Source organism: Staurois parvus, unplaced genomic scaffold (assembly GCF_062004578.1).
Source record: "Staurois parvus isolate SC_StPar_1 unplaced genomic scaffold, SC_StPar_1.0 ptg000469l, whole genome shotgun sequence".
Taxonomy (NCBI): Eukaryota; Metazoa; Chordata; class Amphibia; order Anura; family Ranidae; genus Staurois; species Staurois parvus.
Window position 1 is genome coordinate 3,369,448 of NW_028318265.1, and position 72,089 is coordinate 3,441,536.

General features: G+C 42.8%; 1 protein-coding gene across 1 annotated transcript; it reads left to right on the forward strand.

Moving 5' to 3' along the window:
- Positions 1-26,730: 26,730 nt before the first annotated feature.
- On the forward strand, positions 26,731-28,875 carry LOC149452706 (E3 ubiquitin/ISG15 ligase TRIM25-like). The gene has a single exon (XM_089689081.1). It carries the CDS (start codon positions 26,731-26,733, stop codon positions 28,318-28,320), a length of 1,590 nt encoding a protein of 529 aa, XP_089545207.1. The 3' UTR covers positions 28,321-28,875.
- Positions 28,876-72,089: the final 43,214 nt, after the last annotated feature.

Below are 72,089 nucleotides of genomic sequence, written 5' to 3' on the forward strand. Positions count from 1 at the left end.
TTGCATAGAGATAAAAGGTTGCATAGAGATAAAAGATTGCATAGAGATAAAAGGTTGCATAGAGATAAAAGATTGCATAGAGATAAAAGGTTGCATAGAGATAAAAGGTTGCATAGAGATAAAAGATTGCATAGAGATAAAAGATTGTATAGAGATAAAAGATTGTATAGAGATAAAAGATTGTATAGAGATAAAAGATTGTATAGAGATAAAAGATTGTATAGAGATAAAAGATTGTATAGAGATAAAAGATTGTATAGAGATAAAAGGTTGTATAGAGATTTTATGGCTAATTTAAGGCTTATCATGCACCATACAATCTCATTACAATCACATTTTTTTAAAGCTGGCCATAGATGAGTAGAATTTAGAAAAAAAAAGGTTTTAAGACATTTCATTCAATTTTCGAATCATTTATGAGGTCAAATTGATGTTCGTTTATAATAGCGGTGATGAGAAAATTCAAAGGAGCAGCATGGAAAATTTTTCTTGAACGAACAAATTTCAAACCATGTATGTGTTTTTTATTTGGTAAAGTCCATTAGTTCCAAAATTGAATGTTAATAGCAAACAAATGAATGACAAACAAATGTTCTGAGAATTGTCGTACGAATTATCCTAAGACGTTCCCTAAGACTTTTTGTTTAAAATTCTGTCTATGGCCAGCTTTAAACTTACCATTAATGATAAAGTGCAAGAACCTGTCTTATTTGATACAATGGATTGTTTTCTTTGTCCTCATATTACTTAGTTTTGGTAAAAAAAAATTGTATACTCTATGGCCAGCTTAACCACTTGCCCTCCTGAGGATTTACCCCCCACTTCCTAACCAGGCCATTTTTTGCGTTACAGTGCTGTGCTACTTTAACTGAGAATTGCACAGTCATGCAACGCTGCATCCAAATGAAATTTACGTCTTTTTCTCCCCACAAATTGAGCTTTCTTTTGGTGGTATTGATCCCATGTGCATTTTTTATTTTTTTGCGATATAAAAAAAAAAGACCAACAATTTTGAGAAAAAAGTAATATTTTTTACTTTTTGCTATTAAACATGTCCAGTAAAAAAATTAAAAAGATCAAATTTCATTATAAATTTAAGCCAAAATGTATTCTGCTACATGTCTTTGATCTCCAGAGGAAGTCATGTGATGTGACGTAATGTGTAGGGTGGGCCGATGGCATCAAGCCGCTATCTTTTTCTCTTAGTATATTGAAACCAACAGTTTTAAAGGCATTTTCACTGTAGTGTCCCAGCAGGACACTTTTTAATGTGAGTGCACTCTTTGTTTTAAATAAATCAATACAGTATCCAAATACCACACTATGTTAAGCGTTTCTTTGCATATGCAGAGGACATGGTGGATAAGAAGGAGGTGAAGTAGTCCGGAGATGAGTGAGGAGGAGAGTGGATTTTGAGAAGCCTCATACCTACCCGGGTTAAGAGGGAAAAGCCCTGTTTGGCCTATGTAATATGGGTCAAACAAGGAGGTGAGAGTACATATGTATGACATTGGTGGAGAAACACATATAAGATAGATTTGTGCATATAAGAAAAAAGGAGCACTTGTGTGCACAAGATTTGAGCTGGAAGCACTGAATGGTTCACACACAGTATACAGGACTGAAGTCTTTTATTGGATGTTATTTTTTGTGTAACATATGTTATTGCTATTGTACACAGTAGATGGTGATATATGCACAATGCTATCTAAAATATATTAACGTTTACAAATGGCGGTACATATACTGGAACTTTTTTTTTTTAACTAGTAATGGCGGCAATCGGCAACTTATAGCGGGACTGCGGCAGGCATTCTGACACTGGGGGGAACTGACTTGGTGTCACTGACATCCCCAGTGACACCAATCCAGTAATCAGTGCTAAAAAAAAAGCACTGACACTGTATTAATGGCACTGGGCAGGAAGTGGTTAACATGAGGGGCGATCAAAGGGTTAACTGTGTGCTGGAAGTGTTTTACTGGGGGGTGTTGTGTTGGTGCTTCACTGTAAACACACTGCTATGGATGGCTGTGCCGTGCACAGCCATCCAGAGCAGTGTATCCGAGCCGACAGGGAGGAGGACTGTTAGTAAACAAAGCAGCCCTCCTCCCCATCGGAGATCCTCGGTAATCACCGGGTGCTGGCAGGGAATTACCGGCTGGAACCCGGTGATTGACAGCCACGGCCGCAAATGGCGGCGTGGGGAGGGCGCGTGCGCGGCTTGCACGTGTCCCCTACCTGAAAATGCAAAATCATGTATATATACGTGATTTTGCACACCCCTGCTGCCCTGTAGCAGTATATCTGCTATAGGGTGATGGGCAAGTGGTTAAGGAAGAACTCTGGGATAGGCAAAAAAAATCACCCATTAGTACACCCCCTACACAAAACACTAAACAGTTCATAAAAATTTTGAAAATCCTTACCATTTAGGAGAAAAGTCTAATTGAATTTTCATGACCTCATTTCTGTAATTCAAAAGATAACAGTATCTGCTCTGCTAAGGTGTAACAGCAAGGATTACGTCATATCCTCTCCTCTCTTTGTGTAGTAAAAAGAAACTGCAGTTCCCATCAACCACAGGGAATTTTGAATGTGGGCGGGTACAATAGGTCTGTATATGTTGAATGTGTCTGAGAGTCTCGTTCCGCCCACCACTGCAAGTGGGGCTGAATTACATCATTGCTTCCTGGAGAAAGAACTACAGAATGGCTGTACCAAGACCAGTGGCTGGGGGAATAGGAGGCATAGGAGCCACAGGTCTTGCAAACAAGAAACTTTAATTAATGGTTTGATTTGAAAATGAATAGGTGATTTCAGAGCAACTACAGAGTGAACCAGAAGATGGATGACATATTAAATGAAGGTAGAAAATCAGCAACAAGGACATATAAAGACGTTTTTGCCTGGAGTTCTGTTTTAAGGGCTCTGCCATCATCAGCCTTGACTGGTGCGTCCTCCTCCATCCGGCTCATGTACATAAATGACCAGACGGGAGCAGTGCAGGAGCGGGTTGCCATTCATAAACAGCGCCCACATTTTCAGCCTGTGCGCGCTCCCTGAGAGCGCACGGCACCACGATCCGGAGCCCGCTGTGTCCGGAGGACACAGAGGAATACCGATCGCTGTACGGGACCTCTGTGTGAGGTCCCGATCATGTGATCACTGATTGGCCAATCAGTTATCACATGAATAGTAGTACTAGTCCCTTCTTACATCATTGCTTACTACTAGTGAAATGTGTGAATGATCACAGAGGTCACATGGTACAAGGCTATTCACAACAGCCTTATACCATGTGACAAGCTGTGACCAATCACATCTCTCACGGTATTTCTCAATGGCTGCAAGAATGCAGTCAGAGAGGAGAAATGATTGTTGTTACAGCCTTTATGGGTGTAAAAGCAATAAGTGTAACAAAAAAAACAAATCTTCATTACCCCCCACAAGTAGTACAGTGTCAAGGTGACATTGTACTGCGAGGGTGACAGTATGTTGAGAAAATAAATAACATATATAATAATATAAAAAAATAAAAATGTAAAAAATTTTTTAGAAAATTATAATTTTTTTATATAAACTAACTTGGGTTATTTTTTTTTACTAAAAAGATAGCTGAATACATTTTTGTCAAGATTTATGAAGAAAGATTATTTATTTGCAAAATTATATAAGAAAAATACTTTTTTTCAAAATTTTTGGATGTTTTCATTTATATAGCAAAAAAATAAAAATCCCAGTGGTGAATAAATACCACCAAAATAAAGTTTTATCTGTCTCAAAAAAATGCTAAAAAATGAATATGGGTACAGTGTTGCATGACCGCGCAATTGTCGTTCAAACTGTGACAGCGCAGAAAGCTGAAAAATGGCCTGGACAGGAAGGGGCTAAAAGTGTCCGGACTTGATGTAGTTAAAGAACTACCATAGTACTGTTGAGAGCTCTGGTAGTTCATTGATTCTTCCTGTCAGTGTGAAACTGCCTGCCATATGATGTATGGGCAGACAGAATACACTGACAGTCTGCAGGAGTCCTGTAGGTCACCACTGATCTGCTGATCGCAGGTGCAATGCTTTCCAGGTTCCCCAAAAAAAATATAGTAAATGCACATTTTTTTACCTGCAAAAAAATGTGCATTTATTTATTTTTTTTAAAGGTGAACTTATCCTTTAACTGATCTTGTCTCAGCATTAATTTATCAGAGATACTGGCTGTACTGCCTAAGACAAGGCCACACTAGGCAGAATATACAAACTTGTATTTTAAATACAATCAGAAAACAATATGGAGCAGCAAGCTTGTAAAACCTGAAAGATTAGTTGCCAATTTATTTTCTGGAAATGTTAGAATGATAGCCCAAAATGTGACACGGAGAAAGGCTTCTCTAGCCTCCGTCTGAGGGTCCTTTTAGTAAATTAGCTGAAAGTGTCACATAATTGATTCCCCCCATAGTTATTAACAGACCAACCATCCCAAAACCCGTGTCCAGAACATAATGGCCGTGCCCTTTGCTTCACCTGACTGTACAGAAAATAAATATGATTTTCTGAATGTGAGCAATCTTCTCTCATTGCTTCATGTACACATAAAATACATCATACGGCAAAAAAGAGAGAAAACAGAAACATTGTTCCTTATTTTCCCTCATCCTGAGAAACTTGGCCTATAACGCATTCGCATTTGTTCGAAAATAAAAAGGCATTTTGCTTTATTATTTTAACCGTATGGGCTGAGATATAAATTAGAGCGGCAGAATGGCAAGATTTCCCATCGCAGACGTTTATTTGCTTTCATTTGTGAAGCTTTTAAAAAGAGAACGTTGGATCTCGGCTGGTGAAAGTAGCTGGCGCTGTGATGGACGCACGTCTGCGCGATATAGAAGCTGGATCAATCAAAAACACTTTGTTTTATGAACCCTGTGAGGAAATGTTGGGCTTCCTCCAAGTCTGATGGAGGACAGTCAATATTTCACTTAAGTATAATAGATAAAGCCGGGGGAAAGAACGGGAGTTCGGTAATGGACTGAGAGTAACAAGGCACTTAAAAACTAACTTTCTCTGTTTTATTGAAACAATTATTACTGAACGCTACCTGGCTAAGCAGTGCAATGCCGATTACCTGGCTTGGTACAACCACTGCAAATGGAGAGGACAAATTGCTGAATGTTTCTATACAGGAATACTCTATAAAATGTAATAAGTAACAAACTTTGACTTAGTCTCTATATACTGTCTTATGATCACCCTTTTTTTTTTCACCTGAAATGCATTGTGGTCAAATATACTATCTGTGGTATGTTTCTAACAAAAGTAATATTTTTTGGGAGTGCGTCATTTGTCTCATTTTGTTTTCCTATTGTATTGCAAAATAGGCAACATTTACAAAATACCTTTATATTATTTATAAATAATTGACCCTTAATTTGTACCAACAGCATACATTTGATTTGATTTGATATACAGCAGAATGACAATCACCAAACATTTACTGCAGGTGAATCATCAACAACATTTGATTTAGTAAACGTTTGGTGAATGTCACATTCACTTCTTTATATATGTAGTATGTCCCGTAGTGTCACAATTTCCCATTTGTTACCTTCATGTTTGTCTGTTTGTTGCCCATGTATTACAACAGTTTCCAGTTTGTTAGCACATAGGCAATTAGACTGTGCACTTTGCAGAATGCAGTTGCTCCAGAGCTTAGTAAATGAGCAGAAGCTCTGCTGACTTCCATCATTCAATCATGTGCAAGCAAAAATACGTTTTTTTTTAAATTTTCCTTGCATGTGATTGGGTGTTCTTGGCAAAGTGGAGCTTTATCTCATTTACTAAGCTCTGGAGCAACTGCACTTGCAGAGTGCACAGTCTATTTGCCTTTAGTAAATCAACCTCATAGTGTAACAACTGACTGTTTCCCAGAAACTGCCCATGATTACCTATTATCATAAGTATTGCTGAAAATAATTTTGACATTTGAAGGGGAGGTGTTTTATTTATTACAGGTACTAATAAAACAACATCAATTTACGCAGCTATATATATATATATATATATCTATATATATATCTATTGCACATTCACATCAGTCCCTGCTCTCGAGGAGCTTACAATCTAAGGTCCCTAACTCATGTTCATACATACACACAGGGCTTCCACTAGGCAAACTAGGTGGCTGCCTAGGGTGCGCTGCCACTTAGGGGCATCTGGGCACAGCACAGGCCAGCACTGTCTCTGTGTGGGATGCCGCTATGCCATAAATGAACAGAGGCAGGAAAGAAAGGACAGAGGAAGATGCTGGGTGTCTGGGGCCAGTGTAGCAGCTGAGCTGTTGCTCCTTCCAGTGTTCCTCTCAGACTCAGTCCCTTAAAGCAAGCCAGCAGGCTACTGATGATCACTGTGGAGTTCCAGACCTTCTCTTCCCATTCAGCAGTAGAGGCGGAGCTGTGCCTGTGGAGGAAGGTAATGTCTGATGTCTCGTATCTGTGTGAGTGTGATCCGGCCGGCCATTCATCACATGTGCAATGTGTCAGTGTGTGATGACATCATCCCGATCCCACAGCCTGCTCTTCTAGTGCCTACTGGGCTTGCTGATCTGTGTCAGTGTTGGTAGTGGTGTGTTGTGTCAGATCTGTCACTGTGTGGGATTGCTCAGTTCAGGTGTTCTCTGTGTGTGTAGGCTTAGCTGTCTACTGTCACAGTGTCTTATCTCCCCCCATTGCCTGGAGAATTCCAGCCTGGGATCTGTCAGTGCGGATCCATCATCCTCCACTCACTGCAACTGTCACCCTGCCACTGCCAGCCACAGATACAGTCCATCCGTGACACTGATTTTGTCGTTAATATTGGTGCTGGTGGCATCTTATGGCACTTATTTTTGCAATTTGAAAAGAAATGTAGCAGTTTCATGTTTTGTTGATTTAATATTTTCTATCATTTTTAAAATTATTTATTTAACTTTTTTTGGGGGGGGGTTGCAAGTAGCTGGTCTTGCCTAGGACACAAAATAGTCTGACACCGGCCCTCCATACACATACTAGGGTCACTGTAGACAGGAGCCAATTAACCTACTAGAATGTCTTTGGAGTGTGGAAGGAAACTGGAGTACCCAGAGGAGACCTATGCAGGCACAGGGAGAACATGCAAACTCCAGACAGGTAGTGTCATGGTTGAGATTTGAACCGATGACCCTAGTGCTGCCAGGCAGAAGTGCTAACCACTTTAGCCACTGTGCTAAAGTGCTAAATAATTCAGCCTTGGAGCCAAATACACTAGAAATGCCACTGTAGAAACCCATTGATGGGTGGCAATGGCTCAGTGTAAGAGGGTCTACATTTGATTGGAAGGTTGACAGGAGCATCTACGCCTTAACCCCCATTCACACTTGAGCATTTATCAGCTTGTTTCCCTATGTCTGACTATGTTCAACGTACAGAATCGCATTCTTTTCATTGGAACAGTTCACACTTGTATGTTCAGTCAGCCTACGAAAAAGCAAATGAGCTTCTTTTTTAAGGTATTCAGACATTTTTGCACCTATAGACTTCATTGCGCGTGCCTGTACATGCATTAAATGCCTGCTTAGGTGCTTTTTTTAATGTGACGTTTTAGTTTTTTTGAGTTTATTCATTTTTATATCTTTTGTAAACAATTTAAAGAATATCTAAACCCAACATTTCATATTTCTGATATATGTCTGTTGTACCATGTACTTGTATGAAAAGTTATCCGGTTCTCTTTGTATTGCTTCCTTTGCGTGATATACTTGGTGTTCCAAGCCAGTCCCTCAGCTTTCCTATCAAAAATTGACCACACTAGGCATGAGAGCACAGCGTGGTCAGTTTTCTAGCTGTGCTGGGTGCTCTCCTCCAATGATCGCATTTGTGCTGACATGCCCCCCTTCACAGTCATTCACTGGGAAGCTCAGTGTACTGCTGTTTCTCCACCCTCATCTCTCTATGCAGCTGAGAACAGGGTGTATGTGATCCGTTTTTTAAAAATAAAGGGAAAAAGGGTATTTATAATGTTTTTTAAATAAATGTATACACAATTGTTTCTCCTTTCATTTCTATTTTAACCATTTGCCCTCCAGAAGATTTACCCCCCTTCCTGACCAGGCCATTTTTTGCGATACGACACTGTGTTACTTTAACTGACAATTGCGCTGTCATACAACGTTGCACCCTAATTAAATTTATGTTATTTTTTTCCCACAAATGGAGCTTTCTTTCTGCGGTATTTGATCATCTCTTCATTTTTAATTTTTTGCGCTATAAACAAAAAAAGGCCGACAATTTTGAAAAAAAAATCAAACAATATTTTTTACTTTTTGCTATAAAACATATCCAGTAAAAAAATTAAAAAATCAAATTTCATCATAAATTTAGGCCAAAATGTATTCTGTTACATGTCTTTGCTAAAAAAAAACGTGTAAATTAATTGGTTTACGTGAAAGGTATAGTGTCTACAAATGGCGGTATATATACTGGAATTCTTTTTTCTTTTTTTTATACTAGTACTGGCAGCAATCAGCGACTGCGGAACTGCGGCGGGCATTCTGACACTGGGGATGGGGGAACGGACTAACTGCCACTGACATTCCAATGACACTAATACAGTGATCACTGCTAATAAAAAGCTCTGACATTGTACTAATGACACTGGGCAGGAGGGGGTTAACATCTGGAGCAATCAAAGGGCTAACTGTGTGCTGTTTTACTATGTAGCCTGGGCAGGGGCGGACTGACAACTCATGGGGCCCCTGGGCAATAGGGGATTATGGGGCCCCTGTGTCCTTGCCAAAACTCAAAAAAGCCTATGAAAAAGGTACCAGGGGCATCTCATGGGGCCCCCTACTGACCCTGGGCCCTCGGGTAGTGCCAAATGGTCAGTCAGCCCCTGGGCCTGGGTGTGTTTTACTATGTAAGCATGCTGCTTTTTATTGCTCATGCAGTGAACACAGCTGTGGTTATTCAGCCTTTTCCGGGTTAAAACAGGTGGTGAGGAAGCAACATTTTGGCTTCTGGCCACCTGACAAATGCCCTCTGAAAAGCGATCCACTGTGGTTTGCTTTTTTCAGAGGGGCAGCACATCTGAACAAACCCAAAGAAGAAAGACGAATGAGGTGTAAGAAGAAAGGATGATTTTGTGTAAAGGCAATGCAATGTATGCAACCAATCCATTGAATCAGCCTGTGTTCAAGCAGATCTTCTCCGGGCCGTACTTTTCTGTTCTATCTCATGTATTTAGGAGATATGTCAATGCTTCATGAACTGTCTATCCTAATGATGTAACAAGTTTATCCCCGCTGAGACTTCTGCCTTCCAGGTGTTGCTGACTGGCCGATATGAGGAGCATTGTGACAGATGGATGTGATGATGTCTATACATCGCTCCACCTGTCCCTATGAGAGTTATTGAAGAATTGCTTTGTATTTCCAGATGTTTTGTGATAGGGCTGTGAGACATTAGGCTCAATTCACGTAGCTTGACTGAAGGGTAAGGATCTTTATTTGCAGCCGTATGACTGTAATTTTCAAATCTCTCTGCACTAAGCTGAAAATAACTGTCACTTTTTGATAATTAGGATCCTTATCCTAGTGTTCTAGTGTTGTGAATGGAGCCTATTGAGTGAAAGGCACAGGTGTACGAGTCCCATCTGTGAAAGAAGAATTACATTGTGCGCATAGACAATATTTCCATTTTAGTTCAGAGATTCACAGCAGAGTCACACCACCTCGATTCAGGATCCTGGGAAAGAATGTTGGTGTAGAATTTATTTGGGTTGTTGCACGGTCCACCATCCACAGTCCCTGCCAGTTCTAGGCTCTCTTCAAAGCACAGTGCACAGTCCCTGCCAGTTCTAGTCTTTCTTCAAAGCACAGTACACAGTCCCTGCCAGTTCTAGGCTCTCTTCAAAGCACAGTGCACAGTCCCTGCCAGTTCTAGGCTCTCTTCAAAGCACAGTGCACAGTCCCTGCCAGTTCTAGTCTTTCTTCAAAGCACAGTACACAGTCCCTGCCAGTTCTAGGCTCTCTTCAAAGCACAGTGCACAGTCCCTGCCAGTTCTAGGCTCCGTTCAAAGCACAGTGCACAGTCCCTGCCAGATCTAGGCTCTGTTCAAAGCACTGTGCACAGTCCCTGCTGGTTCTAGGCTCTGTTCAAAGCACATTCCCTGCCGGTTCTAGGCTCTCTTCAAACAACAGTGCACAGATCCTGCCTGTTCTAGGCTCTCTTCAAAGCACAGTGCACAGTCCCTGCCAGTTCTAGGCTCTGTTCAAAGCACAGTGCACAATCTCTGCCAGTTCTAGGCTCTGTTCAGAGCACAGTACACAGTCCCTGCTTGTTCTAGGCTCTCTCCAAAGCACAGTCCCTGCTGGTTCTAGGCTCTCTTCAAAGCACAGTGCACAGTCCCTGCTGGATCTAGGCTCTCTTCAAAGCAGAGTGCATAATCCCTGCTGGTTCTAGGCTCTGTCCAAAGCACAGTGCACATTCACTGCTGGTTCTAGGCCAGGGGTGGGCAAACTTTTTGACTTGAGGGCCGCAATGGGTTCATATATTGGACCCGGGGGCCGGACCAAGAGTAGATGAATGATGTGTATGTGTCATCCATAGTAAGTATAGTAATATTCCCCCATAGTAAGCATAGTAATTAATCCCCCATAGTAATTAATCCCCCATATAGTAATTCATCCCCCATAGTAATTCATCCCCCATATAGTAATTCATCCCCCATATAGTAATTCATCCCCCATATAGTAATTCGTCCCCCATATAGTAATTCGTCCCCCATAGTAATTCATCCCCCCTATAGTAATTCATCCCCCATAGTAATTCATCCCCCATATAGTAATTCATCCCCCATAGTAATTCATCCCCCACATAGTAATTCATCCCCCACATAGTAATTCATCCCCCACATAGTAATTCATCCCCCATATTAATTCATCCCCCATATTAATTCATCCCCCATATAGTAATTCATCCCCCATAGTAATTCATCCCCCACATAGTAATTCATCCCCCACATAGTAATTCATCCCCCATATTAATTCATCCCCCATATTAATTCATCCCCCATATAGTAATTCATCCCCCATATAGTAAGTCCCCCATATAGTAATTCATTCCCCATACAGTAAGTCCCCCATATAGTAATTCATCCCCCATATAGTAAGTCCCCCATATAGTAATTCATTCCCCATATAGTATGTCCTCCATATAGTAATTCATTCCCCATATAGTAAGTCCTCCATATAGTAATTCATTCCCCATATAGTAAGTCCTCCATATAGTAATTAATTCCCCATATAGTAAGTCCCCCATATAGTAATTCATTCCCCATATAGTAAGTCCTCCATATAGTAATTCATTCCCCATATAGTAAGTCCCCCATATAGTAAGTCCCCCATATAGTAATTCATCCCCCATATAGTAAGTCCCCCCCCTGTGTCAATTCACTTACCTTTGGTCCGCGCGTTCCTCTCGTATTCCCGCGCCGTTCTGGTCTTCAGGGAGGACTGTGAGAGGAGTTCGTCACGCTGCCCCGCCTACATCCTGGCTGCCCCGCCTACATCCTGACAGCTGCAGAGTCCTGACGTCCGAGAGGAGGGAGGGGGGCGGCCATCCGAGAGGGGGGGCGGCCATCCGAGAAGAGAGGAGGGGAGAGGAGGAGAGGAGGGAGGGGAGAGGAGGAGAGGAGGGAGGGGAGCGGGCGCCCGGCACACAGGAGAGCCGCATCTAAATTTGTAAAGAGCCGCGGCTTGCCGACCACTGGCCTTGCGGGAGCCTAGCTCCGCGGGCCGGATTAAAAGGTCCGCCGGGCCGTATACGGCCCGCGGGCCGTAGTTTGCCCATTGCTGTTCTAGGCTCTGTTCAAAGCACAGTGCACAGTCACTGCTGGATCTAAGCTCTGTTTAAAGCACAGTGCACAGTCCCTGCTGGTTCTAGACTCTGTTCAAAGCACAGTCCCTGCTGGTTCTAGACTCTGTTCAAAGCACAGTGCACAGTCCCTTCCGGTTCTGGGCTCTGTTCAAAGCACAGTGCATGGTCTCTGTCGGTTCTGGACTCTGTTCAAAGTACAGTGCACGGTCCCTTCCAGTTCTGGGCTCTGTTCAAAGCACAGTGCACAGTCCTTGCCGGGTTCTGGGCTCTGTTCAAAGCACAGTGCACGGTCCCTGCCGGTTCTGGGCTCTGTTCAAGGCACAGTGCACGGCCCCTGCCAGGTTCTGGGCTCTGTTCAAAGCACAGTGCACGGTCCCTCTCAGTTCTGGGCTCTTTTCAAAGCACAGTGCACAGTCCCTGTCGGTTCTGAGCTCTGTTCAAAGTACAGTGCACAGTCCCTGCCGGTTCTGGGCTTTCTTCAAAGCACAGTGCACAGTCCCTGCCGGTTTTGGGCTCTCTTCAAAGCACAGTACACAGTCCTTGCCAGTTCTAGGCTCTCTTAAAAGCACAGTGCACAGTCTCTGCCAGTTCTAGGCTCTGTTCAAAGCACAGTGCACAGTCCCTGCCAGTTCTAGGCTCTGTACAAAGCACAGTGCAAAGTCCCTACCAGTTCTAGGCTCTGTTAAAAGCACAGTACACAATCCCTGCCTGTTCTAGGCTCTCTTCAATGCAGAACTCCCCAAAGCTGACAAATCTGTTCACTGAAATTCACAGTCATGACATATACCAAATGAAAACCACATACACTCTTCCTTTGAGAAATATTTTCCAACCTGCTCCTTCAAATTTTTTCATCACTGCGGTCAAAACGAATGTTGATTTTACCCACTAATGATTAGCAAAACAATTTAACATTCTTAGAACCTTATTTTGCAAGAATTTTCGTTTGAAATTCTACCCATCTATAGCTAGCTTAAATGTTGGATGTTCTTCAGCCCGAAAATGAAGCAAGCGTGCTCTCACTTGCTGCAGCTTCTAATTCAATGTTCAGTGAAACCAGAGTAAGGTAGCCCACAAATGAGTCCATTTTTTTTTCATTCAACCAGCAAGTTGAACATCCTTCCCCTGTGTTATTGTATTCTGAAAGTGAGGAGACTTCCCAACCATCAGAATACACTGATCAGTGCTGCAGGCTATTGCCTGGAGTGCTGATCATGCAGACATTTTCCAACAGGCTGGTTAAACAGAAGTCAATTGGTAGACTTACATTCAACCAAAAATAGCCTAAAACAAGTACTCAAAGTGGTTGTACACCTGTAATATTATAAATGGACAAAGCATATCCTCATATAGTGTGCATCTGCCTCAATCCATAGCACTTGTGGATCCTGTTTGCTCTCTTCTTCTTTGCTACCTGCATGAGTGTGAAGGTGTCCTTTCCCTCCGCTGAGGTCTCAGATTACACTCAGCTCTGTGCTGTGCAGTGTGTGGCATCAGATCACTGCCCCGCCTCCTGAAAGCTGAGAAATATCGCCAGCTGCGTACTTCATACAGCTGTAAAGAGGAGAAGGCTGCAGATAAACAGGTACAGCGGACACATAACGATTTAATTCATCACTATGTATCAACTAAGGCTAGTCACTTCGCTGGGCTTATATAAGTGTTTATTATACATTCAACCACAAAGAGCCCAAAAGTATAGCCTAAAACACTTCCTACAGAGTATCAATGAGAAAGAGAGAGAAAGTCCACGAAGGAGCAGATACTGCTGGGATTTCCTATTTCTTTTAGAATATTCATCAGGCCCATGGAGGCATACAGTATTAAATGTACAATTCTAACATGAGGAAGAAATGCAAAAGCTGAAACACATGATCAGTTTATATGTTTTTAAAGTGTTTTAAATACAATTGGGTGAAAACATTATAGATACATTTTAGAACACAGTGACAGTCTCTGAAATGTATTTATAGATTTGTTTGCAAGTATGTGCCATAGCTGGCCGATCCCCATGGAAGCTGTAGTAGGCACAGCTAGTACAGTGGTCACCACTAGCTCCTGGGTCCACATGCAAAATACTGCCTGACTAAATGTGGACGGAGAGGTAGGGTGGTGAAATCATAAACTCTAACTCAAACTAAAAAAATCCCAGCGCCAATCAAAGAAAGTATACAATTATGCAGCTGTGCACCAGTGAAAACCACCAATAATAAATAACACAAAAAACAGCTCAAAAATTAAATACATAAAAATAATCACAAATAAATAAATGTCCGTGCAAAAATATATATATAATATTTCAAACATAAGTCCTTATTTTCCCAAAAGGATTTTCAAAACAATGTTTCAAAATGTGCTTCCACCTAAATCACCACGTGAAGAATAATATTGACCGCACTCACCAGATGGAGGTGAGTAATAAGCCTCATAGGATATAAGGGATCCTATAGCCCCTCAGGAGGAACTCAAATCGCCTTCACCCTGCTTAGATACAGCAATCGACTCCACTCTACTTCTCCATGGAATCCTCAATAGTGTGCAAGGAAAGAAAGGCTACATAGTGTAATACTGCCACTCAATACCATATAAATCCATAGAATAAGGACACTCACATGTTTCAATAAAATAACAGGCCTTGTTTAATAGCCTCAAAGGCTTCAAAGGAACACGTTTCCAAATTGTAGATATAGGGATCTCACGCTTTAAGGATCACTGTAGAGCAGTGGTTCTTAACCTTTTTGGAGGTACTGAACCCCACCAGTTTCATATGCGCATTCACCGAACCCTTCTTAATTGGAAAAATAAAATATGATTTTTAAAATTCAAAACATAGGTATATATTTATACATAGGTGCACAAAATGAACAAAACCATTAAGAACAAAGAACAAAACCATTAAAACATGATTTTCACACAAAAAAAAATAATGAATATTTACCGCAAATCAGTGTGACTTCTGCTGTTGTCTTTCAGAGGCCAGTTCAGAAATGCGCGGCATTACCTTGGCAAGTGCCACTCTCATGTCATTTTCGCAACAAAGTCTGTTCCTTTTCTTCGTCTTTATGTCCAGCATCCTCGAAAAGGATTGCTCGCAAAGATATGTTGTAACAAACGGTATGAAAATTCATCCCCCATAGTAATTCATCCCCCATATAGTAATTCATCCCCCATATAGTAATTCATCCCCCATAGTAATTCATCCCCCATATAGTAATTCATCCCCCATATAGTAATTCATCCCCCATAGTAATTCATCCCTCATAGTAATTCATCCCCCATATAGTAATTCATCCCCCATATAGTAATTCATCCCCCATAGTAATTCATCCCCCCATATAGTAATTCATCCCCCATATAGTAATTCATCCCCCCTATAGTAATTCCTTCCCCATATAGTAATTCATCCCCCATATAGTAATTCATCCCCCATAGTAATTCATCCCCCATATAGTAATTCATCCCCCATAGTAATACATCCCCCATATAGTAATTCATCCCCCATATAGTAATTCATCCCCCATATAGTAATACATCCCCCATATAGTAATACATCCCCCATATAGTAATTCATCCCCCATATAATAATTCATCCCCCATATAGTAATTCATCCCCCATAGTAATACATCCCCCATATAGTAATTCATCCCCCATATAGTAATACATCCCCCATATAGTAATACATCCCCCATATAGTAATTCATCCCCCATATAATAATTCATCCCCCATATAGTAATTCATCCCCCCTATAGTAATTCATTCCCCATATTAATTCATCCCCCATATTAAGTCCCCAAGTCCCCCCTGTGTCAATTCACTTACCTTTGCTCCGCGCGTTCCTCTCGCTGTATTCCCGCGCCGTTCTGGTCTTCAGGGCGGACTGTGAGAGGAGCCAAGCTCCTCTCACGTTCATCACGCTGCCCCGCCTACACACATCCTGACAGCCAATCACTGGCTATCAGGATGTGAGTGGCAGCGAGACTGGCCAATCATTGCATTTGAGTCCCTGCCGCCCGAGAGGAGGGAGGGGAGCGGGCGCCCGGCACACAAGAGCCGCGGCTTGCCGACCACTGGGCGTGACCACCTGCAGCCAATGATGGACAAGGGGGGCATGTCATCACAAATCATATGAGTCGAGTGTGGGTCACCTCCGCCGAACCCCCGAGACTGACTCACCGAACCCCTGGGGTTCGATTGAACCCAGGTTAAGAACCACTGCTGTAGAGGATGACCAGCTTTCCACCTCAAAAATGGCTGCTTTAACCGCAAAAGTCGGCGTGCGTTCCAAATACCGGAAGTGACGTAGGCCAAGAAGACAGCAGACCAGAAGTGCATCAATGCATTTTGCCCCACCCACAGGGCGTTTTCAAGACCAAGGGTGTCTTGAAAACGCCCTGTGGGTGGGGCGAAATGCATTGATGCACTTCTGGTCTGCTGTCTTCTTGGCCTACGTCACTTCCGGTATTTGGAACGCACGCCGACTTTTGCGGTTAAAGCAGCCATTTTTGAGGTGGAAAGCTGGTCATCCTCTACAGTGATCCTTAAAGCGTGAGATCCCTATATCTATAATTTGGAAACTTGTTCCTTTGAAGCCTTTGAGGCTATTAAACAAGGCCTGTTATTTTATTGAAACATGTGAGTGTCCTTATTCTATTGATTTATATGGTATTGAGTGGCAGTATTACACTATGTAGCCTTTCTTTCCTTGCACACTATTGAGGATTCCATGGAGAAGGAGAGTGGAGTCGATTGCTGTATCTAAGCAGGGTGAGGGGCTATAGGATCCCTTATATCCTATGAGGCTTATTACTCACCTCCATCTGGTGAGTGCGGTCAATATTATTCTTCACGTGGTGATTTAGGTGGAAGCACATTTTGAAACATTGTTTTGAAAATCCTTTTGGGAAAATAAGGACTTATGTTTGAAATATTATATATATATTTTTGCACGGACATTTATTTATTTGTGATTATTTTTATGTATTTAATTTTTGCGCTGTTTATTGTGTTATAAACTCTAACTCGTCCACACTTTGCATTCATTGAGAAAATGATGCAAACTGTTCTCTGAATGGTGCTCATGGAAAGCGAGTGACTTCCTGTGTTCACTAAGTAGCAGGGCATCCACTCAGCACAGGACCCAGGAGCTAGTGGCGATTAGAGCAGCAGTAGCAGTGCCTAATACAGTGATTTCCATGGGATTGCAAGGTATAGCTCATACATACTTAAATTGGTCCAAACTTTCAGCAACCTCTGGCATTCAACCCTTGAAGCACATGCACAGTCCTAGGTAAAGTTCCTAATCACAATGTCCAAGGACAGCTGTTGTCCAGCTAACTTCCATTCAACACTCTTCAGTGTGAGAGGAGGTCCTTCTTCTGCCCAGCTTCCACAGATGATGCCCTCCAGCAAATGCCTGAAGTGCTACTCTTGTGAGGGTCGATATGTTTCTTGGTACCCCTAAGCTCTGCTCAGCCAGGCAACATGCATTTTTCACACTTTCAGCAGCCATTTATACAGGCGAAACGCGTTGACCTTTTCTTATCACAGAGCTTTACTCTTTTGAAACTACAATCTGTTCATTAGGTGACATGTAGCACATAACATGCAAAAGGATATGTCAGATACTATTCCACTCCCCCCCCCCTGTTAAGTTAGGGGGGTTTGTATTTCTTGTTCTATTTTGTGTGTGCTCTCAGCTCCACTACCAGCCCTCTTGGCTGCTCTGAAGATCTCCAGGACAAGGATAAAGGGTTAGGCACAGCACTGTCCTTTGAAAGCTTGCTACATGTGGCAGTCTCCCCCTTGTGAATCCCAGGGTGTGCTGATGTATTCACTCTGCCCTCCTTGTTCCCACTGCTCCCAGGCAATGATCCTGTACATACTGTGATGCTGAATGAATCCTCCTGAGCCAGCCCAAGCCCAGACTAGGGGCCACCCCCTCCTAGACCTAGCGTACCCCCTCCAAGCCACCGACAGTCTCCTTAGCACTCCATCTTCCACCTCAACTCCCTAGCCAGCCTAACTGTTCCATATTTATGAGCTGGTCCACCACTCTACCAGGGCCTCCAAACCTGGAATTGGTTAGACTCCCATAAATATGCAGATTAGGTCTCCACCTCTTCTGCCTACTGGTTTCTCAAAGGTTCCCATGGTCCTCCAGAACCAGTTGGAGGCAATAGAGTCATAACCTGTTAAGCCATCCAGCTTGACCTGCATTAACCCAACATTAATTACAGACTCACACAGTTACCATGAGTCATACACAATAGATTGCCTACACTATTCTAGTAGCACACTAGGGGGTGCCACATGTCTTTCATTCCAAGTTCCTTCAGGCTCTTAGCCAAGTACATGCTGAGGCCAAAAAACCCCAGCTCTTCAGTATACAGGCTGCCTCTCCGGGGCATCAGCCTCAGGAGAATCACAATGCTGAACTAGCCACCCAAACATTTATCTTCTCTCCAGCCACCTTCTTCTTTTTTTAATGTATTATTTTTCAGACATACTTCGGTACATAACCAAAGTAGAAAAAATAACATATTGGGTGGGTGAGACCTCGTGGATTGGTATTTACCAAAGCACATCTTTATAAATAATAACATGTATAAACCAACCTAGACTGCCACTTTACCATCCTAAGTAATCTGCTCATAATAACTACATTTGTTGGTAGCATGACCAATTATTAGACTTAAAGTGTTACTAAACCCAGGACCCTGCATTCACTATATCTGGTCTCCAACAGTACACAGAATATGGAAGTGCAATTATTTCAGTAAATATAAACTGTTAAATACCTTTTCTCATCAGCAGTTAGAGAAGTCTTGTGACTTTTATCAGTGTCCAGCAGAGCAAATGTTAAAGCTTGTAGGAGGAGTTTTCATTCTGCTTTAAGAGGATGCAGGACCCCTGACCTCTGTCTGGACAGCGCCGACTGGCCCTTTGCTGATCACATGCACTCTCCCAAGGAAAAAAAACCTAGCTAGCAATACACATCAAACTGAGCATGTGCAGAGTGACTCCTCATGATATGCCTTATCAGGAGATAAGAGGGGGACACTGGAAGAAGGGGAGGATCAGGGACTGCATATACAGACTGATTTTACTGTTGTGGGTTTAGTAACACTTTATAGTTTAGGCTTAATTAAAAAAAAAATAACAAACATTTCTATACTTACCTACTGTGCGCAGTGGTTTTGCACAGAGCAGCCTGGATCCTTCTCTTCTCTGGTTCCCCACCAGAGCACCTGGCCCCTCTCTCTTGTCAGATTCCCCCACAGAAAGCAGTATTAGCGGAGGCTGGGGGGGCTGCTGCATAGAATGCACAAAGGTTAAAAACCTTGAGCCTTTACAAACACTTTAAGAAAGCCCAGAGATGAAAAAAGAACAGGAGAGCATTCTCAGGAGAAGGTGGCATATCTACGGAGAGAAAATGGGAGGGAAAAAAAAAAGAAAATGGGGGGGGTAATATTAGGGAGGTAGGTGGGTAGAAGGGGCATGGACTTGGCATATACCAGTGACTCTAGCAACTGGTTCAAGTGTCTAAGTGGAGGCTGCCAGCATAGCTTGATAATCAGCCAAAAAGGTAAATTTGGTCAAGTAAAACCATCTCTTATGGAACTGTTCTTCAATATTATTGACCGTGGCCATCAATTCCTCCATCACACATATCTCACTGATCTTAGTGACAATAGGCTAAGCATTGGAGCTTTGGGCATTGAGCTTTCACTGCATTGAGTATGTGTTTGAGGAGGGAGCGTTTGTATTTCTTTATATAGTGCGGAGCCAGAAGAAGGAGGAAGGCTGCTGGGTCGTCCGTCCGTCATCTGTATATCTGTTAACCTATGGATAAGCTGTTTAACCTGGGTCAAAAAGATTTGTATAATCAGGCAGGATACATAAAGCAGGGTGCCTTCTTTCCCTTGGCTTCTCCAACAGATTGGGTCACATTGCGGGGAAATCTCATGAAGTGTCATAGGAACCCTGTACCACCTGGAGAGGATTTTATTTCCCATTTCTTGCATGGAGCTTGAGATGGCAGCCCTATGAGTCATCTGGAGGATTCTGTCTCTTTGCTTGGCCAAAAATGTGTGACCAAGATCATTTTCCCACTTGGAGAGGAAATTCGGGTAGGCCATCAGGGGTCAGAAAGAATGCAGTATGCACAAGACAATCCATGTTGTATTGGTTCAGTGTCAAGGCATAACTTCTCAAAAGTATAAAGAGGGGGCAGAGATTGAGTCTTGTGGTGCAGATGAGACAGAGCGGGACTGCATGGCTTTCCACAGAGGAAGAAGGGGTCAAACATCGCCTGCAGTTCCAGCACGGGTTTTTTATGGCAACCTGTCCCAAAACGGTATAATTAAATATGACTTACCTTTGTCTTTGCTATTCCAGTGACAATATTAGTATCTGTTGAGCATGTGTATAAAGTTGCCCCCTTCCTTTGATATAAAAAACTGGCCACATTATCCCTTACCTATTAATAACAATGGTAACAAACACCATTTTTACTGGCAGTTCCCAGATAGGAATGTTCTGGTTATGAACCAGGTTTTCTGGCTTTTAGCGAAGCCTGCCAGAACATTTGTCTATGGTGATAAAGCTCCTGCTGGCCATTGATTGCTTCAGTGGAGAAGGGCATCAATATCACTAACCTCAGTCAGAGTGGACAGGGGAGGGGTCTGCTGCATTCCCCAGTGTAATACAAGTATATTCCTCTCCTACCTCTTTGTTGGTCTAACCCTGTATTTACAAAATGCCCAAATCTTTCCAATAGAAAATCATTTTTATAAGCATATGTAGCACTGCTCCTCTTGGGGTGGTGTAGAATGACCCCCTAAGTAGTGTGGCAGGCCACCATTTTCATTTCAGAGTCTGGTTCTTGGTGTATGGTAAGGTGGAAAGTAAGTTGAGCTCTAGTCACTCTAATGTTTTTTACCTTTTATTATTGAATTCTAGGAGTGAGGGTTTAGGGGTAAAGATACAGAAAAATAGGATGGGTATTCTGTCGTAGCAGTAGTAGACCCTTCATAGCAGCCTCTTGGTGATTGCTGGCCCTGTTAGAGCAGCCATACAGATATATGACCCTTTAAGAGCAGTCTCAGTCCTTCTTAACCACTTGAGCTCCAGAAGCTCCCTTTATAACTATACCATTTTTTGCTATTTAGCACTGTGTTTGTAATGGAAAACAGAGAATGCCCAGGCGCACATTTATGCGTCAATGCCAATTACCTAACAGCCAAGCCCGTACGTGCACCGGCGTGCACACCTGCCACCAGACTGGCACCAGGCGGACTATTTAAACCGCTACTGCACCAGGAGTCCTTGCCTTCTGGTCTACCATGTTCCGTTGTCTGCTGTCTGTTGTATCCTGATCCTGTTGCCGACCTGACCTGTCTTGACTTTGCTTGAACTCCGCCTGCACTGATCCAGCTTACCCTTTGACTACGCCTCTGCCTGTTCCCCTGCTATCTGTCTATGGTTGCTGACTTCTGGCCTGAACTTCGACTATTCGCTTGCCTGCTCCCTGTACCTGATCCACCTGATAGATCCCAACCTGGCTTGTCTGACTCTGCTTCTTCTCCTGCCTGTGCCTACCACTTGCTACCTACTATCTGCACTTACCGCTGCTCCTGCTGACCTGCTTCCTCTGCTATCCTGCAAGAGGACGCCCTCATCTCCACGTCAGGCTCCCCCACCAGGTACGTGACAGTGCTACTTTATCTGGTAATTGCACAGTCATGCACCACTGTACTAAAATTAAATGTATATATTTTTTCACACAAATTGAGCTTTCTTTTGGTGGTATTTGATCACCACTGGATTTTTTATTTATTATATAAATGAAAAAAACCCTATATTGTTTACTTTCTGCTACAAAACATTACATTCAAAAAAAAAATCTTCATAAATTTAGGCCAACTGTATTCTGCTACGTCTTTGGTAAAGAAAAATCGCAATAAGTGTATATTGATTGCTTTGTGTGAAAGGTATATAGTCTAAAAACTGTGGTATATATACTGGAATTTGTATTTATTTTTTTATACTACTAATGGCGGTTATCAGTGACATATAATGGGACTGTGATAGTGCTGCAGGCAATCTGACACTGATATCACCAGTGACACTTATACAGTGATCAGTGATAATACTATAGACTGTTACTGTACTAATGACACTAGCTGGGAAGGGCTTACCATCTCAGGGTAATCAAGGGGTTAAGTGTATGCCTAACAAGTGTTAATGTGTGTATTATGGGCTGCTTTTTTACTAAAAATCCATCTTTTCCTTCTCTCTGCTGTATGCGCTCACCCTGAACCTGGAAACAGGCAACGGCATACAGGTATATCGTTGTGCCAATAGAAGCCGCCCAGCTGCAGTTCAATGCAGGCGGGAGGGTGGTCCTGAAGTGGTTACACTGTAATGGTTTTTGACTCTTTCATAGCAATCAAAGACACCTTTTTCTGTGAGCAATGAATTCTTTTAATATCCAGCAGTAGCTTCTACCCAACGCCTCTTCAGATCTTCCAGGCAGCCCTCCTTTAGTGCAGCTACCTCCAGCAATACACTCCAGCAGGGCAGCTAAAATTTTTGCACCTCCAGCACATGCCCCAGGCTGAGGCAAGACCCAAGAGAGAGAACACTATGCAGACATCCTCTCCAAAAGCCTGATAAATGAAGAAAGAACACACTACAACGGTGCTCTGAAAATAATTTAATCATTACCCCATACATTGGTCTGAACAAGGACCTCAGGGATTGGTGGAGTTGGATAAATATTAAAGACTTAAAGCGGAGCTCCACCCAAAAGGGGAAGTTCTGCTTAAAGATTGGTCCCCCACTCCCCATTAAGGATTGGCACCTTTGAGGGGGCGGGGATGGAGCGGGTACCCAAATTTGACAGGTACCTACTCCCACATGCATTCAGCCACTGAGTGTCAGTATTACAGCCTGTTTAACTAAACAGGCTGTAATACTGACACTCAATGGCTGAATGCATCCTAGCTATGGGAACTCTGCCATATTGAGGCTTTGTTATCTGCCAAACCCAGCTCTGATCAAGCTCTGATCACCCTTCGAAACGCGTTAGTTTTTATCTCCCCTTTGGATGGAATTTGCATGTGACCTGTAACCCTGTGTGGACTATGGTTATTTTATGCCTGTTTTATCACTACTCTTGTGAGTATATGTCTTTAATAAAATGACTCATTGTTTACTGAGGTAATGCGCAAGGCTCTTTCTGTTATCCCCTTCTACAGTTTTATCAAGCTTCCCCAGCTTCATGATATATCTGCACAACCTCTGATCAGCATTGGATAAACATACTGTTTGTTAAATAATCTTCCTCTGGTCTGAGTCCTTGAGTGCAGGAGATAGTTGATGTGTGTGAACCAGCCCACACTGAAGATGGAACACCAGACGGCTTGTGAAACGGGCTGCGGAGGACACACCGCGGGATCATAGGAAAGCTGAGTGGCTGTTTTTTAAAAATCAGCAGCTACAGTTTTCAAAGCTGCTGAATTTTATTTTTTGACAGTGTGAGTGGAACTCCGCTTTAACAAAATATGTGCATAACCACTCAAATATTTAAACCAATAAAGTGCTATATATCATAAATACATACAGTATAGTATGCTGCGCAAACAAGAAACCAAAACCACACAAACAAAAGTCTTTCCAGTTTCACATGCGAATATAGTGCCAGTGCTGAAAAATTATATAATGTCCACTTATGTGCAAATATTTGAATAAAGTCATTGACTCAAAAAGGATTGTGCGTATTATTCACAATTGTGCTCCACATCCACCTCAATGTGCATGTGCTTCTCCCCTCACCCTTTGTGAGTGACACTCACCAGATTTAAATGGCTCCTTATGGTTAATGGGAAGGTCAGAAGCGCTTTAAGAGCTTTCCTTCCTCCCAGAATCCTCCTGCTTGATCCACTGGAAATCTCCTTTGAATTAAAAAGAATCATTTGAGAAATGTTCTGCAGAAACTGATGACCAAGGCAGGGGGGACTGAGAAAAGAGGGGATCTGGATATAACGCATATATATCATGAGGAGGGTAACTGGAGGGAAACTGTATGCAGGAACCTGCATATTCCTAGATGTAAACACTGTTGATAATGAATTACTTATATCTAATGACAGGAAAACTGCTTCCAGGTCATCACATCAGAGCCGTCCAGAAATATGGCAGAGATTTCACGATTGTCCTCAGGTGATAAGCAGTTGAAGTTTCTCCTTAGGGCAACATTACTGAGATGCTGATGTTGGAGGATCAGAGAGATAAAGAATTGGGATGTGTTCCCCTGGTATTGCCAGGAAAGTAGAGAAATCATAGACTGGGAATAATGACAAATACTGGTGTTTCAAAAAGTGGAATTATAGGTATTAATCAATACATGACAGTGAATGGATCCAGTTACCCGACACCATTTCCAGCAACAGAATCAGGGAAAATCTGAATGACTAGGCTGGACAGATATTTTTTTGTGATCTACGTGATTCAATCCACCACCTCCATATCTTCAGTGCAATCTTCACTGAGCCCCTTTATGCTGCATCAGGAAGGGATCAGAGCTCTGGAGCGTCGGGATATGTTTCCTCCTACCAGGACAGAAGGTCAGTCAGAGAATGGATAGAATAACAAATCTTGGTGCTTGGTGGGACAATAAGTATTTAAACATGACAGTAAGTGTATCTTGGTACCTGGCAACATCACCAGTTAGGATATATCTGGAATGCAAGGCCAGGTAAATCTCTCTTTATATATACTCTGTGTCCTCCTCTCCATCACTACCACCTTCACTAAAGCAGGCCATAGACGGGTCGAACATCGGCCAATTTTAAATATAAAAAACGAAAAATCGGTCGTTCGATCGGCCGACGTTACCACCAACGTTAAAAAATTGGCCGATTTTCATCCCGTCTATGGCCGGCATTAACCTCATAACTTCTGTCCCTTGCAGAGATGGGAGCACACCATACAATGTGACAGCCAGGGGCGGACTGACCTTTCTAGCACTCGGGCACTGCCTGAGGGCCCGGGGTCAGTAGGGGGCCCCATGAGATACCCCTGGTCCCTTTTATTGGCTTTTTCATAGGCTTTTTTGGGTGTGGGCGAGGACACAGGGGCCCCATGATCCCCTATTGCTCGGGGGCCCCATGAGTTGTCAGTCTGCCCCTGGTGACAGCAATACATAAGAAGAAGAAGAAGAATTCCAGTCCGCTATTATATTTAATATGAAAAAGTCTTGCAGTTGCAACAAATGCATCCATTTGTATCCAAATAAAAACATTGTAATTTCTCCTTCTCCTTCTTTCATGGTTTGCATACACGTGCAAACCCTGGCTGTGTGTTTGCATTTGTGGATGTGTGCAAGACAACGGGAAATAGGTTTATTTTTTGGGGGGAGATTATTAAATTTTATTTCTGTTTTTACTTTCTTATTTAATTTATTTTAACAAACCACATGTGATAGCATGGGCAGGTGACAGGTACTCTTCATAGAGACATTGGGGGTCTAATAGTTCCAAGCAGAGAGTAATCACGCCGCCTACACTGTGAAAGTGAACAGCGGTTATACAGGCCAGCTGCAGAAATGAGCACAAGCTGATGGCTGAAATGGCACATCCAAGCTTAAAAAATATCAGCAGGAGATGGATTTAATTAGTTTGCCATTTATTTAAAGAGTAACTCTACTTTTGTTGAGGAAAAAAGCCTTCACCTCTGGCCGATCTATGTACATTGCAAGGATTTTAACAAATTTGTTGCAGATTCCTGCCTTTTGTTATTCTGAAGAAAGAGTTGTTTGTCTGGTACATGTGGAAAGTGAATTTAATGGGAGTGGTTTCACAATTATCAATCAGCTGCTATACCTGCAGGACTCTAATGAAGAAAATTGCAGGGTCTGCATCCCTTTAGGTGTAATTTCCTATTGGGAGTATCTCCCCAAAAATGACATTTTTGTTGCAGGGGATACCTGGAATCTGACTTATTGAGAGCAGAAAATCTTCTGGGAAAATCAGTGAGCCAATCACGCAAGCAGGAAATGAAGGTTCTGAGGGGCGTTTTGCACACATTACATAATGCAGCACCGCACCAGCTTGTCCTATGATCCCATAACATAACGCAGCACTGCACCAGCTTGTTCTATGATCCCATAACACAACACAGCCTATCCCCTTAGTCAACTAAGCCATTGGCTCCTGCTGCTGTCAATCCCAGTCAGCAGAGATCGGGGGATGGGGCTGAGCCACATTGTGTGTGTGTCAATAGATGCACACACCCTGGCTCAGGAGTGAGCCCATATGTTTGCCCCCATAGCATTGCTCAGACACAGAAGAGGAGAAGCCAAGATTGCTGGTGGGGGACCCCAAAAGAGGACTATTAGAACTTTATTTGCCAGTGAAAAATTCTGGCCATTGAAATGAATTAATGCCCAAGCACTTGAGGTACCTATCGCTTAGGCGCGTTTAGGTGCATCAGGCATTTTTTCTGCCAAAACACTGCTGCTTTGGAATGCTTTAGCAGTGGATCTTTTGTGTTCTGCGATCAAAGGCCTGTAAATAACTATGTGTGCACAGACACATATGCTAACATTGAGAGGCGTTTATAGGTAGAAAAAACTGTAAGATGCCTCCAGAAGTAGCATTTAAAATGCCCAGTGTGCATAAGACCTAAAGTAAAACTGCAACTGCAGTCTTAGCAAAGGTAGCTGCAAATATTTCCAGAGGTGTATCCAAGTCCGCACCCTGTACAAGTCATCAGAAACAAGTCTGATGAGATTCTCAGAACTGCAAACTTTCACAGTCATTTCCTTATTCCTGATATCAGCCATGGAGTCTGCAGATCTGAGGAAGGAGCTTGAATGTTCCGTCTGCTTGAATGTTTACACAGACCCCGTAATGCTGAGATGTGGACACAACTTCTACCGGGTCTGTATTGATCATGTTCTGGAGACACAGGACGGGTCTGGAGGCTATTCCTGTCCTGAATGTAGACAAGAGTTTCAGGATCAGCCTACCCTGCAGAGAAACATAACTCTGTGTAACATAGTGAAGAATTTCCTGTCTGCTCAGCCAAATCTGGAGGAGTCTGGGGTCTACTGTACTTATTGTTTTAATGCTCCCGTACCTGCTATTAGATCCTGTCTGCTGTTTGAAGCTTCTCTGTGTGAAAATCACCTGAATGTCCACAGTAAGTCACCAGAACACATCTTATGTGACCCCACCACTTCCCTGAGGAACAGAAAATGCTCCATCCATAAGAAGATCCTGGAGTATTACTGCATGGAGGACTCTACCAGTATCTGTGTGTCCTGCTGTCTCATTGGAGAACATAAAGGACATCAAATGGAATCAATGGATGTTGCTTCTGAGGAAAAGAAGAAGAAACTGAGAAATATTCTACAGAAACTGATGTTAAAGAGGGAGGAGACAGAGAAGAGCATTCAGAGTTTGCAGGAACATATGCAAAAAGTACATGAAAAAGCACATCGTGAAGCAGAGAGAATTGCTGCCCTGTTTAATGACCTCAGGAGACAGCTGGAAGACTTGGAGAAAGGAGTCCGGAAAGAGATCTCCAGCCAGGAAGAGATGGTCTCATTATCAGTGTCTGACTTGCTCCATGATCTGGGAACAAAGAAGGATGAGATTTCTAGGAAGATGGTTCACATTGAGGAGCTGTGCAACATGATGGATCCATTGACTGTCCTACAGGAATCAGACACAGGTGACTTGTGTGGTTCTGAGGATGAAGGTAATGAAGACAGAGATGGACACAATAAGTTCCTCCATAATGGAGGGGATCTGGATGCATTCCAGATCTCACACACGTTACACACAGGGTTATCTGATATAATATCAGTTTTATTTGGGGGAATCTATATACCAAAAGCTGTAGATATATTATTAGATGTAAACACAGCTCATCCTCATCTATTTATAACAGACAATGGAAAAACTGCATGTGGACCAGAATATTATGAAGTATATCCACAATCACCAGAGAGATTTCAAAGTTTTCAAGTGTTTAGCAGTCAGAGTTTCTCCTCAGGGCGATATTACTGGGAAGTGGAGGACCTTGGATCAGAATTTTGGAAAGTCGGGGTGTGTTACCCCAGTATAGACAGGAAAGGGCCTCAGTCACTCTTTGGAAGTAATAACAAATCTTGGTGTTTGAGCATGTTTGATGATGAGTGTGCAGTGTCACACGACAGTAAACGGACTGAATTACCTGTCAAGATCTCTGTTAAAAGAATCAGAATATATCTGGATTACGAGGCTGTTCAGCTCTCTTTTTATGCCTTGTGTGACTCAATCCGCCACCTCCACACCTTTACTGCCACCTTAAATGAGCACTTACACATTGCATTGAGTGTGCACGATGGCTGTATACAGATAAGTAGTGGAGAATCAGGCAATTAAAGTGGTTGTAAAGGCTCAAGGTTTTTTACCTTCATGTATTCTATGCATGAAGGTGAAAAAACATTCTCTGTGTAGGATCCCCCCCAGCCCCCCTAAGACCTAAGCCCCCTCCTGATCCAGGCATGTGCACTGTAGTCTCATTGGCTGAGAAAACAGCGACAGCCTGCTGTCAATCTCAGCCAGTGAGCCAATGAGAAAAGAGATGGGGCAGGGCCAAACTGTGGTTCCATGTATGAATGGACATACGGAGCAGCAGCTGGGGAGTACACATGATCAGGTGCCCCCATAACAACTGCTTGCTGTGGGGGCACCTGACAGGAGGGAGGGACCAGAAGCGCTGGCGGGGGACTCGAGAATAGGAAGATCCAAGCTGCTATGTGCAAAATCACTGCACAGAGCAGGTAAGTATAGACATGTTTTTTTAATTTTAATTTTTTTTTTCAATTTAGGCCTTTTGAATCACTTTAGATGTGGGAAATCCACCCATGGACTGGTGACATTTCAGGGTGTTGAATTTGATTTGTTCAAATAAAGTAAGATGAGATAATAATGAAATTGGAAATATTCCTTCTGTTCATGAACCAGCTGTAGCTTTATTTTATTGCTTGTTCGATGAAACTCTTATTTAGTAAAGGTGTCCATAGATGGTTCAAATCTCTTCCTGCTGAATCGGACGAGATTCGAACCATGTATGGGCAGGCTGAATGTATCCAAGTTGATCGATCGATCAACTTGGGTACAGCCAGCCTGCCAGATTTTACATGCAATCAGGGCTTTTTTTCAGCCAGAATGTGGAGTTATGCATTTCCAGCACCTCCAGCACTGAATGTATGTAATCGCAAGGGGTGCTGGAGGATCTATTGTTGCAAAGAGGGGGTCAATTGTTGCTGGGAGGGATCTACTGTTGGTGGAGTGGTCTACTGTTGTTGGCTGCTGGAGGGTCTATTGATGCTGCTTGCTGGAAGATCTATTGTTGCTGACTGGAGTCTATTGTTGCTGGGGTGGATTTATTTTTGCTGGGGGGTATTTTGTTGCTGCGAGGGTCTATTGTTGCTGACTGGAGTCTATTGTTGCTGGGGTGGATTTATTTTTGCTGGGGGGTATTTTGTTGCTGGAAGGGTCTATTGTTGCTTGAGAGATCTATTGTTGAAAGGGGGTGTACTGTTGTTGGCTACAGGGGATCTATTATCATTAACAATTACTTAGCACCACAAAATGATACTTGGTCCTGTACACTCTACAAGGGACGGTACTGGAAGGTGGGCAGAGGGTGGAAGCAAGGGACAATGCTTGGAGGTGGGTAGGGGTAGGGTGACTCAAAAGGGACAGTTCCCGCATGCATGCAACAAAAACCCTGCATGCGTCTATAACAGCCTCTAGCAATAATCACTGTGTTCCCCCCACATGGAGAACACTATAGCTCCACTGGAGTGATTCCCTTGTCAAAACTAACTGTGTTGATGGGGGAATATAGCAAATTTCTTGAAAAAAATTGGCTCCTTCTATGGCCTGCCTAAATGTGTACTCCAGGCAGGGGCGTCCCTAGGGTTGGTGTCACCCTGTGCAATAACACTTGGTGACACCCCCTCTGACGATCCCCGCAGGATGCTTCAGATCTGCGGATTGAGCATAATGGATCGGATTCCAATCCATTATGCTCAATCCGCAGATCTGATCCATCCTGCGGGGATCCTCGGCCTGCTTTACAACTTACTTTTTTGTGGCGCAGATCCGGTGTCACCTGCCTAGGGACGCCACTGACTCCAGGCAATCAGATAGGTTCACAGATTAAATATATTAAAGAGGGCTGCTTTACCCACCAAAGGATTTGTATTTCTGTCCAACCAGTTCCGAGTTTTAGACAGTTCTGTCACACAGTACAGTGTGGCAGGGGAAGGAGATCTGATTTTCCTCTGCTGTAGTTACGTAGCTCTTACAGGTCTTGTCCTTACCCCAGCCTGTGATTGGGGTGTGTATACTTGCAGTCGTGGAGTTTGGAAGGGGAATGCCTCTTATGATTAGCACAGTGACATCTTCCTGGCGGGCTCAATCACATGGGCTACGTGCCCGAGCTCATGCCTACTCTGCAGCTATGACAGTCTCCCTGCTCTTACTTTCTGATCTCTGACAGAAGAGTAAGGGAACTTTTAGGAATGCCCAATAATTTATGACATGAAAACATTATGTGGCAATATTCCTGCATTATCTTTCTAACCCTGCAGAGGTTTCTTGTTTAGATAAAGAGCTGCGCAAACTGGACTAATAGGGCTATATCCCTTAATGTGGACCTCTCAGTAACTTAACTGTGTGAATAAATCCCTCACATTTCTCAATATTCAGCAACAGTATCATTTTTAAGAAAAGCTCCACCTTTTATCATTAAAAAAAACACCCTTGAGTTCCATCCAGTGACTTTGCCTAGACTGAGATAATTTCATCAGACTGCTGCAGGCAGGTAGATGCATTTCCTCAGTCTTCTCTTACCTAGTGATCAGACGGAAACTTTGTAAATTTGTAGTAAATCACAAGGTGAGAGGAAGCAGTAGGGGCTGATCTGTGTGAGATATTTGTGAACACAGTCAAGAACTGAACAGGCACTATGATTTACATGATTGTGTCATCTCTGAGCCAACATCCCAGTCCAGGAAGTAGATGGTGACCCTGCATGATGCTGAAACAAATATGACCTGCCCTTCTGAAGAGAAAATCAGTTAAATGCATTGTTGTGGGCAGTATTGTGATCTGTAATAAATTCCTGAAAGAGTTATACTGGCATATTACTGATTATGCTGCACATGTCTGATGCTAGGTCTGCTTTATCCAATTAGGAGTATAGCTGCAATCACAAAGGGGAAATCCCTCATAAATGCCCGAACTGTCTTTCTCCCTAAGGAAAACTAGAATTGTTGTTGATCAGTTTTATATAACCTCTTTCAAAGTTGAAATATTTTATAATGATTTCAATAAGTTGTATTACATCCTTAGGTTACAGATAAGCATTTCATACTTCAGTGTAGGAAATCCATACTGGCTTTTGGATCCAGTAAACTATTGCACTTGAACTAGGGGCACCCAGTCTGGGGAAGGTGCGGGGTCTCTAAAGCCATAGATGGTTCAAATCTCAGGTGGTTCAGCAGGGACCGGCCAAGATTCGATCCACCTATGGGCAGGCTGATTGTACTGAAGTTGATCCATCGATTGACTTCAGCACAACCAGCCTGTCAGATTTTTTTTAATATGATTACTATCAGTGGCTATAGCTGGCAGCAGGAATTATTGTGTTCTGCCACCATGGAAGGCTCCACAGGATACTGACTATGTTGATGGGGGAATCAAGCAATTTTCCTTCCTTCCACCAAAGAAAATCGTATCATCTATGGCCTGCTTAAGCCTCTTTGTTTAGATTTAAAGCACAAACAGGACAGTTTCACTCATCCATATGTCAAACAGGACAGTTTCATCCATACTTCCATACATCCATACGTAAAATCAATATGTGACTATTTTTTTTCATTGTGACAACAAACAGGATGACACATAACACCTTGATGTATGATCACATGATATATTTTGATTTACAGAACCTTGTTTAAATATAATCTCTTTTTTCATACATTATATGTCTTATTTCATATAGGAATATGACAGTAAATCATGGAGGTTTGTCAATAAATGTAAAATGAATCAATATAATATCATAAGAAACATCTGTGCTGTCTGACATGCTGTACATTTAAACGTTATGCTAACAGCTAGAAATGATTGTTGTTTTTATCCCATGCCCATAATGATGTGAATGTCACCCAATGATGTCATGTACAGTATGTACTCTACTATCATACTGCATCCTTGAGATACTGTATTATAAGGATTATCATACCTTAAAAAGATTGTGGGTAGAAGATGAAGAAACTGTGAATGTGACACAAAATCATGAAATCTGGATGCAGATTCATTAACATGTTCATGCTCTATGATCTAGGACAATGGTCTCCAAACTGCAGCCTGGGGTCGGATGTGGCTCTTTGCTTGCCTTTATCTGGCCCTTGGGGCACTATTTCACTAACTTACACCAATGACGGGGCACCATTCCCTTTACTGACACCATCAAAGGGGCACTATTCTTCCCATTAATACAAACAATGGGGCACTCTTCCTCCCATTACAACCAATGAGGGGGCACTGATCCTGGGGCATTTTTTGCTCCCACTGGCCACAGCCCCCCCCCCCTTCTTCCTGAAACCTGAAGGACAGAAAACTGTCCCTTTGCTTAGAAAGTCTGGAGACCCCTGGCCTAAGAGAAGACTTTGAGATGAAAATATGTTTGTTAGACTTACAGTATCTTACTATGTACACCAAATGCAAACAATGCGGACAATAATGTAGAGCAGGGGTGTCAAATTGGCGGCCCTCCAGCTGTTGCCAAAGTCCCGTGAGGCATTGTAAGATTGACAGTTACAAGCATGACTCCCAAAGGCAGAGGCATGATGGGACTTGTAGTTTCACAACAGCTGGAGGGCCACCAGTTTGACACCCCTGATGTAGAGTGTGATGTCCATTGTGGGTGAGGACTGTAGAGACGCTGCTTAGAGGTGAGACTGAAGGGGTCAAAAGTCCCCAATAGACACTAAAATGCACTATGGGGTGTGGGGGAGTTCACCTACTTTGAAGCAGCAGTGGGTGCCCAAATTCAAATGCTTGGCATGGTGTAAGTTACTTGAGAGAAGAGGGGATAGTGGTCTGCAGGCATCTCTTGGAAATCCAGGTATCTCAACACCAATTCTGCCCCCAAAAAGCATCAACTGGCGGTGCCAGGGTGTATCTGAGGTTGTTGGCTTATCCGGCTGTTTTCATGTCTGCATCTACTGTATGGCTACCTTTACATGAAAAATGTCAGAACAGATGAATTATCGGGCAGGAAGAATCTAAACTCTGCAGGGGCTCAGCTTTGGGTACAGATCTCTGCTGTGCATAGGAAAGTGACTTAGTATCACAGTTAGATACTTGTTTCATGTATGATGAACTTGGATGACATTCAGCTGCAAGAATATATCAAAGCTGATATCCTCATTGTGTTTTATTAGTGTGCTATAGCGACAAGCAGCATTTATAAAGCTGTAAAAAAGCTTGTGCGTTCTTGTGTATCTAGACCTTTGAGTGTTATATCAGACGTGTGTGCGAACCAGTTTATAAGAATTCAGGATGAAGAGTTTTGGCTTAGATCTTATAGAGACGGTTTCACTTGTGTCTATTTCTACATTTGTCTTGTGTTTCGGAAATCGCAGCATGTGTTATTCTCTTCATCTAAACAGCTTTTTTGCCTACAAATCAATGGAAAAAACTAATCTGAAAAGTAACTCAAACACATGCCTTGTGTCCATGAATGCACCTGAAAGCAGCACGTTTTGGGATGGACAGCCACGTACACTGACCCCTAGTCAGGAATGACGCCGAGCATCCAAGTCAAAAAGTTAAAATGTTCTGCAGCTGCGACGTAGGAATCTAGATTGATATTGCAATGGTCTTGGTGTTGGGATACTGTAGATCCAGGATATTTCTGCAGACCACCCAATTTCTCTACCCCCAATTTTAAACACTTGGCTAGGTGTAGGAAAGTAAAATCTGAAGTCATGTTGTTGGAGATAGTCAAAGATTACGATCATGTTACATGAAACTGCTGGAGATCATTGCTATTAAAAGCCCCATTACAAATCATTGCTCCTACTACTGACTGCTAGGGCCCAAGAGCTGCATGGTACGTTTGGGCTGCAAAGAATAGTTTCTTATGATAAATAATTGGCCCGAATCAGACAGACCATCTGGAAACTGCAGGTAATACTGAGATCAGCACAGTGGACCATGTTACATACTGCTATCTTTAAAGTGGTTGTAAAGGATGAAGGTTTTTTACCTTCATGCATTCTATGTATAAAGGTAAAAAACCTTCTGTGTGTTGCTCCCCCCACAGCCCCCCTCATATTCCCCTGAGCCCCCCCTGATCCAGCAATGTGCACGGGTGCTCTGGCTGTCCCAGGTCTCTCTCTCTCTCATTGGCAAAGACACACCAGCAAGAGCCATTGGCTCCTACTGCTGTCAATCACAGCCAGTAAGCCAATGAGCAGAGAGCGGGGGGGGGGGCTTACATAGAGCGGGGGCTCGGAGTGAGCATGCACCACTGCCCCCATAGCAAGTGGCTTGCTATTGGGGTCAATGGTCAATGGGAAGGAGTCAAGACCGCCGGCAGGGGACCAGAGAAGAAGAAGAGGATCAGGGCTGCTCTGTACAAAACCACTGCACAGAGCACGTACATATGACATGTTTGTTATTAAAAAACAAAACAAAAAAAAACAAAACCTTTAATATCACTTAAGTCTATGTAGCTGCCAGAAATGGATTTTTACTCATCAATATGAGGGGCTGCTAGAGGTCATATTATATGTTTACTGTTAAATGTAATGTATTGTGGAAGAGTTGTAATGCAAGTTCTGTGAATTGAGAAGATGGCAGAAGTGGGAGGATGAGTGGGATGCCACTCTGGGCAGTATCCAGTGGCTCTGCGGAGGCACAGCAGGGAAGGTTTTTAGCAGAAGTAGCAGCCTGCAGGTAATGAATCACGCATAACTAATGTGTTTGGTACTGTATCCCCCAAACAAAACATACTAAACTACAGATTTAAATAAAAGGCATTGCAGTAAGCATGCAGGAATAGCCTTGATGGCTCAGCTTTTACCTTATTAGTATACAGCTCCATCATCATGTATCCAGTAGCAGGATTATGAAAAAACCTACCTTCACCGGTGAAGGTTTATCCTCCTGAATGGAGGGGGGGGGGGGGTTGCCAAGTCAGCATCAGGACCATCATTTTACATACAGGGAAAGAGTATGTTCCATTTAGAATCATAGGTCAAATATAAAAATAGAATTTTTTGTGTCAACAAAAAACATGATTTACTGTGCAGCTGGCAATACCATAAAACAATAAAGGCAAATAAACTGACAAACAATATATTAAAAGACTTAATATTAATACAATCTTGAGCTGACACAATGTGTGCAACGTCACAATCTGACTGCATGGATCCCATTCAACAACTTTAATACATAAAGCAGACCATGTCAAGATGACCGACAGCTGGAAACAGATTGCAATATTGGTATAAATAGAAGTTTCATTATTGCTACATTGTAACCAGGACATTTCACTCCGCCTGATTACAAAACAAAGTATATTTATAAAGCAAGCTTGTTGGCAAATGTACCAGCCACCTCATGCTGGACCAAAAATAAATTCAATGAAAAATTACTAAATTATTTATTAAAGTTCACCCATCCCTTCATCCTACGAAAGTAACTTGTAAAGAAGTGAGTTCCAGTATGAGAAGACCAGTGTAGGTCTATGCACATGTAGCCAGGATTATAGTTGCTGCAAACTTTTACTTTTCCTCCTGTTGCTGCTGTATTTTTTTTTTCTGTAGGCTTAACAGAGTTACATTGAGCAGCTGTTTGTGTACAAATGTAGCAGCCATCTTTAAGAAGACCATTAGTTGTACATTCAATAATACAGAAATGCGGTGGCCATATTTAAGCAGACCACTGGGGGTAGCCATTTTGGCAGTTTCTGGTTCCATCTAAAAGAAGAGGAGGAGGAGCAGGACAAGGCAGAGAAGTAAGGAAACACATGGTGAGTAGGTGCAGGAGTGTGTTGGAACTAAGCTACCTGTCTGAAAGATACCCCACCACTGGAGATCACCCTCTCCCTAACCTTGGAATTCCGTTGCTAGAGACAATAACCGAGTGTGCTCAGGACCCTGTCGTGAGTGCATGTGGCTCAAGGACACTTCCAGGACGCCAAGGGACAAACTGCTGTTTGGAGCTTTGACTTGGAAATTCTGAGACTACTCCCTTGGAGGATGTGAGGCATTTGGTGAACACCCTGTATGACTGGACTGACTGGCAGAGCCTCCCCTCCCCTGCTGATGGCTAAACTTATAGCAAACTGAGTCTGTGTGAATGGATAGAGATTCTGGTTGTGAGCGCAGTACTGGTGAAAGTTCAAAATTCAGTAAGATGACTTTCTTAAAGGCCAATGTGCTTATCTCATCTACATTGTACCATTGGTCAGTGGAGATTTGACTGTTTAGCCATTATAATTAGCCTTTTTTCCTCTTGGTAGCAAGCATAGGCTACCCATACAGTAGCATATTGCTAGAAAAGATGATTGCTAGTGCTTTGCTAATATTTCTCCATAAAAATTATATTGTTTTGTTGCTTGTGTGCTCTTTGATATACTTGTCTTTCTGAGATTGTTGCTGTTCAATAAATTGTAAAAATTCCCAAAGTGTGTTAGTAAGTACTGGGTGAGCCAGATGCGTCATCTCCAGTTACACAGAAACATTATATTCAGTGGCATCTCCAGGCATGGAGCTACAAGTGGGGGCTTGTCTGGAATATGCATTTGAGACCAAAAAAAAGAGCGGAGACTGCCTCCTCCAGCCAATTCAATATAATGGACCCAGTCCCTGCTGCCCAGTGGTGTGAAGAACAAAATGGCAGAATTGGGCTCTGTGTGATTATAGGTCTTATAACAGTAACCTGGACAGACAAACAGATCTAGTGAATGGTCTAAACAGCGGTGACTGACCAGAAAACATTCATGGTGGATCTGAGAGTTGATCTGGCAGTCTCTGGAGATTGTCCTCTCCCTAAGTGCATTTAGAATTCCTTTGCTGGAGACAGTAACACTTCAAGGTAGCCAAGCCGCTGTTCAGGGATTTGACTTGGAAATTGTGAGTCTACTCCCTGAGAGGGTGTGAGGCATTCAGTGAAGACCTTATATGACTGGACTGCCTGGTAGAGTGTCCACTCTTGCTGATGATGGCTAAAGTTATACCAATTGCCTTTTCTCAGATTGTTGCTGTTCAAATAAATTGTTAAAATGCCCAAGGCGTGTCGGTAAGTGCTGGGTGAGCCATGTGTGTCAGTTACACAGAGATACTATATTCAGCAGCTTCTCCAGGATTGGCACGACACACATTTCTGTCCATAAGGTCAGTACCAAACATGTATTAGCTCACATGTGCAGACATTTTAAAACACACGTGTTGCACCCTCCTAGGAAGCTAGCAGGAGCTAGACTCCAATTGTTAGGGCTGAATAGCAGCCTGGGAGTAATAGCTATCAGGGATCAATTCATGGTCAGAGCTGAGAGGCTTTGTAGACCAACTGTCTGGAAATTCCCCGTTCTAGACCTTTGGAGAAAGGTCTAGAAGCAGTGGGTGGATCTAAGGAGTGGATGATCTGCACTTTTGAGGGAGCATTGCCAATCCTCAACAGGAGGCTTGGCAAGGGGCCAGGACAACCCTTAAACGTGATTGAGCCTGCTCAGCAGCAGGAGAGTTTGGGTGGAAGAGAGAGAGAAGAATGTGAGGCTGGAGGCAGGAGCCTGTGAGGGGGCCCAGATGGAGAGGGGCTCAGCTGCAGACAGAGGACCTTGGAAGGCCGAAAACTTGGGAGTTCACTGGCCAGCTGTGTGGCAGGGAGAGGATCACCTGTGTGGCAGGAAAGGAGCAGCCCAGCTAGAAGGCCTGGTAGCAGCCACTGACCCACCAGCAGAACAGGAGAGGGACCAAATGAGTAAAGCTGCACCCCCTGGGCCAGTAAGGGGAAAGGAGCACTCTAGTGGGAAACTAGATTTGCTATCTTACCAAATGGGACCATTTCACACTGCAGTGTCAGGCACTGGATCCCATGCCCAGGGATTCACCCAGTACAACTGGATGAGGAGGGGAGTCATCTGGGGTCTGGAGTGGTACTACAGGAGATATTTGTCCTCAGTTGCCATTCTCTTGGTCATCTCATATACCCCTTACCCCATCCAAGTTCTAAATCCCTTAATAAACTTCAAAATGAAGCTCAAATACTGGTTACTGTCTCCTGATGCAAGTCTGAGTGAAGGAAATGCGTGTTTCCTGGCTGTGCAGGACTATAGGGGGACCCAAATCTCTTGCAACTCCTAAGGGGGTAGTGCTACACATGGAGTATATGCTCAGCTCTGGTATCGGCTCCAAACGGCCTATATAGCTGGAGTTTGACATGGGCAGATTGCTCAATGGTCTTCAGCTTGCTCCTGATTCTTCTGTGACCTGACCTGCTACTTCTGTCCTTCCCTGTATGACCCAGCTTTCCATTGACCGGTCTGTGGATTTTTGCCTACCTGTTGTGACCTCGGCCTGTGTGCTGGACTCCACTTTTTATCTTCTGATTTTGTACCATGCTGCCCAGAGCTGCTGTGCTATCGGAGTTTCCTGATTGTCTTTTCATGAGAAAATCATTGCAGTAAGAAGATTATACTGTATACCAACACACACCAAGCTAAAGTAGGTAAGTAGCCATAATTATTACAGTTGCTCTGGCTACCAGAACAATGACACCATCCTAAAATTCATAAAAAGATTATCACCAGCATACTATAATTTTGCAAAGAAATTTAATTTATTTTTAATTTATAGCTGTCACAGATAACCCACACAGGGCCCTTTATCAAACAAATGAGATGCAAGTGATACAAACACATATAAAGGAATATTAAGCAATATAAAATAGCTAAATAAATGGGCATCATAAATAACTCCAACACATGGTTTTGACCCCCATGTATGCCATATGGCCAAAGATGTATGGAAGTTCTCTTCAAATCACTGAACACTAAACCCACATCATAAAAACTACCAATAAATGCTCTATTGCATGCTGGTCATACTCACTCATTCACTATGGGATTCATCAACCTGGTTGATCCTGCTGTTCTCTGTCTCCCCTTCTGCCCATGTCATAAGTGCAGTTGGGGATTTTGCAAAGAAGTGTTGGCAGCTTGTGCACATGCTCAGTTTTCAGTGCTGAGCATTTCCTCCCTATCACATTTGAGTAGCCCATGTGACTATAGAGCCACACATGTGGGCATATACACAGTGGTAAATGGCGTTACACAGCTCATAACTGTCAAAAATCTACCCACACCATGTTATGGCCAAAAAATAATAGAAATTTGATTTCAAATGTATATTTGTATGGCAATTTAAAACAATTTATTCTTATTATTTATTTTTACTTTGTATCCTAAAGACTGTTTTTATTTTTGAACATGTGACCTGCAGCAGGTGACTAGAAGCTCCTCCTGCTTATATTTCCCTGCAGATAGGCTGGGAAGGAGCTGGGTTATGTGACAGCTGTATATCAATTAGGAAAAAAGGTACTGATATGTTTTATTAAATTAAAATAATTACAGTGCCATCATCCACATACAGAAACAAAAGGGACAATGTAAATTAAACAGTGTGTCTTTAGTATCATGTTCAGGTAATTGTACTCTTCCAACCTTGAGGTAAGATTTTCGTGAAGGCTCATCTCTGTTCTAGCATGACTATACTCCTGTGTACAAAGCCATCTCCATAAAGACATGGTTTGATCAGTTTGGTGTGGAGGAATTTGAGTAGCCTGTACATTGCTCTTGCCTCAACCTTTCTGAACACCTTTGGGATGAATTGGAACACCAACTGTGAACCAGACTTTTTCATCCAACATCAATACCTGACCTCTAAAATGGTGTTGCTGTCAAAATCTTTGTAACTCTAGAATTCGAGAAGCAAAATTACATTTTTTCAGAATAGCAACAAAAATCCAGTTGGTCATAAAAAACAATAAGGCCAAAGTGTACCTTCTCATAGAATAGTAGAGATCAGGGGCAGACTGACAACTCATGGGGATCCTGGACAATAGGGGATCATGGGGCCCCTGTGTCCTTGCCCAAACTCAAAAAAAGCCTATGAAAAAGGTACCAGGGGCATATCATGGGGCCCCCTACAGACCCCGGGCCCTCGGGCAGTGCCTGAGTTTCCAAATGGTCAGTCCGCCCCTGGTAGAGATGTTAAAAAATGGATATCAAAATATATACTTCTCCGTGTCAAGTATGTAAATGCCACAACATGTCAGTTTTAGGAAAACATAATCTTTCACTATGTCAAACTTAGTGATCAATGAAATTTACAGTTTTTGTTTTGCTGTAATTTCTAAGAAATTTCCAACATTTTAGTGTCACCATTTCAGTGAAATTGATTTTTGGTGGTTTTCAATGGGCTTTGACCATTGAATCTTCTGGGCTGTTGTTTTTTGTGTGTTTTTATGTAAATTTTATTTTTTTTTACTTTTTCACAGAGACTGTATACAAGAAAGTATTGATTTTTTTTATTGTTATATGTAAAAAAAAACCAACCAAAATATATTTTCATATTTATATTTTTTACAAATACTCAAAAAATAATGAAAAAAAAAGTATCATGGTATACTATTTTTTCTTATTTTGAAAAGAAAGAAATAAAAAATGAAAAGATGATTAAAGGTTTTCAGAGCCTTTATGAATTAAAATTATGTTATACGGTTTCTCGGATTTTAAACTACTGTATAAAATATGGGTTGCAAAAAAACTGGTCTAGATGTCAAATAGGCCAAAATACAGAATCACAGGAACATTTACCAGTCTCATATCTAAAAAGGTACCTTGAGCCCTCGTTCACACTGGTGCGATTTGTCATGTGATTTGACAGTTCCAAATCGCATGATAAGTTGCACCCCATTGCAGGCAATGGAAACATTTAAATTGCTGTGACTCATGTCGCAGTGACTTTGAAAAAGATTCCTGCAGTACTTTTTCCTGATTTCATTGCAACTTGCATAGACTTCTGTTAAACAAAGTTACAAGACCCAACAAAATTGGAGATGCAAATCGCACTGATCTGCGGCTTTTATATCATGTTGAAATAGTGCAATTTCACATCCGCATCAGTATGAACCAGGGCTGATGGAATATATTTCAAAACAAAGAGATATTGCTGAGTACAGATAACCCAAAGCAACCAGTTGAGTTTAATAAGTAAATACCCATGAAAAAGGGCAATCCTGATTACACTGAAATGGTATCATTTATAGTCTTAGAGTGCCATTTGGTGGACAAGTTAAAGTGGAGTTCCACCTGAAAAAAAATAAAATAAAAGTCAGCAGATACAAAAACTGTAACTGCTGACTTTTAAAATACAGCCACTCACCTGTCCCTCGGTCCAGCGGTGTCCTCACCATGGGTGGTTTCACCGGCCGTCTTCTCTCCCTGGTGCCGACATCTTTAGTGTGGGCTCCTGGCTGTGATAACTTGTGGCTTCACAGCCGGGTGCCTACAGCCCATGCACGAGAAGCGCTTTACTTTGTGAATGGCCCCGTAGTTTTCTGGGACCTGTCACGTGTCCCAGAAGACTACAGGGAGAAAGGGGGAAAGGACAACTTCCGCTTCCAATTGCCTAGGCGATCACAGTGGAAGTGGAAGCGGGTACCTCTCAAATTCGGGTACCCGCTGCCCCAAAGGTGCCAATCCTTAATGGGTAGCAGGGAACAAAGGCTTAAAGCGGAACTTACCCTTTTGTTAATAGTTAATTAGTAATGTTAATCTCCAATCACAGATGTGTAAATGTTCCAAACTACAACCTTTGGGTTGATCAATAGATTAAGGCAATTTTTGGGAAGATAAAAGGGGAAGCTGAGAGAGAGAGAGACGGGATCCACCTCCTTCTCATCAACAGCTCAGTATCACACTACATCAGCTTTCTCCATCCATCTGTAGCCATCATGAGGGTTTGGTTAGCATTCATCTTAAGTCCATATCCATCCATCCAAAGCTATCCATCATCATCTTACTTCTGAGGGTAACTACCAGGTTCTAAAAAGCAGGGAGTAGTCCATACTTTCACAAAATTTTATTGTGCTTAAGAATATCTGCATAGAGCCTTAATTTCAGGGAATGATTTAATGGCCAGCATAATTATATTTAATAATTAATTTTCATGTTGGAGGCACTGCCATACATCGATCAATTAAATTATCAATATCACTTACTTAATTAATTGTTCAAACATCCTGACAAGGATTTTCTTTTAAGCAAATTTGGACCAAGCAGTCAACATGGTAACATTAGAGGTTAATTTTGCAGATATTTTTAAGAAGACAAAAATGGTAATTTTGGCAAATTAACCCGCTGATCCTCTAGTTAAATATGCAGTATATTAGGACATATACCCCCCCCCCCCATTTACACATGCTGTAAGAGAACATCACAAGATGTTCCGTCAGTTCTGGTGAGGGGTCTCAGCTACAGACCTGCTCTTTAAAAATGACCTTTTTATTTCAACCTGCAGCTTTTTTGGTTTTCTAGAATTGATAAAACCTCGAAATGTTGCTTAACCAAAACTCTAGGTGTTTTCCCAGAAGTCCCTACAGAGCTGAAGGTAAAATCAGAAACATCTCCTGCAACAGTTTCGTTTTTTTACTAAAATATTTTCAAAGATTTTCACGGGCCTATAGGAGGTTCCAGGACTACAGCTTTTTTTTATTCCAGTCTTCAGAACTCATAAAGGAAAAAACCTGTAAGAAACCTGTAAGATACCTGCAATGTACTGTATATAGCTCACCTGGAAAGTGATTGTCTTTTTCAAGTTTGTCATGTTTTAATAAACTTTCTTTCTATGATAGAGCTGCGGTGGCAAGTTGGGATAACACTAAACAAAGTATTTCACCTCTGAGCTTTCTATATAGATAATTTGTGACTATTTTTGTACATTATCATTAGTGCCATATTTTCAGAGATGAATGAAGAATTAATTCTCAGCGAGGAAACAGAGACGACTTCCTGCTGGACCGCGGAATGTTCTACCTTGGAAAGAACGTATGAAATGACATAAAAGCGGAACATAAAGAAAATCAATTAGACTCTAATAAGACACAAATTACTGACACATCAGATCTCACCTCTGGCTATAGGCAGAGGAAACTTTCTCTAACTCTTCGTATTATCTGCCTTTTTCTCCAGAGTGACCTGAGCGCCACAACCATTTACTGACACGTCTATTGTACATGGCAATCATTGCACAGATGCATTATGACAAATAAGAGCCTTTCCAAGCGCACTTGTGCCTATATTCTATCATTTTGTCCCATTTCTTTACATTACGGGGATATACATTCCTTGTATTACACTGCAATAGCAGCATTCTGCGTCCCTCTAATTGTATGAAACGAAGGTGGTGTTCGGATAAAAATATGGCTCAGTTTTGTTACCGTGATGGTGCTTCACTTTCTCTTGGAATATAATATCATATTAAAGCTCATCTCCAGACAGAATTTTTTCTTAGTTTTGGATAGGGTTGGGAAAGGTGAGACCCCCATCATGTTTTTATTGCTGAGAGCTGAGGAAAGACAAGAGAGCCACACCAATAATTTTGGAACCCTGTAGTATTTATTTTATCATTCAATGTCAGGGTAACCAGCCAAAGTATTCTGGGGGCAATAAGCACCCCCCTTTATCATGGCTTAGAAAGGAAAGAGAATGGTCTTAAGAAGTTTGTCGAATGATGGCGTAAAATGGTTTTTAGCTCTGTGCGCAGGCTTCAGAAATGATTGATTGCTATCTGTGATCCCATTTGGAAGCTTTCCCCTTACTGTGAGTCCTGAAACTAGGACACAAAATATAGGATAAGGCAGTCACCAGGAGCCTAAACCCTGTCTGAACTCCTGTGCTCTGAATAAGGTTTATGAATATGGAGAATACTGCTTCTTTGCAGCATTATACTCTCATTCATCTTCAAAAAGGGTGTTAAATGTGAAATGCATGCAGTGCCTGGACAAGCTCATCCAGTGCTCTGGACAAAAGATGCTAAACTGCACCCCAAACATCCCCCTTTTCCTGGGTGGGCATATGCAGTGTGGCAAACTAAAACATATGTAGCACTACCCTTGAAGGATCTGCTGTAATTTAACTGGTTCTTTCCCAGAATAGTGCAGAGGCAGCAAGGCACACAGCAACAGTCCACTCACTCCGGCTCATTAAACAGTCTAGGGGATGTATTTTTTTTTTTTGTTTACGATTTTAGAGATAGAGGAACAGAATCTGACTGCGGAGGAGCCAGTAGGTTAGAATAAAAATTTTCAAAAATACCCAAGACTTCCTGAGGTAGAGATGAGATAGCTCCCGAGTTAGTGCGTAATTTATACACGTGTGGGGGGCGCAGAGAGTGATTCAATTTCCTTGCAAACATGGTAGAAGCTGAGTTGCTATGCAATAGGAATGAGGCCTTCGACCAGCGGAGAGCCTTTTCAGTTTTTTGGGAAAGCAGGGCATTCAGTTCCAAGCGCTTTTGGGATAGTAGCTGTTTATTGAGTAGAGATGGATTAGCGACATGGCTTCTATAGTGTGCTTCTAATTCTCGGGTTAGAAGTAGTATTTGCTGTCAACGTTTTCTATTTCTAGATGAAGCCATGGAGATAAGTCAGCCTCGTAGGACCGCCTTGTGGGCTACCCAGAGTGTGGCTGGGGTAATGTCAGGAGTTGAATTAGATTGAAAGTATTCCTGAAGAGATGTAATCACCTCCTGGCGAGAGTCAATATCTGTTAGCATAGAATCATTAAGTCTCCAAGAGAAGGGAGTAGGTGCCAATCCCACAAACGTGATAGATAAAGCCATAATACTGTGATCAGACCAGGGGCTCAAATGAATGCAAGCTATCCTAGAATTAGCTAGTAAAATAGGGGTACAGTAGATCTAGCATAAGAGTCATGTGGATGGGAATAAAATGTGTAATCCATGGCTCCCGTGTTGTGCGCTCTCCAGGTATCCACCAACTGGAGGGCATCTAGTTTCCTAGTAAGGGATTTTGGGAAAGCCTGGGAAGAGTGCGAGGGGGAACTACGATCCAAAAGAGGATTTGCCACCAGATTAAAATCCCCACCCACCAATAGATGGGGGGACAAAAACCTATCCAGAGCACCAAAAAATTTAGAAAAAAAGGTAGCTTGTGCCGAATTCGGTGCATAGACATTAGCAATGGTAAGTTCTCGACCTGAGAGGGTGCCTTTAAGAATGATAAACCTACTGTCCGGATCACGATACACATGTTGAACCTCAAAGGGGAATGAGTTATGCAGAAAGATGGCCACTCCCCTACTCTTGGAAGAATGTAGGGTATAATACCCCTGCCTATAGGATCTATGAAAATATGTCGGGTGTTTTGCGGCTGCAAAATGAGTTTCCTGTAATAAAATGATTTTAGCTCCCAGTCGTTTATATTGAAGAAAGGCTGTTTTGCGCTTATTTGGCGAATTGAAACCCTGGACATTATGCAAAATACATTGAATTACCATAGTAAACAGAGCTTGCTACTATCATCATAAAAGTACACACTGCAAGGATATCCCCTAAAATTATTTGGCTAGACATAGAGATCCGCAGGTCAGAATCAGACAGACGTACAGGTGGCAGTACCAGCCTAGGGGACCCCCAGACCCCAACATGGGGGTCGTGACGTCCACAGACCGACACAATACCATCCTCATGCACTAAAGTTTTGAGAAAAGAGAAAACAAAAAACAATGGAGAGGAGATTGTAATAGCTCCCACAATTGGGAGAGTAACTGAAGAACATGGATCAGGCAGAAAATTTGTCATACCTGATAAAACAAAAAGTTCAAACATTAAGGGGCCAAATGGGCCCAAACCCTGTCTCCCTGAAACACGGAAAAAGGGGCCGCCACCCTTCAGTCGGGCGGCGACACCTCCGGCCATGTCAGGAGGCAGGGTGGGGTAACGTGTCGAAGAGTTGTGAAACCATAAATTAATGGGCGCAATTAGGAGAGTCCGAAGACCCTTGTTATACATTAACTCGTCCAGCTATCAATGCAAGGCACACATAATACTCAGAATTACAAAATTATTACAGCAGTAACCACAGAAATACACATCCTGACAATGTAAGAGATAAAGAGCAAAATTTCTGTGTCCCAATTCTTGATAAAGTCATAAAAGACCATAGACAGGACCAAGGGCTGTCAAACAATAGGCATTAGGCAAGTGAGAATGGACCTGTCAACCCGGATCCTGTCTGACTCTCCGTCTATCCCTCCGTGGAGATGGGGTATGCCAAATGGAAGAGACACGAGGGGTGGAGGGTGGACGTTGAGGTGATGGGGTATCCGCCAGGCCTAATTTAGCCAAGATTGCTCTACCTTCGGAAGGGGATGTAGCCACATATGTGCTCCCATTATGTGGAACTATCAGCTTAAAAGGGAACCCCCACTTGTAACGGATACGAGCTGAGAACAGGGCAGTTGTAATCTCCTTCATCTTTCTACGCCTCTCCAACGTGGCCGGGGAAACATCCGGAAAGATTTGTAAAACCGAGCCTTCAAAGGAGATCGTTGGAGTATTGCGAGCAGCTCTGAGTATTTCTTCTTTGGTCAGAAAATCCTTCATACACAGGACAATATCCCTAGGCGGCTTATCAGTAGGAGGTTTAGGACGCAGGGCTCTATGGATGCGGTCACAGGCAAAAGACCCAGGGTTATGATCCGGAAGGAGTGACTTAAATAATTTGGTTATGGCTAAGGAAAGGTCAGACATAGACTTCGGGATTCCCCTGATTCGCAGATTATTCCTGCGATTGCGATTATCAAGGTCCTCAACCTGCGCCTGCAGTTGTGAAAAGGCTGTTGTAAATGATCATGCTCCCTGGAAAGTTCACCATAGGCCAGGCTAAGTTCATCGTGTTTGGTTTCTAAGCGATCTGTCCTGGAGCCCAGCGTGGCTATTTCCTGAGAGAGAACATTAGTGCTTTTATGCAATTCTGATTGAAATTTGGCGGCTAGTTTGGCGTACATAATTTCCAAGCAGGACTCCAAGTCCCCTTTTGTGAGTTGCTGTGTATTGTCGCTGACCAAGGCCGATAAAGGAGCTGTGGTATCCTGCATGGGATCAGACAGGGATGCTCGTTCCGTAATGACCAGAGACATGCCGCAAATCTCGTGTGCCTTAAGTAGGTATGTTGTGAGGGACTTCTGGACTTGTCCCTTTTTTTTCTTGGTGGACGGCATGCAGGGAGTCTCCTGGGGGTGATCAACTGAAAATTGGATAGTGAGTGGAGATTATAACCCCAGGGGACCTATATTGCCCAAAATAGGTTTAAGGTTGTAGTTTACATGAATGCTGTCAGATCTATCTGCAAAGACGTTATATTGTAAAAATATTTAACAAGCCACGAAAGGGCAGAGAGGACATATATCGCAGCAACCAGCAGAAATATCACACCGGAGCAGGATGATGGCACCAGATCCCAACCCAGGACACGAGAGGGACGGGTGGCAGGCGGGAAGCAGAAGACCTCCAGTACTAAATACAGGGCCCTCCAGGGAGACACCCTCCGGGGCAGTATCAAGGGCCCCAGTATGCCTCTGAGCCCAACAGGGCCCGTGGTAATGGAGGAAGGCAGGCTCTGGGGCTATCAATGTGAGGCCCGCTCCCCAAATCACAGCGGGGAGAGACAATGACCAGCAGCCACCTGTACCCCCTACTCACTGCGACCAGATGGAAGGAGGCCTCCGTCAGATAGGGTAGGCTGCAAATGCCGCCACCACCGCGGGGAGCAGCGATATCCAGTGGCGTCCCTCCTCCAGCCCCAGCAATGCAGAGGGCGCAACGGACATCCTTGGATGACCTCACTCAGTCCGGATGGCACTGCGGGCGCAGATGGAAGGCGCCGGAGCTCCGGCCCACACGGCCGCACCAGGCCGCGGACGTCCGCCGCCACGAAGGGAGGAAATATCGCCCGGAGTCCGCCTCCTAGGTATCGGGGATGACACCAGGGCCCCCCGTTGCCCCGTCGTGATCCGCTGCTGCACGGAGCTCCCGTGCGCCGTTCGGCGCCGGAGCTCCCGATTAAGCGGCCGCTCCGGTCACCATCTTGGACACGCCCCCGGGGATGTATTTTTTATTGCTTGTAGGAACTTGAAACAGTAGGAGGGGATGCAGGATGGTATGGGATACTCTGGGCACCCTGAATAGTAAGGAAGACACACTTCACTAGGCTAGGCTTCTCTGAACAGTCCTTATGCCAGGAGTAAATGGAAGGGCCAGAAGGATTTAGAGATAGATCCCCCCAGTTATGGCACAGTAGGGACCTTGATGAACATGCAGCAAACTCCAGCAATCTGCCTTAGAGGAGCCTGTAAGACTCCTGTTCCATGGCAGCTGTTGGTCTCATTCCAACATCCCGGTTTTGGCTGAGCTGCACTCTCCCTGTCTGACTGTCCACCTTCAGGGTGATTGATGTAGACACAGCATCTGGGTGGAGTACTAACTTGTTTTAAGTCTTCCAAGCCCTTAGTGTCATGCTTGTGATGGTGTTTGTAAAATGCTTCAAAATATCTGTTTAATTGCTTTTTTCCCATGCTTTGACCTTTACCTTTGCCCAATCCCCACCCTGCCAGCTAGTTTAAATTTCCTTTTATCAACCTCTGATTGGACTTTGGACTGCTTATGAACTCAGCCTGCCCTTGACCAGTTTGGGGCTGTATTTCTGCAAATACAGGTGAAACTCGAAAAATTTGAATATTGTGCAAAAGTTCATTTATTTCAGTAATGCAACTTAAAAGGTGAAACTAACATATGAGATAGACTCATTACATGCAAAGCAAGATAGTTCAAGCCGAGATTTGTCATAATTGTGATGATTATGGCTTACAGCTCATGAAAACCCCAAATCCACAATCTCAGAAAATTAGAATATTGTGAAAAGGTGCAATATTCTCGGCTCAAAGTGTCCCACTCTAATCAGCTAATTAAGCAATAACACCTGCAAAGGGTTCCTGAGCATTTAAATGGTTTCTCAGTCTGGTTCAGTAGGAATCACAATCATGGGAAAGACTGCTGACCTGACAGTTGTGCAGAAAACCATCATTGACTCTCTCCATAAGGAGGAAAAGCCTCAAAAGGTAATTGCAAAAGAAGTTGTATGTTCCCAAAGTGCTGTATCAAAGCACATTAATAGAAAGTTATGTGGAAGGGAAAAGTGTGGAAGAAAAAGGTGCACAAGCAGCAGGGATGACCACAGCCTGGAGAGGATTGTCAGGAAAAGGGCATTCAAAAGTGTTGGGGACTTTCACAAGGAGTGGACTGAGGCTGGAGTAAGTGCATCAAGAGCCACCACACACTGACAGATCCTGGACATGGGCTTCAAATGTCTTTTTCCTCTTGTCAATCCGCTCCTGAACAACAAACAACGTCAGAAGCGTCTTACCTGGGCTAAAGAAAAACAGACCTGGTCTGTTGCTCAGTGGTCCAAAGTCCTCTTTTCTGATGAGAGCAACTTTTGCATCTCATTTGGAAACCAAGGACCCAGAGTATGGAGGAAGAATGGAGAGTCACACACTGCAAGATGCTTGAAGTCCAGTGTGAAGTTTCCACAGTCTGTGTTGATTTGGGGAGCCATGTCATCTGCTGGTGTTGGTCCACTGTGCTTCATTAAGTTCAGGGTCAACGCAGCCTTCTACCAGGAGATTTTGGAGCACTTCATGCTTCCTTCCACAGACGAGCTTTATGGGGATGCTGACTTCATTTTCCAGCAGGACTTGGCACCTGCCCACACTGCCAAAAAGCACCAAAACCTGGTTCAATGACCATGGGATTACTGTGCTTGATTGGCCAGCAAACTCGCCTGACCTGAATCCCATAGAGAATCTATGGGGCATTGCCAAGAGAAAGATGAGAGACATGAGACCGAACAATGTAGAAGAGCTGAAGGCCACTATTGAAGCATCCTGGTCTTCCATAACACCTCAGCAGTGCCACAGGCTGATAGCTTCCATGCCACACCGCATTGAGGCAGTAATTGCTGCCAAAGGGGCCCAAACCAAGTACTGAGTACATATGCATGCCTATACTTTTCAGAGGTCCGATATTGTTCTATGTACAATCCTTGTTTTATTGATTGCATGTAATATTCTAATTTTCTGAGACTGTGGATTTGGGGTTTTCATGAGCTGTAAGCCATAATCATCACAATTATGACAAATCACGGCTTGAACTATCTTGCTTTGCATGTAATGAGTCTATTTCATATATTAGTTTTACCTTTTAAGCTGCATTACTGAAATAAATGAACTTTTGCACGATGTTCTAATTGTTCGAGTTTCACCTGTAGAGTTGAAGATTTGGTCAGCATTGAGAAATACAGGCAGATACTTATCTATCATACCATACCATCAGGGAGGTCTGTGATTGGCCCCAAATTTATTCTGCAGCAGGACAATCACCCCACACATACAGCCAATGTCATTAGGTACTGTCTTCAGTATAAAGAAGAACAAAGCATCCTGTAAGTGATGGTTTGGCCCCCACACAGCCCTAATTCCAACATCATGGAGCCTGTCTGGGATTATATGAAGAAGGATTTGAGGCAGCCTACGTCCACAGAAAATCTGTGGTTAGTACTCCAAGATTTTTGGAATAACCTACCTGCCTAGTCCCTTCACAAAGTGTGTGCAAGTGTACCTAGAACAACTAATGCAGTTTTGAAGGCAAAAAGTGGTCACACCAAATATTGATATGATTTGGATTTCTCTTCTGTTTATTTACTTTCCATTTTGTTAATTGATAAAAATAAACTTTGAACACTTCTGTTTCTGAAAGCATTCTTCATTTACAGGCATTTTTTCACACCTCCCTAAAACTTATGCCCAGTAGTGTATGTAAGATATGAGTTCAATAGAGGTACATGCTCTATCCTGCACTAAAATATGGGGTTAATAGTGACATAGTAAGAAATGCCCCAGCATCAGTATGAGGAAAAAATTACCTTTTGGTGTGCTTTGACCATGGGGAATATGTCTGTGACAATATATATTCTGTTATTGATACTCCCTGCGGGCTCCCCTCTCTTCCTTCTGCTGCGTTTGGGATACATTGGTATTTGGGAAGCAAGCATCCAATGCACTATGTTTTGGAAAAAATGTCCCTATGTCTGTTGTGTCCCTGGAAGTAAAAAAAGTCTCAGCATTGGTGGTGTCACTAGAAGGAAAAAATATCCCTGTATTGGTGGTGTCACTGGAAGGACAAAAAGGCCTATCATTAGTGGTATCATTGGAAGGATATATGTCCCTGCGTTAGTGGTGTCACTTGAAGGAAAAAGGTCCTTGTCTCAGTGGTGTCACTGGAAGGAAAAATGCCCCTACATCAGTGGTGTTACAGGAAGGAAAAATGTCCCTGTATTGGTGATGTCAATCTGAGGAGGACTGATTTGGCAGTGCTATAAATACAGGAGGGGAGATGGGTGCGTGGGGCCTCTGTGGGGTGCATTTAACTAATGGGCACCTGTGTAGTTCTGAGGGCCAATTTACACCAGTGTTATCCCTTTGAAGAGCAATCTGCGGTGGACTACTGTTCAGAGTACGTTTGACAAGCAGTGAGGAGGTGTTATGTTGTTTTTCCTAAAAACTGACTGCAACAGAGCTTTAGAAGGGACAATGAAAGAGGGAGTGGTATATTAAAGGAATTCCCTTGACTTCCCTGATTGACCCTTAGCTGCGGGTCCTGTGATGAGGTGATGAAAGGTTAATGCTGTGGACCTAGTATACATAGGGAAGTGGTCCCAACTCTGTGGTGATCCCCAGGAGGAACAGAGGTGTAAAGGGAAGATGGCTTAAAAGAGAGATGTGCTTACACCCGTCACTGAAATGCTACAGAATGTCTTGCATAAACAGAATGGCTAGCCTTACATGTGGCACTCTGTGCTGAAGAGCTCTGTTAGTACGTCAAATGTGCTAGGTCAATAGAAAGCTACAGTAAAAAGTGTGGAAGATGCATTTTATGCGTCCACATCCCTTTATTCATGAATATTAGGCCTATGGCTGGGAATGTTGAGAGTGGGCCTCAAGCCAGGAGTATGACACAAAATGGCAGACAGTTTCTCTTAGTTTTGGGTGGTTGTCCTATCCGATAAGAAGCATGGTGGAAACTGTACAATTTGGCAACACCTGCCCAATTGTAGTTCCTCTTACAAATCTCTCTACAAATGAATGACTGGAAGAAGCCCAATAGACTCGGCACAAGTCGGAAGAGTTTCCAGCAGCAGCTGTGCAGTTCCCCGTGGGCCACGTGGCATAGATCTGCCAGGAATGCGGACAGGCAGGGAGTAATTTAAATGATAACTTTAGGAGCTTAAGTAAAGTTATCTAAAGGTAAGACAACATGGTAAAGCCCTGAAGATATCAACTTCCATATTTGCTTTACTGGATCTGGTAGAAACACACACTTCAGCTGTCTTGAGTTTGAGTTTCAGCTGTGCTACTGTGACTTTAGGGAGAAAAAGGCGTTCTTCAAGTAAGCCTGTTCTTAATATACATATATATATATATATATATATATATATATATATACACACACACACACACACTCACCTGCCACTTTATTATTAGGTACACCTGGTCAATTGCTTGGTATCACAAATTACTAATCGGCAAATCACATGGCAGCAACTCAATGCATTTAGGCATCTAGACGTAAAGACGACTTGCTGAAGTTCAAACTGAGGATCAGAATGGGAAAAAAGGGGATTTAAATGACTTTGAACGTGGCATAGTTGTTGGTGCCAGATGGGCTGGTCTGAGTATTTCAGAAACTACTGATCTACTGGGATTTTCATGCACAACTATTTCTAGGGTTTACAGAGAATGGTCCAAAAAGAGAGCGGCAGTTGTGTGGACAAAAACGCCTTGTTGATGTAAAACACCTTGACCAAGAACACTTTATTTTTTTATGATGCTTCCAGGACATTATGGCCCATACATGTTGAGACAAGAGGTTGGTTAGTACTGTGGGGGAGGGAGTAGTTACATAGTACAATTAGGATTCCTATTGATGGTATGGGAAGCTGAGTCCCTCTGGCCCATGAAGATGTCAGCCCTGGAGAAGAGTCTGAATTTACTGTGTGGATAGAGGCCTCTAGAGTAAAGTGTGCCCCTGTTGTTCTGTATGGTGCAAAGTGAACCTGCCTCATGGAACTTGGTTTCTAACCACTTTCATGTTAAAAGTGTAGAAAGGTTTGAGAACCCTTGCAGAATTCCGAAGCTTAGACGAACCTGCGAAAAATGTGATGTTCTTTGTGTGGTGGTTCCTACTACCCCCGTTATTACCTCCACCTATAAGCTGGAGATTGTACTGAGAGATTTTTATATTGTTCTGTGAGTGGCACATTTAGGCATGAAATCCTTCCTTTTCATAGAACAGAGGCAACCAGTCAGAAAATAAACTAGCTATTGAAAGCATACCCCATAATCTGCATAAAGATTTTTCCGAGATTCTAATCCTCCCCAAAAAAAATCTAAATATAATAAATTAATTTAGGTGTCCATTCTATGTGCTAGTCAGTGGAACTGGACCCAGAGAATATTGTGCTGGTGGAGGTCAGTGTCCAGCTGTCCATCTTTATAAACAGCAAAGTTTGTTTGAAGCTGTTTGAAGGATGACATGTTGCAGCTACAAGGTTGTGCAGTTTTAAGACATCTCTGGATTGCTCACTGTCCCCTTCAGCTTATCTGTTCATCAGCTGCTGATGAGATACAATTCTCCAGCTACTGACCCTGAGGACTCTTCTTACAAAGTTGCCCTAACGCAGCACAGTGGTCAGCATGTCACCCTAACACAAAGTGACACCACAGACGAGGGTGACGTGTGACATCTTGCTGGACACAACCTGATTCTTCACCCCAAACGTACATCTTCGAGGCAGACTGAGAAATTAATTTATAGCCTCATTAATGACACAGAGGTGAAATTCGCAAGAAGAAATAACAACTTTTGACAGCTAAATATTGCGGCTTTCCGATAATTAACAGCAGGGAGTTTCTAGAGGAAAAAGTTTATGCAAATATAGTTTAAGAAGAAACAAATGTGGATTATATGGGTGGACTCTGGAAGCTCATATCATGGAGCTATGTTTGTTCTGAAAACAACGAGTGCTCTCGTAGGTAACCTGTGTGCTACAGTCAAGTGAACTGATTCCATTCCAAGTTATTATTTTAACATTATCAAGAAAGTAATTCTTTAGTGCGATCACGCACAAATTAAAGTATGTTATGTTAAGGTAGACCATTCATTAGAAATTGGGTGGCAATCCATCACAATGGATGAAAAATGCACATGACCCTTTTTTAGCAACACAGCGTGCCACAACACATGTTTCATTTGCATAATGTGAATGAGCCCTTTATGTGTCTTTAACATGTTTGGTCTTACATAATTTCATTTCAAGATTTGCAGATTCTCCCTGTACTGCTGCCCATTAGAAAAGAATTTCATAAAGTTTTGACTAGCCCCTAATGGAACGATGGTTGAGACATGAAATTTAAAGTACCTACAGACATAAGACAAGGGCCGACATTTTAATTTGAATCAGGTGCCCTCAGTCACACCAAGGTTAATTTACTAAATATTCAAAGGCACCTCGGATGCAATTAGATTGTGTATCCGTGTGTGCAATCAAACAAATACATATGGTGTGGTCCTAAGTTATCATGTTGAACATCCATATAAGAAAGTTTCATGCCTCCTGTTTACATTAAGTGCACCTCAAAACCTCAGTCACTTTTGAGTGACTATGCCAAGTGTTGGGTAGGTGCAGTGGCAATAATCGTACAGAGGCTCGGTGTATTGAAGAACTTGCAAACAGTACAACAGCGCGGCAGGGGGCTCACATGACCAGGAACTTACTGTCAATGCAGCAGATAGTCAAACAGAAGACACCGCTTGCCAAGGGAGGTGGAATGCCAATCCGGTCAAACTCAAGAGGAAGCTTTGGAAGTGCAGACGTAGGCCATGCTCTTTCTCCAGAAACCCCTTCTCCCACTACTTTTGTCCCTGACAGGTGGGTATACTCTCCCTACATTAGCCACTTTGCAAATTTGCACCAAAACCTGGGGGCAGGGTCACATGGATGCAGCATAGCCAACCAAGACACTGATCCAGCAAACCAAGCAAAAACCTTTCCCCTGACTGCCCCTCCAGCTGCAGTACTGTTCTGGACGAGAGACACCTATAGTGAAGAAAATAGACTGCACCTGCCTACAGGGCAAGAAGTGATGACAATTCTCATCAAGTGTACATGGGGAACAACATTTCTAACTATTTCTTACTCTAAACAAAACTAAATAAAAAAAGTTCTGGCTTTAGATATACTATAGATATACTTAAACCAGATGGTGTCTGCAATCCAGCTACTATTGTTCTGATACCTAGTACCCTGAGAGTCTATTGTTCCTGGTGAGAACTAGGAATGCACACTTGAAGATCCTGCGAAATTCAACACTTCTGGAAGCACTGATGTTTCCCTGCCAAACTCTTTGGTTCCTCTCGGCAGCCCTATGTCACTACAGTCAAGATGGAGATAGGACAGAGCAATGTTTTGTAGATCTTTAGAGAGGTCAGCAATGTAATAATCAGCAGAACAGATCAATGTGTATTTGTCAGGAGGGAGATGGGACAGAACAATGTTCTGCAGATCTGTAGAGAGAAAAGGAGTAGAATAATGTGTGCAACAGGGGCAGACTGACAACTCATAGGGCCCCCGGGCAATAGGGGATCATGGGGCCCCTGTGTCCTTGCCCAAACTCAAAAAAGCCTATGAAAAAGGTACCGGGGGCATCTCATGGGGCCCCCTACTGACCCCAGGCCCTCAGGCAGTGCCCGAGTTTCCAAATGGTCAGTCCGCCCCTGGTGTGCAATAAATCTAAATGTATCTGTTAGGAGATAGATGACATGCAGGAACTTTCTGAAGATCTCTAAAGAGGTCAATGATAAAGTAATCTGCAGAATATATCAATCTGTATCTATCAAGAGGGAAAAGGAATGTTCTGCAGATCCCTAGAGGGGAGAGTAACAGAAAGATCTGCAGAATAAATCGCAATGCATCTGTCAGGAAATAGATGGGAAAGAGCAATGTTCCGCAGATCTCTAGAGAAGTTGGTGATGTAATACTCAGCAGAATATATCAGTATTTATATAAACCTGTTGTAAGAATGATTGGACAGAATAATGCTCTGAAGATCTGTAGAGAGGCCAGTGATGGAATAGTCTGCAAGATATACCAATCTGTATCTATCAGGGTGCAGATAGGACATAGCATTGTTCTGCAAATATCAAGAGCTGTAAGTGTTGGAATAATCTGCAGACTACAGTATATCAATATGTATCAGGAGGGAAATTATATGAAGTGATGTGATGCAACTCTCTAGAGGTCAGTGGTGAAATAATTTGTAGAATATATCAATATGGCTGTGTTGGGGGAATGTGGCAGAGCAATGCTCTGCAGATTTATGGTATAGTTCCAGCAATCTTTTAAACAGACATGTGCAGGTTGGAAAATTTTGTTTATTTCATTTTCAGATGCATTTGTTAATTGACCCAATTCCTTTTCAGAATTAGTTCTGTATCTTTGGTGTTCTGTTTTTTTCATTTGGAATAGCCTGGTTGTAAAGGAGCGGGCGGCCGCCACATCCTTAACAATCATGACTTATCTGCTGTCAGCAGGATTCCCCGCTGTCAACAGAATGTAAACAAAAGAAGTCCTGTTTGAAAATTAAAAAAAGAAAAAACAAACAGCATGGGCCCCCCCTTCTCCTCCCCAATCCATAGTGGACCCTTCAGATCTGGTATGGATTTTGAGGCAAACCCCATGCCAAAATCTCTTTTTAAATGGCATGGGGTTCCCCCCAAAATCCATCCAAAAGGTCCTGGTTGGGATTGTGGAGACTCCCACATCCTTTATAAAATTTTGTTTTTAACTGACACTTGTTTTGATCACATTCTGTCACCAGCAGGGAATCTTGCTGACAGACGATGAGTCATAGTTGTTAAGGACACAGTGGCCGTCTGCTCCTTAACAACGGGGTCTTCTCAATGAATCCGAATGATGCAAATTAATTTTGTTATAACCTTTTTTAGATTTGTTCAGATTAATTACAATGTCCATTTGGAAATTCAGATAAAATAACATTTTTGTCTGAGAAATGAATCTGAACGAACCGAATTGCACATGTGTACTATTAAATTGCTGCATAGTAATGAGTAGGATCCGTAGTCTGATCTGTGTGTTCTGAAGTTCATTTTAAACTTGGCTGAACATTTCAAGATTGCAGTAGCTACATTGTTAAAAAAAGGTACTGAATATACATTTTTGTTTATTGTGTATTTTAAATACTAAATATTGTTTTTGTATCTGTTTTCACCAGTTATTCCAGTCATTGTTAATCATCCAATCTTTTATTTCTGCTCTTGTCCAACGGTTTGCAGACTATTATCTCCTGTCCCGATCAGTTCCCTCAGTGGCTATCCCTGGTTCAGGGACCGTCAGCGAGAAGAATGAATGGGACAATTCACAACACAGCACGTGGTTGCAGAGGTTAAACCCAAACACATGAATAAGTGAGGTTGGAAGCGCAGGGAACAGCTGGCCCTGAAGAGAGGCTCCATTGGATGCCATAAGGAAAAAATTAAATAAGTGACGGGCGAGCGTGCTGTGTGGGTGACAGGAGCTCTAATCAGGAAGTCAGGGCCTGACTGACAACATGAAAGGCAGACTGACATGAAAAATGGAAACAGAATGAACAGCACAGAAATGGGGGCACGCCGGGTCAGCACGCTGACAAAAATAATCAAACGCGACAGCCCGTAATCCAGCCGTCCGAGCTTTGGCACTGGAACGCAGCATCGAACACACATCCAAAAAACAAGCGTCCGCCAGATAACAAAGATGCTGAATAAAATCAGAAGAAGTCGTTTAGCGAGACCCAGAAAACGCGCCACTTTCCAACAAACTTCGCTCCTACGGCACAGCGGTACTACTCAGGAGGAAATTGACGCCTTGTTTTTGTTTTCACAGCTACCGGTGTTTTTCTTATGTGAAAGAGATTGTTACGGTGTCACACTGTTTTAGTTTTCAGCAGTAAATGCACGTCACCGTCTTTGCCACCCGGCGGGGCTCTTCCGCAGAACACAGTTGCGGAAGGTAACCCTCTGATCAGGTCAGCGTCAAAGATTTTAAAGGTAGAATTATTCATTTCTCACAGAAATCATTGTCAGTGTTTTTGTGTTTAATATTTCTTTGCTGTAACAAAACAGTTTGAAATTAACTACACTACTATGTTTCAGTGAATTGCCCTTGTATCTCCTTTAAAGTCATTCTCCTTTAAAGCACAACTCCAGCCAAAAATAACAAGAAACAAATACATAGCTTAATAAAAGATAAAATAAAGTTGCAAATTATCACTTTCAATCTGAAGAGTTCCCTGCAGTACTTCTTTTATACTACTAGATGTCCTTAGTCCAATGTCCACCATCATTTAACACACTTCCTCTGAGCCCTGACCTCACAAATGGTCAAACATTCCCATAGACACACTCCTAAACCTTGTGGACAGCCTTCCCAGAACAGTTGAAGGTGTTATAGCTGCAAAGGGCGGGCCAACTCAATATTGAACCCTACGGACTAAGGCTGGGGTGCCATAAAAGTTCATGTGCATGTAAAGGCAGGCCAACCAATACTTTTGGCAATATAGTGTACTTAGTATACACAAGTGCAACTCTGCTATAGCATACAATGCATAGATGGGGTTCCTCCATGCTTCCTCGTGTGTTTCTTTGGCAATAGTGCAGGTGTCCCTTTGCCATGCATTGTGGTGCATTGACAGCCCATCCAAAAGACTGAGCTGCCTTAACACAACGTGCATTAATGCCTAATAATTTGAACATACACTTACATAGGTGTGCAGGGGCCCATAGTGTCCCAAGGACAATGAGTCCCCTCTATCAGGGTTTAGAAATTCTGATAAAAATTAGGATGGTCCCAGGATTGAAGATTTGACAAAATCAGCTGGTGAAGCCGACATAACCTGAAAATGTGAATATTTTGTTAATCCCCTTAAAATCAACCCAATATTCACCAGTATTTCTGAGCCCTGATGAAGGGAGCCCATTAGAATCAAAAAAATGTGTTGGATTATCCTTTTATGATCTTAGATTAAATCAATTGTGGACTTTCAGAAATAGATTTAGCAATTCTATTTTTTGTGTATTTCTTAGGAACAGAGATGTGACAGAAATTTTGATCCTTACCCAACTCATTCCAAACTTAAAAAAAATGTTGGGCCAAAAGTGTTATGTTTTACATTATTTCTAAAAGTACTAAAAATGTACCCCTTATAAATACAAAAGCATTTGTACATCATATTTGGTGTCCAAATTGTTTTCCTTGACTACTGTTCTTACTATGTCAACATCTGATCTGGCAGGGAAGTTACTGTTCACATCCAAGACCTGCCTATTTACCTTTTGCTTTTTATAACCGTGGGATTATTTTTTCATTTATCTTAAAGAGGAGCTCCACCCAAAAGGGGAAGTTACGCATTAAGCCTTTATCCCCCGCTCTCCATTAAGGATTGGCACCTTTGGGGAGTGGGTACATGAACTTGACAGGTACCAGCCCCCCACCTCCGCTGTGATCGTCTAGGCGATCAGAAGCGGAAGTTGTCCTCCCCCCTCCCTCCCCGTAGTCTTCTAGGACACATGACAGGTCCCAGAAAACTACGGGGCCATTCACAATGCACAGTGCTTCTCGCGCATGCGCAATGGGCACCTGTCTGTGAAGCCGCAAGCTGTCACAGCCAGGTGCCCACACTGAAGATGCTGGTGCCAGGGAGAGAAGACAGCCGGTGAACCCAGCAGTGGTGAGGACACTGCTGGATCGAGGGACAGGTAAGTATATGTACTTTAAAAGTCAGCAGCTACAGTATTTGTAGCTGCTGACTTTTATTTTTTTTTCTCAGGTGGAACTCCACTTTAATCTACATTACCTTATTTTGTACTGCCTCTGAACTACATTATATTTTGTACTGCTCTGTCTTGTAATCCTGTTCAGAAATAAAGAATTACAAAAACAAAACAGTACAAACATGAAAAAGATGAAAACAAATTAATCAAAATGAAGAATAAATACTGTTTAAGGGTCCATGCACATGGCCCTATGGAAATATGGCAACTATTATGCAGAATCTTGCTGGCAGAAGATGGCACCATGATACTGTGTAAAAAGTGCCCTATAGGATGTATTCATGTACATTGTGGCATTGTTTACATGCATATAAATGTTCAGTGTTAATGCAGCCTATTGGCTGCTAGGACTCTATTATCTATTTTCTCTTAGTATCCTCAGTTACTAGGATGCAGACAACTATTGCCTCCTAGTGTCCTTAGTTGCTAGGATGCTGTTAGCTATTGCCTCGTTGTGTCTTCAGTTGCTAGGATGCTGGCAGCTATTGTCTCCTACTATCATCAGTTGCTAGGATGATGGCAGCTATTGCCTTCTAGTGTCCTTATTTGCAAGGATGCTGGTAACTATTTCCTCCTAGTGTCCTCAGTTGTTAGGATGCTGGCAGCTATTGCCATCTAGTATCCTCAGTTGCTAGGATGCTGGCAGTTATTGCCTCCTAGTGTCCTCTGTTGCAAGGATGCAGGCAGCTATTGCCTCCTTGTGTCCTCAGTTGCTAGGATGATGGTAGCTATTGCCTTCTAGTATCCTCATTTGCTAGGATACTGGCAGATATTGCCTCCTAGTGTCCTCAGCTGCAGGGATGCAGGCAGTTATTGCCGCCTAGTGTACTCTGTTGCAAGGATGTACACAGCTATGGCCTCCTAGTGTCCTCAGTTGATAGGATGCAGACAGCTATTGCCTCATAGTGTTCTAAGTTGCTAGGATGCTGGCAGCTATTGCCTCCTAGTTTGGGGGTTCCTCAGTTGCAAAGATGCAGGCAGCTATTGCTTCTTGGTGTTCCCCATTGCTGCAAGGATGCAGGCAGCTATTGCTTCCAAGTGCCCTCAGTTGATAGGATGCAAGAGTTATTGCTTTCTAGTGTCCTCAGTTGCAAGGATGCATGCGACTATTGCAGCCTAGCATCCTCTATTTCTAAGCCATAGGCTTCTCTTGTACTTACCTTATTTTGTACTGCCTCTGAACTACATTATATTTTGTACTGCTCTGTCTTGTAATCCTGTTGAGAAATAAAGAATTACAAAAACAAAACAGTACAAACATGAAAAAGATGAAAAATATGAAAACAAATTAATCAAAATGAAAAATAAATACTGTTTAAGGGTCCATGCACATGGCCCTATGGAAATATTGCAACTATTATGCAGAATCTTGCTGGCAGAAGATGGCACCATGATACTGTGTAAAAAGTGCCCTATAGGATGTATTCATGTACATTTTGACAATGTTTACATGCATATAAATGTGCAGTGTTAATGCAGCCTATTGGCTGCTAGGACTCTATTATCTATTTTCTCCTAGTATCTTCAGTTGGTAGGATGCTGTTAGCTATTGCCTTCTAGTGTCCTTAGTTGCTAGGATGCTGGTAGCTATTGCCTCCTAGTATCTTCAGTTGCTAGGATGCTGGCAGCTATTGTCTCCTAGTGTCCTCAGTTGCTAGGATGATGGTAGCTATTGCCTGCTAGTGTGCTCAGTTGCTAGGATGCTGGCAACTATTGCCTCCTTGCGTCCTCAGGTGCTAGGATGCTGGTAGCTATTGCCTCATGTCCTCAGTTGCTAGGATGCAGACAACTATTGCCTCCTAGTGGCCTTAGTTTCTAGGATGCTGGTAGCTATTGCCTCGTTGTGTGTTCAGTTGCTAGGATGCTGGCAGCTATTGTCTCCTAGTATCCTCAGTTACTAGGATGCAGACAACTATTGCCTCCTAGTGTCCTTAGTTGCTAGGATGCTGTTAGCTATTGCCTCGTTGTGTCTACAGTTGCTTGGATGCTGGCAGCTATTGTCTCCTATTATCATCAGTTGCTAGAATGCTGGCAGCTATTGCCTTCTAGTGTCCTTATTTGCAAGGATGCTTGTAGCAATTTCCACCTAGTGTCCTCAGTTGCTAGGATGCTGGCATCTATTGCCTTCTATATCCTCAGTTGCTAGGATGCTGGCAGTTATTGCCTCCTAGTGTCCTCTGTTGCAAGGATGCAGGCAGCTATTGCCTCCTAGTGTCCTCAGTTGCTAGGATGATGGTAGCTATTGCCTTCTAGTATCCTCATTTGCTAGGATACTGGCAGATATTGTATCCTAGTGTCCTCAGCTGCAGGGATGCAGGCAGTTATTGCCGCCTAGTGTACTCTGTTGCGAGGATGTACGCAGCTATGGCCTCCTACTGTCCTCAGTTGATAGGATACAGCTTGCCTCATAGTGTTCTAAGTTTCTAGGATGCTGGCAGCTATTGCCTCCTAGTTTGGGGGTTCCTCAGTTGCAAAGATTCAGGCAGCTATTGCCTCTTGGTGTTCCCCATTGCTGCAAGGATGCAGGCAGCTATTGCTTCCTAGTGCCCTCAGTTGATAGGATGCAAGAATTATTGCTTTCTAGTGTCCTCAGGTGCTAGGATGCATGCGACTATTACAGCCTAGCATCCTCTATTTCTAAGCCATAGGCTTCTCTTGTACTTCAAAAAAGTATGTCACCCCCCTCCCCCGAATGCATGGTGGTAACCACCACAGACAAGATGGGCTGACACTTCATCTTCAGGACAATTTACTTAGACATAGTGGGATATAACAACAGATGGGCACCAGTCACGTTTAGGTGAAACACAAAAGGTACTTTTTTTTACTCACAGTCCTTGGAGGGGAGGGTTACAGTTGCAGATGCTCAGTTAAGGCAGAACTTTGGTCGCAGCACAGCAAAAGGACGTTTAAATCAAGACCAACACTCCTGAGTTAAAATTCTTTAGCAGATATCACCAGTAGCAACAGCATCCTTCTTCTCTAGGAGGGTCAACCAGTCTCAATGGGACTCTATCCCGTGTTTAGAGAAAGACTGCTCCAAATCCATTTGCTTTTCAAGCCCAAACTCCAGGCCTAGTCACCTTCAGACCCCTTTAAGCAAACTGGCCTAAAGAAGCAGTTCCAGCATATACACCCACCCCGGGACAGAGCCTGACTGGATGACAGCTTACATCAGCCATCCCAAGATATTTATACCCTTTTCCATAATGCACCACTGGCACAGGAAACTCCTAGTGGTTGGCTGGGAAAAGATATGAATATTAATAATCCATACCTACTGTGTGATCTCTCACTAATAGCAGAGTTGGCAGTGCCACCTACTGACAGAAGGGAGAACTGACAGCCACACTGGATTTAGGGGAAGCTGAACAAACCACAGACTACAAACACTGGCCCTGGCTGACTGGAACCATGTGGAACTAAATTAAGACACTCTTGCTTAAGGCAGGGTGGCTACTAGTACATTTGCACTGTATGAAGACAGTAGGACGAAAGATTATGCAGATTGTTTCCTTTTTTTTTGCATCTGAATGCAGTGCACGTTTACTGATCTTTGCGCAGCTGTGGGCATGGGTTCACATAAAACCAATGAACCTTCATTCGGATCTCTAAAGAAAAAGTTTACAAATAAAAATGCTGCATTTTTCATGGCTGTGTTCATGAGCCCTAAAGTGGTGAAAATAAGGCCCCTTTCACACGAGTGGGCTGGGGTCGGTAAAAACAGGCAGCCACCCACCTAAAGGCTAAACAACAGCCAGGGAAAGCTGCTCACCTGCTGCAGGTGCAATGCTTTACATTGCCACCACAGTAAATTTGAAGTGGTAGTAAAGTAAAAATTTTACTTTACCCTATAGGTAAGACTATAAAAAGTCCTACCTGCAGGTGCCTTTGAAATTACTTGAACCTGCGACATTTAGTGAATACTGGCATCTGCTTAAGACGATGACATAATTCACGCATGCAGAGTACTGTGTGCATGCACGGACACAGAGTGTGCTGTGGATTCAGAGAGTGCCATGCCGCTGTGGCAACGCCATGATATCATTGTGGCCAGAGTATGTGAAACTGGAAGGGAGACCAGACCTCGACTACTGTAACTCACTCCTCATTGGCCTACCTCACCGCAGGCTATCCCCACTTCAGTCTTTTATGAATGCTGCTGCCAGACTCATCCACCTTACTAACCACTCCGTATCCACCACCCCTCTCTGCCAATCCCTCCACTGGCTTCCAATTGCCCAACGGATAAAATTCAAAACGCTAACACTGACTTATAAAGCCGTTCATAACACTGCCCCTAATTACATCACCGATCTTGTCTCCAAATATCACCCAAACCGTAATCTATCACAATACCTCCTACTCTCCAGCTCCCTTGTCTCCTCCTCCCATGCTTGTCTCCAGGACTTCTCCAGGGCTTCCCCATCCTCTGGAACTCCCTACCTCAATCCATCAGACTATCGCCTACTCTGCTCAGTTTTAGGTACACTCTGAAAACCTATCTTTTCAGGGAAGCCTACCCCACCCTCAGCTAATACTGAAATCCTCTACTCTTCCTACCACTCCATCCACCACAGTTATTACCTCTTGTACCACTATCCCCTCCCTCCCGGATTGTAGGCTCCAAGGAGCAGGGCCCTCGAATCCCTCTTGTATTGAATTGTATTGTTACTGTACTGTCTCCCACCATAATGTAAAACGCTGAGCAAACTGTTGGCGCTATATAAATACTGTATAATAATTAAGATGGATGCGCTTGCAGCAGTGACGGAGCTCCACTGGAGGTCTCCATTGCCGAGGTAAGTCTGTCCTAATGTGCTAGTATGCAGTGCAAGTAAGTGCCCGGATAAGGTCATCCAGCACCCAGGGCAAAGATATCAAACTACACCCCCATCCCGTTCACGATGTGCAAGCTTCGGGGATCCTACACCCAGTAGTCACTTGCTTTTCAAAATTATTGCCGATGTCACTACTCCTGTTAGCCTTGCAACAGAAGGAAGGCGCCCCCATCCCTACAGCGGTGTTAATTTTGTCGACTAAAATATTTTCCTCAATGAAATTAACACTGTTTTAATCGACTAACATACAACTAAAACAATTCAGATGACTAAGATACATTCAAAACTAATATGACATTTTAATCAAAAATTATGACTAAAACTAAATCGAAATGTTATTTATTCAAAATATTATTAGCTCTTGCCATAGAGCCCTTGACAGTTTTACTATGACACAGTGAGGGGGTTGTGTGATTCCATTATGGCCTTTTTCAAGAAAAGCTAACGCTTTACGCAGATGACATGCTGCTCGTCCTTGGTGATACTGGTGCCTCGTTAAGGCACCAAATTAGATTGGCTGTCAGTACTTCAGGATTGATCAATTTTCAGATATATACCATAGTTTTTTTTTAACTCTATAACTTTCCTACAGACTAAATAATACATCCTAATTTGGGTTATTTTCATCAAAAACATGTAGTAGAATACATTTTGGCCTAAATTTATGAAGAACAATTATTTATTTGCAAACTTTTATACCAGAAACAAAGAAAAATGTGGGTTTTTTTTCAAAATTTGTGGTCTTTTTTTGTTAATTTAGCAAAAAATAAAAACCCCAGCGGTGATTAAATACCACCAAAAGAAAGCTCTAGTTGTGTGAAGAAAATGATAAAATTCTAGTCTGGGTACAATGTTGTATGACTGCGCAATTGTCATTCAAAGTGTGAGAGCGCTAAAACCTGAAAAATGGCCTGGGCAGGAAAGGGGTAAAAGTGCCCGGTATGGAAGCGGTTAACTAAACCCATTAGATTTCAGTTGACTAAAATAAGACTAAAACTAAAACAATTCAGATGACTAAAATACGACTGAAACTAAAACAATTCAGATGACTAAAATACGACTGAAACTAAAACAATTCAGATGACTAAAATACGACTAAAACTGAAATGTCATATTAGTCAAAAGTCTATGACTAAACTTAAATTGAAATTTGATGTCAAAATTAACCTTTCCCTACAGTAAACCCCTATGCCCAGGGCAGATGGACCTCCCGCCCGCCCCTTGTCCCAGCCCTGATTATAACATTGACCTGCAGGGGAACATTTTTTTTTGAAGCTTACTACTGTTTTAACACAACATGCCAATTGACAAGTAGCACCATCTGTCAAACTCAGCCACTCAAGCCAATGGGCTGTGCTGCAACTGGAAGTCAACCGCAACAGCAGATTGTTTACAACTGTTATCTGCAGCATTGAATTGACCTTCTGCACTCTGCACTGTATGTCGTGAAGTTATAAAATGCTCCAACGGGTTACATTCAGATGGTGGCACATCAGTAGCCAGGGGTGGCCGCTGAATGTGTAAGCAGAGTGGCATTTGTGTGGTTACATTGTGGCATTGTGCATCCAGGGTCCGTGTTTCTGCTGAGTATTGTCCACATACAAACTGGCCACAGCTAATCGAGCAGTTTTGTATGAGCATAGCACAGAATTTTTCTATGTCTAGAGGCACCTTTTAGTAGCCTCTGAACGCAGCAAACTATGTGCTCCTGGCCACCCGTGTCAATGTATCCTTATAATGACTTAGTCAGGGGCGGACAGACAACTCATGGGGCCCCCGGGCAATAGGGGATCATGGGGCCCCTGTGTCCTTGCCCAAACTCAAAAAAGCCTATGAAAAAGGTACCAGGGGCATCTCATGGGGCCCCCTATTGACCCCGGGCCCTCAGGCAGTGCCCGAGTTTCCAAATGGTCAGTCCGCCCCTGGACTTAGTATAACTGTGTGAGAGAAGATTGTAATCGGAGAGTTGGCTTTGCTTAGCCTGCCCATCCATCAACCCCTTCCCTGCTCCTTTCAAAACTAAAGTAAAAAAAAAGTGCAGAATTACATACTTTTACTAATCCAGTTTATTTGCACTTTGGAAATGACCTCTAACATTCTTTAAATGTCCAAACGCAGACAGCTGCTTGCGAATATTACAAGGATAAAAGCGTCATTACTTTCCAGAGAAGAGCCAGAAAAAAAAATCCTTCAATGCATTTCAAAAAATTCACTTCAATGTGATCAGAATGGAAGGGACTCGCTGAGGCGTGCACGTCATAAATCCTGTGAGGGGCAAGTTTAATAAATATCAAGTATTTTATTTTTATTATATTATAGAGATTCTGGCAGATTCTGATGGTAATAAATCAAAGCTAGTGGAAGAATTGGCGGCCGGGCCTAAAACTTCGATCAATTATTGTTCATTTTGCATCCAGGACGGAGCTGTTAAGCAAACCACCTGCTTAAGAAGCTTTGAAACGCTGCCATGCCCTTAAACAACAGCAAGCAAGAGTCGGGACTTGGCAATCATTCCTGCACCACGCTGTGCCGAGGATGGGTGCCGAGAAGGTGAAGACGCAAGAAGATTAGGCAGACTATTGATTTCTGTTTGCCAATGTGCGATTTAAACTTGGCATAATCACCATCCAGTATTGGCTCAACTGTGTTCAAGTACCTATTCAAGATCTTCCAGATTCTTTTCAGGAGTTTAGGATCTATATGGGCCATAATGGGATCTTCTGCAGAATATATCAATATGGATCTGTCAGGGGAGAGATGAGACAAAGCAATGTTCTATAGATCCCTAGTGAGGATATTGATGGAACAATTTGCAGAATATTTTAATGTGTATCTAGTGTATCTATCAGCGGATAGATGGGATGGAGCAATGTTCTGCAGATCTCTAGGGAGGTCAGTGATAGAACAATTTGCAGAATATTTCAATATGTGTCTGTCAGGGGAGAGATGGGATGATGCAATGTTCTGCAGATCTCTAGGGAGGTCAGTGATAGAACAATTTGCAGAATATTTCAATATGTGTTCAGGGGAGAGATGGGATGGAGCAATGTTCTGCAGGTCTCTAAGGAGGTCAGTGATGGAACAATTTGCAGACGTTTTCAATTTGTATCTGTCAAGGAATAGATGGGATGATGCAATGTTCTGCGGGTCTCTAGGGAGGTCAGTGATGGAACAATTTGCAGAATTTTTCAATATGCATATAAATACATAGGGGATAGATGGGATGGAGCAATGTTCTACGAGCTCTAGAGGGGTCAGTAATGGAATTCTTTAGGTTTTTTCTTTTTTGTCTTTCATGTATAGATATATCTGTCCCTCCACTGGCACTAGGTGTTCTGTTGGTGACCTGTTTCCAGTTTCTCAGATACAAGCTGAAAAGCCCCAACACTGGACAGACCTTTCTGGGAATTTTTTTATTTGCAGCTTGTGCTGGTTGCACGTCGGCTCCATTAAGAGGGCATCACACTACATATTCTCAGGTCTTGAGATTCCCATTTTTTTTGTTTCCCACTCAGACTGTCCCAAGATGATAGAAGACATTCCATGATTGTGCCAGTCAGCTTGGCAGGGCACCAACTCTATTTTAGCCTGTTTTGGACCAGGCAAACAATCTGATGGAATTCTCCTGTCTCAGGCCATAAACATTAGTATCACATTGTAGAAGTTGTTTGTCACTGGGGAATACGTCTGTGAGATCCAGAAAGACCTCCTTACAAGGTCATTATCAACATTCCTGTCCCTTCTTATCTCTCTGGAGGTCCATAGTTGGAGTGATGTCATTATCGGGTACAATCGTCTAACACAATGACATCACTTTATCACAGTAATGATAGGATCAAGCATTCTTTAGGATTTATTGTGTGATATTCTTTTGTAATAGAGAAATATTTCTGTATACTCCAGACTCCTATCTTGGAACATTCTTTAGAACTATGCAGCGTCCCCCTGACTCCCCTGAAGACAGATATAGTACCTCCAAAGGACACACAGCAAGCTAGCACTTACCCAAGGACTGAGTCAATGGCTATAAAGGGGAGATTAGAACAGAAATTGGGCGCCAGTCACTTTAGTTCTTTCTTAAAACTTTAATGTTGAAGGTGGAAGGAGAGGGTTAGGGGTTTCAGATACCACGCAGATAACTTACAGACTCCTTTGATCCAGAACAAAGCTTCACAATGTCAAAAACTTAAAGCTGACCCAGCAACATTGCTAGCACGTTTTCAGCGTTGAGTGTGTCCCCCAAGCGAGTCACCAGGTCCTTCTGAGAGACCAGCGTTCATCATGGCTCTCCAGCAAGGAGCCCCCCCTGGATCTTCTCACCTTGGCTCAGCTTCCTCCAGGACGGCCTCAGGACCACTTGAAAGCAGGTAGGCCCAGTCAGGCTCTCCAGCAGCACCTCCTCAGGCCTCAGCCTTAGGCAAGAGAGCGAGCACATGCCCGTCCACATATATTTATATCCCCTCCAAACATGCACCACTGACCATGAACCTCTTACTGGTCTGTCTGCAAGAAATATAAATATTCATAACTCAAGCTAATTGTGCAATCTCATACTATGACCTGGGGTATCAGTGACACCTACTGGAACAGTGGGAAATGCACAACCCAACTAAGATTAGGGGAAAGCTAGATAAAAAAAAAGTACAATCAGTCTTTAGCCCCAATTTAGGACCAGGGGGCTACAGCTATATTGGATTCTAATTGTAGATTACTTTATTGTAATATGTCATCCTTCATTGTGAACCTATGGATCCCAGGCAAGCTGTACAAACATTTCTGATTCTGAATTTGTTCACAGTTCTGATCTCTGGCCTTTAAAGCCTATTCACAAAACAACTCCAAACACATTGGTAACACACTATATACTGTGAGTGTATTGTAATACAAAGTTAATTAAACCCCAACACACATCTACAGAGTGCTGCAACTCACCTCAGGTATAGCATACCGCAAAGCACAAATATACATACTCTGTGCATTACTCTCAAAATCAAAAGTCAGGCAGGACTTCTGACAACTCTTCACTTTGAGGAGTTAGTATCAGCACTCTGCAATAGGTAGCTGTCTGGGTGCTCTCCGTAATCCAGAACATTGAAACCTGGCATTAACTTGACCTGCAAAGAGAATATGTTCAAACCAAGCCCCACAGAAGAACAATTACTCTTTGAGTGAAAGCAGTGGTTTCTCTGCAGAGGTCCAACACGCCCGCTGCTGGGTTGGAGCCGGAGCTTTGTTAAATCGGCAAGTACTGTGACCTTTGCTAATTGCAGTGCTATAAGCCTGATTCTGAAGGGGATGTGTTAGACTCTGCAGAGAGACCACTGCTTCCTCACAGAGTCTCTACATCATGCTGACGGGACAGGCTTTTCTACTCAGGTTACAGCTTCTTTCTAAATAATAAGAAAATAAATGAATGTATTTAGCTGATTTAAATGGAAAGTTCAATTAGGTTGTAGGACGAGTTCACACCACATGCAGTCCAATGCATTTATTTTCTGCATCAAAAAAACATGGATATAAGGTTATATGGTTTCCAATGACATAATTCACAGCATTGCAGTCACATCCAGTCCCAGAAAAAAATAGATTATGCTGCATTTTTTTTGCAATGAACTGTACTGGAATGCGGTAAAATGCATCAGAAAACACACCAGAATGCAAACGTCCTTATTTAAGGTGAATAGGAAAAATGCACTGGAATGCATCAAAAACACAACGGAAATCATATGTCCTTATTTAAAGTGAAGAAACGCATCACAAAAACGCATCAAAATAGCTCCGGAACACATACAAAAATTAGTAAAAAACGCACATGCAGAGACAGATCCGGAATGCATCTGGACTGTGTTTCTATAGTGTGAACCAGCCCTTAAAGTGTAACTAAACGGAATGAAAAATTGTGAACAAGCAATTATTGCAGAAGAGACATGCTTACAGTCTTCTTTTGAATGCACACTGAGCAGAGATAGCACACTTCAGCTGTGCAAGAATGATGGACTCCTGTGCACATGAGATGACATCATTCCCTGACTGGCCAATCAAGAGGCCATAAACTGAAAGTAGCTCAGGAGATGACAGCAGCAGGTGAGAGATTTACCTGCCACATCACTAGAATGAGGTTAGTATTGCTTTGAGTTTAGTTCAAAGTTTCAGTGGGGTAAATCGCTGGATTGTCATTAAACCTGGACATTTGGGCAGCACAGTGGCTAAATGGTTAGCACTTCCACCTGGCAGTACTAGGGTCATTGGTTCAAATCCCAGCCATGGCACCACCTGCCTGGAGTTTGCATGTTCTCCCTGTGCTTGTGTGGGTTTCCTTTGCCTACTCTGGTTTCCTCCCACACTCCAAAGACATGCTGGTAGGTTAATTGGATCCTGTCTAAATTGGCCCTAGTATGTGTGTGTATGTAGGTTAGGGACCTTAGATTGTACACTCCTTGAGGGTTAGGGACTGATGTGAATGTACAATATATATGTAAAGCGTTGTGTAAATTGACGGTGTTATATAAGTACCTGAAATAAATAAATTTGCATTGATTTTCATCTTGAAGAACACCTAAAAGCAAAACATTTTTACTTATTTTGGATGGAGTAAGGGAGGGTTATAACCTCTGTCAATTTTATTTTTTTCATCTGTGTCCCCTTGGGGAGATTTCCCTTCCTGTCCCACAGTCAAAACAGAAAGTGAAAGGAAGTCCCTCGAAAGTGATGAAATCTCTGGTTGTCACCAGGGTCATCAGTACTAGCAAGGTTTCCCTCCTGTTCCATTACTGTGCTGTTGACAACACAAACTCTGGGATTTTCTTTGACTTCTCTTTCACACCTGGCAGGTGTTCTAATCCCTCTCCACTCTATCCGTTTTAAAAAATTGCCTTTAGTTATACTTTTAGGCACCGTTCAGACTGTGCATAACGGGAACAAGCGTTCCCACTAGCGATTTTTCTCGTGTTCCATGTGTCGTGCATAGCGCAGTCAATTCACTTCATAGGGCTGTCGTATGTGCGTTTGTAGACTAAAAGAAGCTCTTACTTATTTTTGGGCTGCGATCTTTGAAGGCGCATTTTGCAGCAATTTCTGCACAATTCTGTCGCAGATGAATGGCACCCAAACACACGTCAAGCGTTTTACTGCAATTTGGAATTGCCGCGATTCCCCCAGCAATTCAAAATGACCAAGTGTGAATGGGGCC

Bases quoted from the DNA above. Each gene is read 5' to 3' on its own strand.
- LOC149452706 (XM_089689081.1), top strand. From the start codon at position 26,731: ATGGAGTCTGCAGATCTGAGGAAGGAGCTTGAATGTTCCGTCTGCTTG.